Source organism: Perognathus longimembris, chromosome 3 (genome assembly GCF_023159225.1).
Source record: "Perognathus longimembris pacificus isolate PPM17 chromosome 3, ASM2315922v1, whole genome shotgun sequence".
NCBI lineage: Eukaryota > Metazoa > Chordata > Mammalia > Rodentia > Heteromyidae > Perognathus > Perognathus longimembris.
This window is the reverse complement of record NC_063163.1, coordinates 121,775,257-121,847,345: the sequence shown is the minus strand read 5'-3', so window position 1 is coordinate 121,847,345 and position 72,089 is coordinate 121,775,257. Positions and strand designations below refer to the sequence as shown.

At 40.3% G+C, this 72,089-nt stretch overlaps 1 protein-coding gene across 1 annotated transcript; it reads right to left on the bottom strand.

Annotated features, from left to right (window-relative positions):
• Window positions 1–38,214: 38,214 nt before the first annotated feature.
• LOC125347832 (basic proline-rich protein-like) lies at window positions 38,215–40,200 on the bottom strand. The gene has a single exon (XM_048340786.1). It carries the CDS (start codon window positions 40,198–40,200, stop codon window positions 38,215–38,217), a length of 1,986 nt encoding a protein of 661 aa, XP_048196743.1.
• Between the last annotated feature and the right edge of the window lie 31,889 nt (window positions 40,201–72,089).

Sequence of the window (72,089 nt, the reverse complement as noted above, 5' to 3'; positions counted from 1 at the left end):
ATGTACAGTGGCAGGACTGCTGAAAATGTATGATTCACATTTACTCCATACATGTGCATTTGTGATAACCAGTGGTCAGTCACCATTGTGATGAAAAACTACTTAATTTCAGAGAAATAGTGGAATTGATACTACTTCAAATGCACACACCCATCATTTTCATTACATGGATGAGTTGGTTGGTTACAGGAACATCCCATACTTTCACTGTTATGTTTGTGTAGGCCCCAGAATAATTCTCTTAAAGAGAGAAATACACAACTCTTGCAGAGTATTTTCAGGCATTTGGGATGATTTCTTTATGCTTATAATTGAAAATTTAGAATCTTATTTTATCTCTGATGACCAAGTCACCTTCTGCCTGAACACGAGTTTAAGGAGGATTTTGACATCTCTAGAGAGGTTTGTCTGCTTCTAAGCTGTTCTTTGTCTCAAGCCCAATCTGTAGTTATGGAATTCCTGCTTTCCAGGAGCTCGCCTCATCAATAGGTAAACTAATTTTCTACTTAATAGAAAGATTTGTTATGGATTAAGGGTTTCATGAGGTAAAAGTTTAGACCAAATTGATTTTAAATCTTATTTTCCAAGGAAGATACAATTTAAGAGGTTTTTTGGTTGTTTTTTTTTAAAGCAATACCCAACTTTTAAGGCATGTTTAACAAAGCTCAAACACAGGTACTCCTCTGTTGGTTCTGGGAGAAACATTCATGCCAACACATGAACCATTTCCCATGGTTCCTGCACTAAAATAATGATTTGGCTCCAGTAAGAGCCCATTTCTCCTTGAACTCATAGGAGACACAGGCACTTAGTTTTAATGTGAATTTATCCCATGACAATCAGCATATGGGTATGCAGTGTATAAATAATTCTAGCTTTTAGATTTATATTTTGCTCTGCTCAGATTTATCTAAATTGCTTGTAGTGCTAATAGATGACTCTGCTTCTATTTTGTGACATCCTTGACACTAGTAACAAGAACAATTCATTTTCAAGAAAATATCTCCATAGTTTAAAAAATTATTAGAATTATATTTTAGATTACTATAAAGAATTAATTAGGTTATCTTAATGAAAATCTTGTAGGGATATTTAAAATCAATCTTACTTTAAAATAATTAAGTGATTTCAAGTGTGGCATATTGTTAGTCTTGTTTTAATGTTTATTCATTTCTCTATGACAGTCGTGGGTTGAACTCAGGGCCAAGCACTCTACTACTTGAGGCACTTGCGCAGCCCCCTTTTGCCTTAGTTATTCTTGAGGTAGGGCATCCCTGGCCAACAAGCCAGCACAGATTGCCAGCCTCTGTGTGTGCATCCCCCATGTCATGAAATACTGGACTGAACTTTTATCTCTGTCTGTCTGGTTTTGAAATGTGGATACCCAGTCTCTACCTTGTCAGTAGCTATGATTACAGGCTTGAGCTCAATTAACAAACCGGTGTGGCTGTGTGTGCTTTGACTCTATTGAATCTTTCAGGATATATGTGGACTGTTATGTGCATAATTTGAGGTAGTTACATATTCTTTCATACTAGGCTTTTGTCATCAAAAAAAGGCTTGAAGACAAATTTAAGAAAAGTATATTTTGTCTGTTTTCTGGAAGTTATTTTGCATTTCTAAAATGTAAATAGGTGAATATAAACCCTCACAAACTGTAGTAATAAGAATAAACAAATTTTAGTGAGAAGTTTCAGTCATGAAACTCAAGGCTACATGCATGAGCCCTGGCTGAAGTATATGCCTTCCCCATGGCAATGTGTCTTAAAACTATATAGAACGTGAATGTTAACCTTTCTGTCTCATCATCAGACTTGGATAATAAGGGACAGTTATGTTACAGTTGAGGCTTGGTGTGTAAAAGACGACTGAACGAGCCAGTTAAAATCTCATACAACCCACAACCATACAGCAGGAACTGATGGGAAATCACTTACATCAGAGTGGCTCCAGGGGTCCTGACAGTCTGAATACCATGATGACAAAAACTGAGCAGTAGAAATGGGCACATAAGCAGCCCTGAGATTCAGAGGGTCCAATATGCTGTGTAATCCATCACACAGCAGATGGCTATCAACAGCGTGGCTCTGCAAAGAACACAGATCAAAATATATTCAGATATGCTATATTTATAGGCATTTATTTTTCCATTACTTGATAATATCCTACAAAATTAGCACTGGAAATTGGCAGCAGAAACAGTCCTGAGAGCACGGGAGCCAATATTCTGTGTAATTCATCACATAATGGGATGCTCTCAATAGCATGTGCCTCTTCAAATACAACAAGATAAATGTAAATATGATCTACTTATCTATATGTATACACATATGTAAATACACTTATGTACATAGATGTGTATTTCTCTTTTATTTTCAGATAGGCTAATAAATTAAAATTATGACATCCAAATATTTGAAAATGTATTTAACTACTTAATTAAATCTTGTAAGTACAAGTTATAGTATTCTAATGCCAATCATATTAGTGAAAGATTATCAGGACGAAGCTCAGACAAGAGACAAATGTTTACACTGTGGATGAGCATTTATTTCTTTGGGGTATTTTATATTACCAATTGAAATTTCAAATAAATTTATAGTTTATTGGGTTTCCATTTATTTTAATGGAAGTGGTATGTTTAAAAAACTCACATCCTAATGAAGAGTGACTAAGAAATAACCCTATAAAGCCTCCATTATATCACTTAGCTAAATATATAACACAATAATATATTGAGTATTAGAATGCCATCAATGGTTTTAAAGAATGCACAGCATATTTAAATAAGTATATACAATAGATATGTGGCTTAAATCAGACTTTTTCTCTACACACACACGTAACATATATAAATAAGTGAAGACACTGAAGAAGAATCGCAGTAGTGCAGTCCTGGAAGGGAGTGACCAATGAGAGAGGACAATATAGGAAATGAGTTTCACAGCTGATTTTAATCTTGTGGCTTTCCCCCCCCCCACCCCCCTGAATTTCATCCAAAAGAAAGAGTAATCTAGATAGACTGTGGCAGGCCTGCTGGGCTAAGAGAAAGGAGATCATGCTTTGGTGCTTCTAAAAGGGCCAGAATTAGAGGAGAAAAATTTTAGGAGAAGTAGAAATGCAGACGTTTTCCATAAACGCTGCTAACAGAGCCCTCCCAAGCTGTCAGCTCAGCGTGTGCAAAGCATGCATCCATCAAGCCCGGCAGGAAAACCCAGCTGGGAGGCTGAGAGCTGAAAGGAATGTTCAGCACTTTCTGAAGAGAAAGTCATTGGAAAAACCTCTGACAGAATTAGTAGGGACATTGTGAGTAGACTCAGCTTTTATTTGGGTCTGGGTAAAATTGCCTAGAGGAAATGGCCAGTTTCTCTCCTTAAAACCACTTCCATGGAAGAAATCATAAAAGCTGTTTAAATGTAAAGATTTTTTTAAAGTAAGAAATACACAGAGTCATAAAAAAGCAAACCTTTCTCTAGGCAATATAAAATGGAATCAAGTGGAATCCTAATTGGGGATGGTAACTTACTTCTTTCAGAACTGACAAAAGAATACAAAATAGAATCGTGACAGGAAATGTACTCATTACCTTAGTTAGGTGTCAGTCACCCCTCTGCACATCACCTTTACAGTAAAATTAAATTTAAAAATTGAATAATGAATAACGTAGAATTTGGTGGCCGGGCATGGCTGCTCATGCTTCCTGTCTAGCTTCTTGGGAATCAGAGATTGGAAGATCATGCTCTGATGCCAACAGCAGACCCTAACTGAAAAATAACTCATCTGAAAAAGGACTGAGCATGTGGCTCAAATAGTAAAGATGCTTGCCTAAACAGGTAAGGGTCCCTGAGTTCAAGCCTGAGTATCTTCACACTAAGTAGACTTGAACAATATTGTCATCAGGCTGCGTGTTGTGCTCTTCAACATTTATCAGTCAAGGAGGAGCAGCTCCTCCTGTCTCCTCGGGAGTCTCATGATTGCTCTATGCCGCACTGGGGGTGGCCACCTCCCATTGGGAAGGCTTAAGGATTGGATAATAAGAACACTTAGCATCTTTCTCAGACCTTTATAAGCACTTTGACTCAGATGGAGGCACTAACTTGATCTTCTTGTCTCATATTTACATGAGGACTAAATGTAATAAAGCAAGTAATTATCCTTGGAAAAGTATTTGGGGAATTTAATCTGTTTACTGTCGGGGGAAGATGGTCTGTGTTATATTTAACTTGAAAATTCCTTGAAAGCAGCCTGAAGAGCAGCTTTACCTTTTAACATGAAGGAATTATAAATCATCAAAAGAAAAGACTCAAGGACAGCGTCCAGGCCCTGAGTTCAAGCCCTGGGACCAGCACACACACACAGCACTTGTATCAAAATTGTAAAAGAGTAAAAATCATATAAAATGTTCTTTTGAGGCTGGGAATGTGGCTCAGTGGTAAAGTGCTTGCCTACCATGCATGAAGCCCGGGTTCGATTCCTCAGTACCACATATATAGAAAAAGCCAGAAGTAGCACTGCGGCTCAAGTGGCAGAGTGCTAGCCTTGAGCAAAAAGAAGCCAGGGATGGTGCTCAAGCCCTAACTCCAAGCCCCAAGACTGGCAAAAAAAAGAAAAAAATATGCTTTTGACAAAGGAATAAAAATTTTAGAACTAAATAAACAAATTTATCAAGAGAATAAAATATCAAAATAATGAATTTCATTGTTACAATAGTTTATTAGGAAAAACTGAGTTAATTATAAGTTAGTGTTCAGTCACTGGTTGAGCAAGATTTATTGATTGTTGCAACACTATAATGTGGGCAGTATCTCTTTAAACAGTAGCTTTTCTTATATCACTATACAAAAAGTACTTCAATATGTATAATGTGCTTGATACTTCATTAGTATTTCCTTGGTTCCATTTATTGTACTAATCTTACTATCCAAAGTGTGCACATACTTCTTACCTGTATTCACTGCAACGTTTTCTTTTATTATCGCTTCTCTTATTTCTCTACTCATTAGTCCTAATATGTAATGGTGAAGTATTTATATTATTTTTGTTATCTGATAATTCATTCATTGAGTAGCAAAATCCTACCCCCCCCTTTGGGAAGTAGGCAAATAATGCCTTCTTCAAGCCTTTTTTTCCCCATCAAGTCTATATCTTTGCAGGGCATATTTTGTTTTATGCCCTTTTCTAATTTTCTCTTTGTAATATTCCTCATTTGCAATAGTAGGAACACACATTATAAATACATAGATACATGAATATATATTTTAATAATTATGTATTTTGAGATTTAAAAATCCTGTTGAATTGCTTTAAAGTGCATACACTCATTTTTAATTTTTGGTAAAACACTGTAACATAATCCCTGTTATAAAATAAGACAAGGATGGCTGAACATTTTCTGCTGTAATTACACTAGTATTCCTTCTTGAAAAGTAAGATTCAGCTTAATAAAAGTAGGTCATTAGATTTCAGAGAATATTAAACAGCATTTCTACCTTTCAATCGGTGTATAAGAATGTCGAATTTAATCAATATTTTGGGAGAAAATGCCTTTAAATTCATATTTCTTGCTGCGGTAAAGAAAGCTGAAAAAATCAAGCACATGTAAAAACATACTGTTTTTGTTTAAACAAATTTACATAGGAAAATTAGTTCTTACAAGGCAAAATTGTCTGGTTCATCTTGTACAGGCAGCAATTTTTTGAATACATACTAATAGAAAGAATATCACATCTGCACATTTTCTTAAACTCCTTTGCTTTGGCACTGAACATAAGAGATAAAAGCAAGGAGTGGGTTTCCTACGTTACAACCTATTTTTAGAAACAAGTCTCACAATTTGATGATATAAAAACAAAATCATGTATGTTCCTTCATTGTTAGTGAATCTTTTGGAATCATGCATAGGTTGGAATCATCTTGGGATTGGTCGAGGATCTGTAGGATGAACAGATCTACTTTCTTACTATTTATCATAGTGTGCACATTATGTAAGCATATTATAGAATATGCATGTACACATACAGTGTTTGAGTGTGCAAATGTTTTTTTAATAGCACAGAGCAAAACTCATTGGTTTTAAGGCTTCTCTTTGGGGGTGCTGGGTACTGAACCCAGGGCCTACTGAATCTATTCCATTTTGATCTGAAAAGTTTTGAAATAGCTGGAGTTTCAATGGTGTAACTTTTGGGGGATCCATTTTTAATGTGAGAATTTCATTTGCTTAGGCACTTCCTTGGTCTTTCCTCTCACATTCTGTTCTTTTGTCTTGAGTCTGTAATGAAAGGGAGATAGAGCTTTGAAGGCTCAGTTCTTTGGAAGGCAAAGGACTGCAAGGGGCTTTCACTCCATGAGATGAATTCTCATCTGTCTGCGCTTCCCTGTGTGCCTGCCACCTTCCGAGTGCGCTCTCACGGTGTTCACTTGAAAGCCCTCGACAGCCACGACGGGAGGCAGGGCACACGGAGGAGGAAGGGTCAAGCTGGTATCCCCGCCATGCCTGGCTTCCTGTTCCTACTCTCCCGGGCAGTGTCAGTGGGAGGTATGCAATCCAGTGAGCCACACACTTTCAGACACGGCAGCTGAAAGACCAAAGACTTTAAAGAATGGAAATCCATAAACAGTGAAGCAGTTACTCTGTGTAGTAGAAGTGGAGTGGATGAATGTTCAGATGGCTGGAGCCGTGGGTGGAAAGGCAATGCTGGCTGCATTCAGGTTCAGGTCAAGTGGACGTGGCACTTGCTCGATAGGAAGACTGAGCTTTGGTCTAACAGGAAGTCACAGGAAGATCTTTGCTAAAGGGAAAGTTGGTGAGAAATGCCAAAACAGTTGATTGGCTGTTTTTATGAGGTAGATAAATGGTACTTGTGAGATAAGATTGGTAATTTTTTATGTTAGTTTTGTACCAACTATTTACAGCTTAAAAAAAAAACCCTCTCTTCTTTCAGCTATGAGGTAGACATTACCTCTGTAAAACAAAAGCATCTGGACTTAACTTGCAATGACTTTATTTTTCTGTTTAGTTTGCTTAGTTGAGGTCTTGAGCTGGATCTCTGTTGCATGAATTAAATGTGTATTCCTGTATGTACTTCACGCATACAGGGCATACCAATATGCTCTGCTTGCTATGTGCATTTGTGTCTGCTTTGTGTCACCAGAGTTTTCTGTGGTCTTCATCCCTGCAGACGACACTGTGCCAGCCGAGGCCGCTCGTGTGCTGAAGCGTGGCCCTTCGCCAGTCTTAGGGGTCTGAATCACATTTGCTGCTGAGAGAGGATGTTAGTCTTGACTTCTTTCTTGTGTGCTGTTATATTATTTTTTCAGCTAAGATAGCTGCTGTTCACATGTAGTTGAGCTTAGAGGCTCCTCTGTAATGTTCATGTGATACAAAACAAATCATTTCCAAGCTGTCTGGATATCAAGAATATATTTTAAAGATGAAAATAAAATGCCAGAAATACTTGGTAAAATATAAGACTCTGCTCAAAGTAATGTTTTTAACATTGATATTTTCCCAAGGTTCAACCCAATTTTATCATTTTATGAATTTAATAATATCATTGTTTACAGGTACTCAGTTTCTTGAGACACAAAGCAAAAATTCAACACTGGAGCTAAATGTATATGGGTAAGCACCTGCACAAAATAACATTAATTACAAATTACTTCCTGATGTTGTTTTAAAGAAAAAGAGAACTTATGATATGATTAAACTCTTAAAACGTATTTATAAATCTGTATGCTTGGGAAAAATGTAGTTCATTTAAAGGAATTCTACAACACAAATACTCCTGTATCGATGTGCTAATAAAGGTCTGAAAAGTGTTTTGACGCGCATAGCATTGTTGATCTTTATAGGTTCCTAACATCTTAAAAACAGGTTGTGTTTATGAACCCAAGTCTCCTCTGAGAACACACACTTTCATTATATAGGTGTTTATTATGAACAGCAAGGAAGTGATTAGGATTAGGCCAAAATAGCTCCAAATGCCTTGCTTGGGTTTGTAGGGCTATTAAAGTGTTGACAGTTTTGCTCACTAAAAGTATGGTAGCATACAGTTTGTTGACGGTGAATCACTCATTTTGGATCCGTAAATTCTGTTGCCTACTCTGTATTTATCAGAGCAAAGAAATGCTAGCTAAGAAAGAAGATCCCTTACCTATTGCCTTCCTAACACTTCCCAAGGCATCTGTCCTGATCTCACTAGTCTGCATAAGATTTCTCTTTTTTTTGCCCCAAAAAAGAGAAAAATACACTAATTTTAATACTTAGGACATACATTGTCCAATTCTAGAAGGCTAAGTAATAAAACACTTAAAAATGATCAACTCATAACACTTCAAATGTTTCTGTTATCATTTGGATATGCAAACATAGTAGCAAATATTTTCTTTGTTAAAAAAGGGTGGGAGAATGGAAGTATTGATGAAGTGTTGCAACAATGCAAGTGATGTTACCAACTCCTTAGGAAAGTTAATCTGGTAGTTAAGATAAAGTATCGATAAGAGGCTATGGAAAGATATACTGCTCCTGAGTATAATAGTTTACTGATACTTAAATTTTATATGAGATGAATAATTTCAGGAATTTTGCATATCATAGTAAGGTAATATGAGAGATTTTCAATATAGGAGGATATGTCTCCATGTCTATTGTATTGTACTATGTAGAACTCTTTCTGTTTGCTTATAATGTAAGTTTTATTATCATTTCAGCACAGAAAAAGGAATATAAGATTGGTCATTAAAAGTTATTGTTATCATGTTTCCACATTGGAATATCCTGTTACTATAAAACAATCCTATATCAGCCTGATATGGAAAATATGATAACTTGAATTTAAATACATAGAGTTTCCAAATGTAAAATGTTCCCTTTAACACTGTCACCAGTTTGTTTATGGGACAGTTAGGAGCGGGGGGGCGGGGCCTCCTTGATATGTACACCAGTCACAGCCCTGTCGCTGGTTGACAGCCCGCCTCTTCCTGTATGCTTGGTCTTGATTCAAACATGAGTTTTGCTTTATAATCTCAGAGTACATTGTCACTCTCGTCTATTTCCAATATTTTTGAGATTTAGTTATGTATTGAAGATTTATTCTCTTAAAAACAGTTTAGCTTTAAAAGAAAGATGAGTGTGTCTACATCTACTGCTTACTTTTGTTTATTCTGTATTGGCATTCGTGATTATTACATAATATTGTATGGCCGTTGTATGATTGCCACGTGCAGTCCTTTGAATATTTCATGTCTTCTTTAGGAGTACAGGGGTGCTTTGAAGACTGCCACTTTATGTAAGAGTCTGCGATGAAGTGCAAAACACATGAAAGTGATCAACTAAGCAGTAGTGTGCCATTAAAAAGTTTCTGCTTATTTATTGCATCCGTTTATGACTATGTTCCTATGTTACAGTGAGAAATCCTAGAGGTTCTACACTATGTAATGGGAGCAGAGCATACAACAGAAAACACATGTCATTCTTGGATGGAAGGCTAGAGAAACATTCAAATCAAAACATGGCATACGTTTTAGAGCCATGGAATGAAGCCAAAACCCACTGAAGATTTGACCTTTTTACACACACGATTTTAACTGTACTTCTTAATACTCTTCTCTGCTACACATATTTTGCAGGTAGATTGTTTCTCAGGTACTGTGACTCTGACATGTGTAGGTAAACAGCAGCATTGAGTCCTGTCAGTGCTCGAACTTCGGAATCACGTAGACCAATATGGGAAATTACACTTGTAGTCAAACATTCAAAAGAGAACCATTACTTTAAGAAACGTTTAAAAGTGATTTGAAACTTAGTTCTTCTTAAGGATTATCTGTTTTTTACGACTATAAATCTCTCATTCTTTGTAGATGTCCTTTGTTATATATGCGCAATATATTCTGTATGGACTAGGTTACTTCCACATCCTCATATGGAAGAAAATGAGACACTTAGGTTGAAAAAATAGAAAACATTAGAGTTCTTGTCTTTTTTCTGAGTTCTATGACTCTCAGTTTCAACATTTGGCAATGTCCGGCCCTTCCTAGGGCATCCTGATCTGCCTCACCAGCCTCCCTTTTTACTTTGTCTGTGCTTCCGCGTTGTAGGCTCTGCTTCCTTTCAGAACTGACAGCAGCATAATTTCTGGGTGAAATTGACTTTACACTGCTCCATTAACCTGTACCTTCCCACAAACAGGCTCCAACTTGAATCACCATAGAACTGTATCAGTGATGTTCTATGTGTATGAAGGTGCTTGTGAGAAAACCTATGAGCAAATGAATATAAAAGGAAACAAAAGGGAATAGGCATTTGTCATTCTGTCTGGATTTTATTTTCAAGCCAAAATACACAATTCAGAAAATCATAGTGCTATGTTAAAACAAAGTATGTTAATAATATTTACCGAGTCGATAACATTCAAGAATTCTGATATGTTACACCACCCTTCTGCAGCATTTCCTTACAAGTAAGCCTCCATTACTATAAACATTGGGGGAGTTGAATCAGCCAGTAGTTTATTGCATTATTGTTATTTGTTTCTTCTGTTGTCACAGTTTATCAGGAATCTGCCATATGGTAGGCTACCTATGCCCAGTAACCAGAAGTTTTGATGTATATTAGTGACAGATTTTGATTTCCTTGTGTTTGATGTTATTTTCCCTTTTTTTTCTTTTTAAACACCACCAAATATCTGGCACCCTTAATTATCTGTTTATTCTCTAAAATTACAGTCAGAAAATTATGTTCAAAAGAGCCCTAAAGTAGGAGCCAGAAGACTGAAATTCTAGAAGGAGCCAGATACTGTACAGGGTATTCATATGAAAGAAATCTATATATAAATCTTATACCCTTTGCAAAAATTATCTAAAAATAAATCAGACATAAACCTAAAATGTGAAATAGTTACATTTCTATATAATAACATTCCTATATAATAACTCAGGTGCTCTGTTCATGGTTTGATATTTTTTGGATGTAATACTAAAGCCATGCTCTTTTAAAGAAGTAGCTGTCTGATTCAGAAAGGCCAAAGTAGAGCCCTCACCAAGGCGCCCATGCAAGACGTCATGATCCAGGGGTCGGGGCGGTGAGCATGCGGAGCGGTGCGCACTGCCCTCTGTGTGACTGGGAGCCTGAGAATACCCGAGATGCCACCCCATTCCCAGTACACCACCAGCAGTGCGGGAGAAGGGCATGGAGCCCAGCGAACTCTGGCTGATAGCGGAATACAGAAAGACACAGCGGCTTTGAGAGCAGCTCGGAAGTTCCTTACAAAGCTACAGATTCTTACTCAAAGGTCCAGCAACCACCCATTGACATTAATTTTATAAACTAAAAATGTAGGCCCCCAAAGTTTTTCAAGATGTTTATAATCTAATCTTTGTCTCTTAAAATCTCCTAAACCTGAAAGCAACAAATATTAGCATTCTGAAGCTGAATAAACACCAAGAATCCAGCCAATAGAATAATTAAGCAATGAATCTAATATACCATGAAAATAATTGAAGGAAATGTAGATGAATATTTTTGAGTGGCACAAGCCACTTCTGAAAGATTACAAGTTAGGATTCCAAATATGTGATATTTTGGACATAACAAAAGTACAGAGACAGTAAAAATTATCCTGGTTGCTGCAGTGTACAGAGAAAGGGAAGGCTGGCCAGACTGCACTTAGAGGACCCCATAGAGACAGGAGAGGCTGGCGCTTAGAGGACTAGGGGACAGGAACACTTTCTTGGGATATTGCAAGGTGGATTCCACCATTTAAGTTTAATCTCAACTCACAGACAACGCGAGATAAAGTGTGGCCTCTGTTGGAAACTAAGGACTTTATGTGAGGCCAGTGTATCCAAGTAAGGGTCTCATTCCAATAGGGAATTTTTATGGTGGGGACAGCAGTCTGTGTGTGACAGCAGTGGGTGTGGGGGAAATCTCTGTATCATCCTCTTAATTTTGCTATGAATCCTCAACCAGTCTTAAAAGGGTAGGAAAATTAGAATTTTAAGATAGCTTGTTAACTTGGCAAATCACAAAAATGTGCACATGATTGTTTGGGTTTTGTGATGCACTAACACAAAAACAGCCCAAGGGAGCAAGTAGTAAACCAAGTATAAATAAAATACATTTAGAAGACCTTCAGGCTTTGAAAATAACAATTAGCAATAGATGTGTGTTAAGTGTATTTACTGTTTGTTTGTAGGCATGCATGTGTTTTGTGTGCTTGCTTACTTCTGTTTGTATGCATGCATGCATGTGGGATTTTGCCCACAGCTACTCCTACCAGTTGGTCATAGATCTGTAAGTCTTTCACCCGCATTGTGCTTCCAACATAAAAGATAGAGCCCACTCAACTCTAGTATATTTCAAAGATTCCCTAAAGCGTTCCTACAGCTATTTTTATGTTCCTCTTCCCTTTTGTCTCCTTATCTTTCTAATCTCAATTAAAATGGCATGACTTAAATGGGAGCTGGTGGCTCAGGCCTGTCTTCCTAGCTATGCAGGAGGCTGAGAGCTGAGGATCACAGTGGGAAGCCAGCCTTGCCGAGAAGTCTCTGTGAGACTCTTTCTCCAATTAACCACTCAAAAATTGGAAGTGGCGCTGTGGCTCAAGTTGTAGAGTGCTAACCTTGAGCAAGAGAACTCAAGGGACAGCGCCCAGGCTCTTGAGTTCATGCCCCATGACTGACAAAAAAAATTGACATGACCGAAGAGATCTACCAGACATCAGTTTTGTATGTGCATCAATGTGTATCTTTCTGGTTAAACTAGAGATCTCAAGGGTAACAGTTTGGCTCTACAGCCGGATTTTCTTGGAAACAAGTATGAAGCTTTTATGCCAGGGTAGGGAGTGTCACTGTTGCTTATTCTCTTGTGGCTGCCCAGTGGCCACAGTGTGCCTGGCATGCAGAATGGCTGTTTGCCACGTTCAAGGTTTCTAGAAGGGGAAAGAGCTCTCATATATCCATGGATGGCTTCTGGAGGGGCCCCCAAGGCCAAAGAATAAAATTCTTCAAAATTTTCTAGCCGTCCACAGAAATCTCTTCTTCCTCACTTCAGTAGTCTTACTCCCCACCCCACCCCCATCTTTTGTCTTCTCTTCGGTTCTTCAAAAAAAACCCAAATACCTCCCTCTGGCCAGAAGATTAGGTACCTTGGGTGAGGGCCAGCATCTGCACATGGTAACAAAGGGTCCTTGGACAGCATCCGCGTTTTCTGTTAGTGGATAGCAAGAGCAGGAACTAGCTGGGAGCGGAGCTCTGGACCTAAAGACAGCTGAGATAAGGGCAGGTGAAAAGAAGAAGCAGCCAGCAGCACAAAGCCCTCTTCTTAACAAAAACCTGATACTGTACAAAGTACTCATGAGCTCAAAATGCGTTCAACCGAATAAGCAGAGTTGTAGCTATGAAATCTGCATTTCCTTTTTGAAACAGTACTGAAAAAATACTTTGATATAAAAGACTACATTTTTTAAAATAAATTGTTAATTATATTTGTTTCATTATATATCAAATTACTTGGGGAACTGTTTCATTAAGAACTAGTAATCACATGCTGTTTTCCTATGTCAGATTCTAATATCGTGATTTTATCAGATAATACAGTAATGGACTTGCAGTTGCACAAATCAATAAGAGGTAGTGTAGAACTTATTTTGGTTTGATCTAGATTGAATTTGCTGGTGAAATAATATTTACCTTTCATTGTGAAACTTTCAGAAAAAATAATTTCTGCTTAAAAAACTAAATTACCTGTACTGCTGGGAGAAAAAAATCAGAGATTTTTTTTTTTAAGATAGTTCTTCTGATAGGGAACTTAAAACCTTGATAAGTAGACTGAAATAACAGTGACATTAAAATGATTATACCAAATGTACTCCCTGGAGAGTAAAGTGCCCATAATTTATTGGATAGACTTCTTGCTGGTTGTAATTAGCTAGGTCTCTTACAAACTTTGAAAGTAGTTTCCCAATTATTTTTCTTAAATTTGAACCTTGAATGAATGAAATCCATCACCCTAAACATCCTTTAAATGGTAGTAATTTTCATTACACAGGTAGAAAAAATCCACGGTGTTTTGATGTCTCTTAGGTACTTTTATGAAGAGGTCTGGTTTCATACAAGAATTTTACTTAATCTTAGTGGCAAAAGAGATCTGTTTTTTCCTATTAAAAATAAGCAATTTTATGAGCCTATGCTCCGGTTCACTGCTAGGTTCTGTTACAAAAGTCTGCAAGTCTTTCATATATAACATCTCATTGCTTTAAGAAACTATGAAAATTCGTATTAACTCTTGGTATGAAGTAATTGTTTTTGCTAATATTTAGTCAAGAGTCATTAGTAGATTAGAAAAAAATGTTATTGTAATTAAATCATGACTAAAATGGAGTCACAGCTCGGATAATGAACTTGGATTACACTGCACTTGATAATTAAAGCCCTGTAAACATAATGGAGTTTGCATGTCACTGTTTCGTGCATAGTAAAAGTGAAGCATTGACAGTTCTTCACACTGATGTAGCATGATCTGACCCAGGCTTTTTGAGTGTTCAGAGGCTCTGAACTGTGTTTTTGATAATGAGATTCTGTGGTAGAAATAGAAGAGACAAGAAGAACTGCACTGGGACCAGTTTAGGAATCATCACAATAATCAAAGCAAGAATGTTCCTGTTGTTTGTGTGGTAACTGTAGAGGTGGTATGATGTGAATTGTCAATTGTATTTTCAAAGTATCATGTTGAAAAGCAATTCTAAATGTTCTTATGTATGAGTCTATTCTCAGGGCATTTTGGGGTGTCCACCATGAAAGGCTGTGTTAGCCGTAGCACTTGTGGGATGGTAGCAAGTTGAAGAAGTTACCTAGTTTGTGGCATGCATTTTTAAAAACTCACGGATGAGTGATGGATTTTGTTGAATTATTTTTGCTTTGTATTTATTAGTATGGTCATGTGAGTTTTCTCATTGATCCTGTTGATGTGATGGATTGTACTCATTGATTTTCAAAGTTCTAGGGGCTTCCAACTTGCATACTTGTGAAAAAATTGCTTCCTAGTCATGTGTGACTGAATGTACACATGGGTGCTTTCATTCTGCTAAAATTTTACTTCAAGATATTTTGTCTATTTTCTTATAGTACCTTTGTCTAATTTTGTATTGGGGTAATGCTGGCTTCCTGTAATGAATTAGGAAGTACTCTGTCTGATTTATCTTCTGGAAGAAATGATAAAGACTTGGCAAGCCTTCTTCCTTAAATGTTAGGTATAATTCTCCTTGAATATTAGGTGAATCCCTCAGACCTCCATGCTTTCTATTTTGAAAGATTGTTAGCATTTTTTGTCTTCCCTCTCTTTCCCTAGTCATGTTAGATCCATATCAGTTCTATTGCTTTGTCCAAGAAATCCCTTTTGGTTTTAATTTTCTCTATTGAGATTCTTTTTTCATGTTACTACATGCTGCTCCAGTTTTTACTGCTGCTTTTGTTTTGCGTGTTTGGGATCTAACACAGTGCGTTACTTGTTGAAGGGTTTAAATGTGAAGCGTTGAATTACGGAGTTCAGATCTTCATTTTCTCTAGTGCTTGTACTCACAGAGCTGTTTTTACTGCACCTATATATTTTCGTGCATTGTATTTTCATTATTTACAATATTTTTAACTTATGCTATTTCTTAATTAACCTGTTGTGTAGAAATTGAGTAATTTGTATGAATTATGCAAAATACTTAGAAAAAAATCTATCGGTAGAGATATATTCATCATAAGTCAAGATAGTAAAAATAGCTTTAAAGATAAAAATAGTTTTGTTTTTCAGTAAACAGAGTAACAGGATCCTTCTATGTGACTGCTCTGACTTGCATCAAAAAGGCATCAGCTAATACATTTTTCATGCTTATTTGTGTACCTATGAACTAAAACTCTATCCCAAAGATAATAAATTACCACATATTTCCTGTGAAATACGGGGCAAGTAGGGAAAGGAAGATGGAAGGAAGCCCATCGAAATCATGGTTTTGGCTAATGCCCAGGGTCAGGGTGTCGCATCAGGAAGACGTGGTGTGACTACCTCAGCGTTTGTTTCTCCTCAGTGTAAGGAGTGCCTGTGTGCAGCCAACATCAGGCAGAGTTGAGATCATCTGTTCTAGTTAGGTGTAGGCAATCCCTCCAACCAGCTAAGATGCCCTGGAAGCCAGTGACTTGCCTAAAGTTGGGCGCATGCAGGCAGGTATAATTAACAGCACGAGACAAGGAACCCAGAAAGAAGTGCACAGAACTATTAAGAAAGATTCCAGAGACTGGAGAGAAATAGCAACATCTGGTGATGACAAGGAAGCAGGCAGGCTTAGGAAAAAGAAGGATTTGATGCCCCAGTATTTCCGGTACTTATTTGTGCCTCCCATTTCCAATCAGTCTGCTAGACTCCTTATTTCTCAATGTGTAAGATACCTTTATCTGTAAAGGGAAAAAACTCCCGTCTTTCATAGATGTCTCTAGTGGAGAGTTTTCTGAGACCCAAACCAGATATCCCAGAGAAGGACCCATCAGTCTTATTTTTCCGGTGCACATCTTGGACTTTTATAAGCAGGCGCCAGTGCCCCGAAAGCCCATTAGAAAATAGACACATGGAACCCAGAGAAGAATGTTGGTAGTGGATGTTTAGTCCCTGGCCGAAACTCCTGTTCCCTGTGCACAGTGCCTGTAACTTAAGTGACAGGAAGGGACCACCTAGGCATGGCCACTGCTGGACATCTAAGTGTAGAGGACACGTAGCTTAAAAACAGAATAAAAACCTTCCTCCGTTTCAGAAGTCATAGCACTGTAAGTGTAAACATAGGAAACACAAGCTCCGGCTCTTTAAAATGCTCTGGGATAAAGAAGTTAATTAAAATTATTATTTCCTAATAATAAATACATGTATTGCTAATAATTTACGTTTTCTCATATTTCCATAATTTAATTTGAAATATTCTGCTTTCTGGCTCATACAAAATAATTATGCATTTTTGTTTGCATGCTTAGTAATCGAGATGGATTTTTCTGAAAGGCTCTTTTTAAATTTTTTTTTTCCTCAACAGAAAGCAAGACTGTCCTTACATTTTTCGACTGAAAGCCCAAATGTGTCTTATTTTCTAACTCTCCACCAAAGTCTCCGTTCAGTAATTTATCCTCCCAACTAGTGCATCCCACTGGTAGTCCTCCAGTGATGCTGTGGTTACTAACATCTCCAGAGCCAGTGGGTCTGCGTGGTGGTCCTCCTCAGGCCTCCTCCTCCTCTGGGCTTGTGTGGGGGACGGCCACCGGCTGGGAGTAAAGCGTCGTTCCGCACAGCAGTCCAGAAAGGCTGCTGCTTTCACCCACCTGCATTTCTACCCTGCACCGTGATTTGAGAATAAAATTAGAAACAAATTAGGGTGGATATTAGCATTCTACCAGAGGTTCTGTAGCACAAGTGCTAGGTGCACTGATTGCTTTCTCACGCCTTACTGTATGTTTTAAAGAAGACAATTTAGATTAGTCTGTTGCCTAAGAATTAGTGTGTTGTACCTTTGCCATCAAACTTTTTGAGTTCCTTAGATGTGTTGGTTCTTAACCCTTGTCACATGTATAAATTCTGAATTCCCTCTGCATTCTCTGGAGAATGTATCTACACTCTGTTGATGGGTTTCTTTACTGTGAAGGACCTTTTTTGTCTGACAAGCCCTTATTTACTATTTTTGTTTTATTTTCTGTGCTTTGGGATTTCATCCAAAGTTTCTTAGACCATTCCAATCTCCTGAAATATTTCCCTATGTTGCTCTAGTAGGTTTATAGTTTTCATTTTTTGTCCATTTGAATTAAAGTTCATAACTGATTAAAGATATGATTCAAATTTCATTTTCTTGCATTTGGATATCCGGGTTTTTTTTCAGTAACATTCAAAGAAAAGACTGACTTTTAAAATAAGTGTCTTCAGAATCATAGCTGAAAATTAGTTGATTATATATCAACCAACGGGGCTTTCTGTTCTGTTCTATTTTTCTGATTCTTTTATGTCAATTCTATCCTCCTTTTTATGATTATAGCTTTTTAGCATATTTTGATTATGGTAGCTTCTTTTTCACTCAATATCATTGTGGCCGTTGGGGGATTTTTATGGTTCTATTCACGCTTAAGGGTATTTTCTGAATCTGTGAAGAATGTTATTGGTATTAGTGGATATTGCACTTTAATCTCCATATTGCTTTTGACTCAGTGGACTTTGCAACAGTTTAAATTCTCCTAATTAACAATTATGGCATAACTTGCCATTTGTTTGTCCGCTTCAGTTCCTTTCATTGGGAGCAAACAAGGGAAAAGGTGACACTATTCAAAATGAAATGTGCTCATAACCTGACTTAGGGAACTGTAACCCCTCTGTACATCACCTTTATAGTAATAATGAAAAAAGAAAAAAATCCGTTTTTACCCATTGCTGAGTTTTTATTTGTAATTACTCATTTCTTTGCCTAATGCTATTCATAAGTATTTTATTATTTTGTAAACATTGCATATAAGGTTCCTATTAAATAGTGTTCATTACTAGTATATAATTAATATTGCAGTTAATGTACCATCTTTTATTATTGCTATGTCTCTGTAACTTACCAGATATATTAAATCACAGGTAATGCTTTTTAATCATATCCCTTCCTTGGATACAGAGTGCGTTGTCCAAGAAACCAACTTGTCTCTTAGCAACTCCTTGTTCTAATTCTTTTTTACAGTGGAATTTTGTTGAATGTGATGCTAGATCTGTCTGAATGTTAATAACAGTTCGCAATATTTCAGTAATATACAATTCATATGAAGTGGCTAAAATCAACATAGATCCTATTTCTTTGAATTTAAAGTGTATTGAAAAACAAGGTTGCGTTTAATGCTAAAATTACTATTGGTACTGAAAGCAGATACTCAGACTACTAAGAAATATATCCCAGGGCTTATGGGCTGTTTAAACTTTTGTTTCAAATTACTATATTTAAACTAAATTTATTTGAAGTGAAGAAGCATAATTCCTTGTTTAACTAAAGTTCACCCTTGCATTTTTCTCAAAAGAAAAATCCATAACGCTATGTCCTTTAAAACAAATCCCTTGGATTTTATTATGGTAGTAAAATACCAATATATATGACAGTGTATTTTCTAAGAGATAGCTCTATGTTTTTTTCTTCCTGAGTGCTAATGAAAGAATGTGGTACACATATTTCTGGAATGAGTTTGTGTGGAAAGGCAAAAAATTAAAGTGTAATTCCTAGCATATATCTTATTTATACCACTGCCAAATCTTTCTACCAGCTTTCTGACCAACAGAAATGTAGCTATGCTTGACTAACCCTGAGTGTTAATTAAACAATCTGTGTCTCCTCTCAGGAAGCAAAAGTGACCCATATGTTCATATGAAAGCATCAAAATTTTACTTCTAAAATCTGCTATGGATGATGGGTTATTGGTATTAATCATGCTCACAGAGGTCAAGAGATTGACATTGCAATACATTTAGGCACAGACATACAATGCTAATGTCTTTTTCAGAATGACCAGGCATTTATTGATCTCCTTCATGGTACTGTATGCCTGTAACCCCAGCACTCCTGAAGTAGGAGGAGGGGGAGTTTGAGGATATCCTGGACCACATAGGAGTCACCTGACTCAAAGAAAATGGAATAAGACAGAAAAAAAGAACAGCAGCAACAGAAGAGAGCCTACTTTACAAATTGCCCTCTACGGGTTTGACTTAACCCTCATGAACAAAAGCCTATTTCCATGTTTTAGGAGACACCCAGCAGATATGTCCTCTTTCCCTAGTGGTTCTCTCTAGAGTGAGCCTATTCTATTTTAAAGGAGTAACGCCTCTTCCCTAAACTATAGATTTTCTAACATCGGTGAAAACATTCTTTAGGGCATTGTTTTCTTTTATAGTAATACCAAAAAATAACCATAGTTCTTTGTTTAAAAATAAAACATATGCATTTAAAACACCCAGTTACTACAACAGGTAACATAAAAAAATTGGGTTTACTGGAGTTTAATCCATTGAGAAGTTGAGTAAAAAAGATTCCTTTTGTGAGTTTCTCTATAATACACGATTCCCTGGCAGCCAGTAGATTTGAGAGTTGATCATCTCTAAAGTAAATGTTTGTATTTCTACAGCTCAGATACCCTCCCTGTAATTTATCACTTTCTACTACAGTTCCTAAGTGTGTACCTCTCAGTTGCCTGAGCATCCATCCAGCTTCAGTAAAAGCCAGCCTTTCTCCCCTCAGCCTTCCTGCCTGCTCCTCTTCCTGCCCGCATTCCTGCCTGTCTCTCCTATGGCATCCTTAGGCTGAAGCCTGTCTTGTAGGGGATGTCCAATGTGAGCCTGACTGTTAACCGTCACAGTAGGTGGTTGAGCAGGTCCTTGAGTAAGCACTTCAGAGGAGAGGCACATGGCCAACAGGTGCTGGCTAATTTACCCACTAATGGATTATATAATTGTTTCAAAGGGCTCTTTGAGAGAAGCAGCAGAGAATTAACGAAATTTCTGATTCCTTTTTCTATGAAGCAGCATTATTATTACAAAAGGGAATGCTAATTTGAAAACCTGCAATGTCATTTCTCTCTCCCACTGCACTCTAGAGGAGGGAGTCTGCTTCTAGTTTCTTCCTTGGCCTTCTAAGTCATCTGTCCATCCTCCCTCAAAGAAGGTGATGTGCAATTCAGGCTTCCCAGATTTCTGTCTACCCACCAACCTTCTAGTCATTGGTAGAATATTTAGGATTCTAAGCCTTATTAGTTTTATTAATAGTTTCATTATTATTTACCCAGAGTCTCATTAGGTGCTCACGTTTCCTGTCTACTCAGACAGACATAGCTACAAAGCCAAGCTACCAGGGAAGTGCCTCAAGTAGCTGCATTGTCACATGCTAAGACCAGCTGAGGATAAAGTCCATTGGCGAAAAGTGGATTCCACTCACAGCATACTGACCAGCTCATCTCACAGATGAGATCATTCAGGCTTCTTAGGGTCATGTAGCTTAATTATGTACCTAATCATTCATCTTTGTTTATGTTATTACATGTGTTAATTTTTCAAAGCCATATAGAGTCGGGTACCATAATATGAAGACTTTTCTCAGATGTAGTTTCTCTATTTATTTCCTACCTCTACTTTCCTGCTCATTATTTATATAAAATAGTAAATAAAATCAATACTTACCATGTGCAGTGAATTCTAAGTAGCTATGCTCGTAACATCTAGAGGGTTATTGCCACATAGTAAGTGCTATTTATGATTTATATGGAAAGCAGTGAATTTCTCTTCTGAATGTACGTTAGACACACTGAGTACACTGGCTATATGTCATATGTGTTATGGGTGGACTTCAAGTAGCAGTGTGGCGCTTCAAATGTTGTGATGAAAGTGAAACTTAGAAAATTAAAATGATGCTTAAAACATGCAACATAAAAGTTTTTTTTTATTACTATCTGAAATGCGCTAGGAAGGCAGGTGAATTTTTTTTTTTTTGGTAAAATAGGACAGTGAAAACATCATGGGAAGGAAGAAAGAAACTAAGATACATTATTTGCTTGCAAGTATTTAATAATGATTATGTGCGTTATCTTTTTAATGCCAGACAATTTGTGACTTATAGTTTATTGCTTATGAGTTCAAGAATAACATGTAATATGGAGTTTTCCATTAAATAGTTGCAGATTTAAAAAGGTGTAAGATAGGGCTGGGGATATAGCCTAGTGGCAAGAGTGCCTGCCTCGGATACACGAGGCCCTAGGTTCGATTCCCCAGCACCATATATACAGAAAACGGCCAGAAACGGTGCTGTGGCTCAAGTGGCAGAGTGCTAGCCTTGAGCGGGAAGAAGCCAGGGACAGTGCTCAGGCCCTGAGTCCAAGGCCCAGGACTGGCCAAAAAAAAAAAAAAAGTAAAAAAAAAAAAAAAAAGGTATAAGATATAACTTTTCATGTGCTCTTGGGACATTACAGTATTTTATTTTCTCAAGCATATGTTATCATAACAAAAACAAATGCACTCTAGTAAGTAAGTTCCTTAAGTAAACTATCCATCGTTCTAAATAAGCATGCCCTTCTAGCAGGTCCCATATCAACACTGCTGCATAGGTTATGTTAAATGTGTCCAATATGCAAGTGTGTATTAAAAGATATACTTTCCAGAACGTGTAGACTGGAAACAAAGCAATTCATAGAAAATGTAAAGAGATATTGTAGAACAATGTTAGATTCAATTGTGGCAATCCTAAATATGTATGAATAACAAAAATCACCGCTGAAAATTCATACATTAACTGAAAGCTGATAGAATTGAATGCAGAAATAGGTAAGGACACAAGTTTAATTGGGGGCAGCAACACTCTTCTCTCAGCATTTGATCAGAACATGTAGAAAATTATAAATGACATGGAAAACAATGTCTTTATTAACCAAGTGAATAAAGCATACATTTATCAGACAGTCCATTCATCAAACAGCAGATCTGTGTCTTCTTCACTTGCTCAATAAACATATACAAAGATGGATTATATATTGAGCCATACATTAAATCTCAACAAATTTAAGAGAATTAAAATCATGTGTATATTCCAAACATAGTGAAATTAGACTGGAAATCAATAAAACTCAGACAATAAAAATCTTAATAAACATTTGAGAATTAACAGAGCCTTCAACAATCCGTTGATCAAAGGGAGGAGGAAGAATTTCCAAAGGAAATCCACAGTGTGCATATGTTTTCAAAATTGTTGAGCATATTGAATACTAACATACTAAAGTATATTGAGTCTTGCAAAACTGGAGACACTGTATCAAAATGTGTGGGCTTTGAGTGGAAGGGGGAAGGAAAAACTTGGAGAAAATGAAGGAAAAGGTGACACTGTTTGAAAAGAAATGTACTCATTACCTGAATTATGTAACTTAACCACTCTATACATCACCTTTACAATAATGATTAAAAAAACAACTTATGGGCTACACTATGGCAATGATGACTGATGGAGGAAGTAGAAAAGAGGACAGGTCTGAACCAGTAAAATAAGCTTACAGCTTAAAATATAAAAATAAGCCCAAAGCAAACAGTAGAGTTATAATATGAAGAAGAAAATCAGTTGAAGAGATAAATAATAGAGAAAACATTAATGAAACAAAGAGCCAGTTATTTGAAAAGTTCAGTGAATTTGGCAAATACCTAATAAAACTGACAAAAGGAAAAAGTGTGAATTAGCAGTATTTGGAAAGAAGATATTGCCATAGTAATTTTATATAACATCAGGAAAATTGAACTTATGTTACAAGTTATGTAATAATGATTTCATTATAAGAGAAAAGTTTTTGCAAGAAGTCAGTTTTCAAACGTGGTTTCCCTGTGGAATTGAATCAGCTGTTGAAGGAATAGATGCAAGAGTTAACTTGTTTTACACAATGATTTTAGGGTAATGAAAGAGAAAGAAGTACTTCCTAATTCATTTTTCTGCTGCTATCGTGGTTATCCTGGTACTGAAGCTAGCATACAAATAAACACAGCACCTCTCATGAATATGAGTGCAAAATTTCCTTAAAAGTTATTAAACAAAACTCAGTATTATGTAATGAGAATTATAAAAAAATTCAGTAAGAGGGATTTATTCTAGCCCTGGACATATGATTCACTACTCAAATATTAATCTTTAAAACCCATCCTGAAGTTATTGCAGAAAAAACTATTTGGTGAAGTTCAAGTTCCACTCATAAATATTCTCAGGAAAAATTGTAATACAGGGAAATCTTATCAGTTGACAAAACATTTACAAAACACCTACAGTTAATCTTATATTCAATGGTGAAAACTAAGTCTTTGCTCTCCTTAAATCAGGAAGGAAGGAAAAATGTCTACTCTCATGACTGTTACTCAACTTAGTACTTGAAGTTTTAGCCAATAGGATAAGGCAAGTAAAGGAAATAAAATAAATACAGATTGCAAAAGTAAGAAATAACAAATCTGATATATTCAAATGATAAAACTCCATAGCGAAAATTCAGCCTAGAAAAAGTGTGGAAACTTAAGAATGTATAGTAAAGCCAGTCACTGTAATCTTCATAACTTGAGAAATCAGGTAAGAAAGATCATAAGATTCATTTGGGCTACATAGTAATCTTGATTCAAAAAAGAAGGAATAGGAAAAGAAGAATAAGAAATAAGGAAAACTGGATATGAGAAATGAACACTGAAACAATCGAGTTGATAACTGCTGTACCAGAAGAAGAGGTAGAAAATACAATGCTCAAACTCTGTTTCAGGAAAAGAAGTTAACTAGGATGTAGACTGAATGTATGTGTACAGTGGACATGCATGCCTGGCCATAGCCAGATGCAAAAGGGGGCACACTCCCTTGATTGATTCATTGATTGATTGATGGTTGATGAGAGACAAGATCTCAGTATTCAACTCATTCTTGCCTCAAACTCACTCTAGTCTAAATTGTCCTCACAATTTTAACCATAGTGCTGAGGCTATATCTAGATGGGTACCACACACAAACCTTCAGCACAAAGAAGGGCGTGACAGTAACCAAGAAGCATGGTACTTACAACCCAACGGAAGGAATTGTAACCCCTTTGTACAACTTAATAATAACTTAAAATTCAATAAAATATGTCAGATTTGTGTAGTAGTTGATTTCTTTTGAGACAAGATCTCACTGTATAATGCAGACTTTTCTTAAACTTGCAATCCTCCTGCTTCAGCTCCTGAATATTGGAATTGTTGGCATATTCCAAGATGACTCATGTAGATCAAAGAATACATTTAGGAAAAATAAGCCCACAGGCAGTTATTAGCATCCCCTTGAATAGGACACATTTAAAACAAGAATTAATTGTTAGTATAAAAGCAAGATGATTTAACTAAATTTAATATCTTTACATAATTAGGAGTACTTTTATTACTAATTATAAAATTATATTATTATAAAACAGAAGTAATGAAAATCCCTGGAGCAGTTTAATCAAAATCTTGTTTTCCAAATATAAATTATTTTATTAGAAGCATTTTACTAATTAAAAAAACTTAATTAATGGTTTATATCCTGAAGGATTTTACCCTCGTCCACAATAAACCAATTGGGTAATTAGTAATAATTTAATGATTCAAGTAGTAATTTTCCAAATTACTGTACTTGATAGGTGTTTTGGACTAAGACTACTACATTTTATATTGTTTGAAGATTTTGTTGTAAAAGTATGAGCCATCTGTTCTTAACTATAAAGCTTTATAAGGTAAATCCCTCTACAGATAGATTTTTCAACACTGTAAATATAACTGGCACCTTTTGTTTTCATTAATTTTAAGACAATAGTTTCCTATATTTACTATTAATGGATTATAAATTTCATAAGCATTCTATTTAATTACAGAATTTTTGGTACTACATTAGGGTCTTCACGAAAAGCTTACTGAATTAAGCTGTTTCTAGACAGTCATTTTATTTACAAAACACATTTCCCCTAGTGTCTTCTAAGTTGGGGAAGGAGACACCAAGGAGAACCTCCTGGTGGAGCCTTGTCTCCCTGCGTCAGCAGGACAGTGCAGAAGAGGAGGCAGCTCAGCTTGTCACAGTGGCCTGCACCTGCTCCTAAGGGCCCACAAGCTCCTGTATTGTACTGTAGTGCAGTGCAGTCCAGTTCTGCAGCCATGAGGATAGGTGCGGGAGGCGTGGAGTAAGCCCCATTTGAGTCGGAATGTCCTGGAGCCATAAACTCCAATGTCTCAAGAGATAGCAGGGTCCCTCTTCTCTACTTTCTGTTTTATTGAGACCCTCAACAATTTTGAAAACGTATGCGTACCGTGGAGAGCCATAGCTTTGTTTACTTCCCCACTTCATATAATGGCATCCTCCAGAAACACACACACACACACACTCACCGTGATGTGATAATGACTATCTGTACATGCTCTACTCACTTCAGCTGGCATATAATATTCACCTTGCCACTTTCTTAGCACGGCTCTTTTCTAAACTTTCTACAGCGATTTTTGCGTGACTGGACAGTGACTTAACAGGCCATTTCTCAGCGAAAACTCTAGAGGATGCCTACTGTTCCCACCAGCTCACGAAAATGAAGGCAGTCTTTTAATGCCATATTACTTCCCAGACTAAATAGGAGATTTGATGGCGTGAAGTGATGAGCTAACATATGCTGCAGTGATGAGACCGACTTGTGAGTGGGAGGAGAGGGCGCTAACATTTGCTGAAGGTTCATTTGGGTTGGGTATTGTGCTGTATGCTTTCCATAGATTACAGAAAAGGGTCAATCTGGTATTTAAAAATACTTTTCCTGCTACATTTTGCATTTCTTCTATCTTTGCTAAATGTTACAATCTAGCAGACTTAATACCATTACATTTAAATGCTAATTCACTTGAAGATATGAGTTCAGTAAAAACATTGGGGAAGGGATGCTGTATTCCACACTTCAGATGTGTCCTGCATTTCAGTTGATTCAGTCATTTTGGAATGTCATGAATCAGGAAAGTATTTCGGAAGTAGATACAGTCAAAAGTTATCGATTCTTCTCCACAGTGTTCTTTCTGTTCACCATGCTGTATTTTGGAAGTCTTCATGCCATGCCTAGATCTGGATGATAAAGGGAAATAACACGAATCTTATTTACATGTCATGGGGGTAAGTTAAAACATAAGGATTGCAACCATGCTTGCTTGATGCATTGCACATGTGCTTCATGTAAAGAGGGGAGAAAGAAGGAAGGAGGACAGATAAAGGAAGGGAAGAGAATTATGACATTTCAAACAATTGAAAGGAGTATATTGTTCATTTCTCACTTGTTGGTTAGATATTTAAATTAGAAGTGTCTCTTCTGTAGAAAAAATGCAGGAAATGAGAAGTGTAGTTACTGTGTCAGTGAAACCCAACTCATTTACAATATCTAGAGAATTTCAGTTTAGAAATGTCAAAACTAATGTTAAATTTCTTATCTTAACTTTGGTAATCATAGTGGCACAGTCATTTTATTTTGTGTCCGTTTCTAGAGATTTATGGATATCAAACGCATATAAATAAAAATGTTAAACCTTATGGATCAGTGGCTTGAGTTTGATGTAGTGACATGCTATCTAAGTGTGATTTTAGAAAAAGAAGAAAAACAAATAATTGCAAAGCAACCGGGTGCTAGTGCAGCCCCATAAATGATGGAAAATACTAATAGGCTCATCACTGTGCAGATCTGACAGCAAATCGATAAGTCTGTTTAGGAGTTATAATGTTGTGTTGCATTAATTTAATGATGCCATTAGTGATATTTGCAGTGATTGGACTAGCATAAACAATTAGTATTTAGGGTACTGTTTCTCATTAGGAATAAATACCTACTTCCGCTAATTGCTGCTAGCTCTGCTTCTAGAATTAAGTGCATGCTTTGTACATACTAATAATCTTATTATCAGCTGCTTTTGGTTACTTAAAATTCATGACTGTAAACATGGGGTCCAATAAAGATATGTAACGTGATCTGTATTTTTATATACTAAATGATAATTTTAGAAATTGAATTCATTTCCAGAAAACACAGGAGTAATACAATCATGTACATTCCAGATTCACTCATGGCCAGCACAAAACATGTCATAAAAATAACCATATGTGATGATTGCAGTAGTTAAGAACAATGCCAGTCAGTTCTTTTGTGTGGAAAATATAGTGTTTTCAAGATCACATCTGCATACTTTGGGTAAAGATATAAACGCCTGCCCCAAGAAAAAAATTGGTGATGTACTTTTCTCTTGAAAGTGTGAAAGATATATATTAATTTGTTTGGCAGGCCCTAGAACCTACCTAAAATATATTTTGTTATTATGAAACTTTTTTCTGGAGTTAGGGAATCATTTCTAAGTAGATTTCATGGCTTTGGTTCTGAGTGGTGAGCTCCTATTTCCATATTTCAAAAGGATGTTGCCTGGAATATCCTAGATGTATCGACATTGCTTCCACTCACATTCTTATTATGTGTTACTTATTACTTTGAGATCCAGCCATTTGAGATAATGAACATGTACCACACTTATCTACACTTAGGATGTCAGCATAGTTTAACTTCACTCACTTCTATTGTTAATAATGAAACAAGGAAGAAAATGGACATTTAACAGTACAGAGAAAGTAGAATAAATTGTAGGGTTCCTTGTTTAGGAAATTATGTCACTTATAGACAAACATATCTCTGTTATCTTAGGAAGAATGTTTAAAACATGTTATCAAGTCACAAAGACAAGTTCTAGAAAAATATATGCATTATTACCACTGTAACAGTGTAACTGTCACCTGTAAAATAAAAACAAAAGAGTGGATTTTACTCAAGTAGAAAGTCTGTAACAGGCAGACTGAAATGAGAGTAGGTTCCAGTGCTTAGATCTGTTCTTCAGGTGACTACACCATCTGGAATTTCTACAAATGAAATTGATGATGGGTACGTGTGTGTGTGTGTGTGTGAGAGAGAGAGACAGAGAGAGAGAGATAGCTATGTCTGCTTTTATAGATAGGTGGAAAGGTGCAGATATTAATGTAAATACAGTATGGACAGATTTAGAAACAAGCTATATATCTATAGATCCATGTACCTGCGTATAATTTAATGTCCAATCCAGTCTTCAGTTCTTAGAGTCAGTTCTCACATTCATTCCTTCTCTTTACCATTTCAGATGGTTCTGGGGTTTCAACTTAAGGCTTTGTACTCACTAAATGATACTACTATACTGGTAAGCCTCACCTCTACCTTTGTTTTTCTCTGACCTACCCCCTTTCTTGATAAGTACTGAACTTCAAAATGGAGCACAGTGGGTTAAAATTAAATGTCCATCTGATCCGATTGATCAGAGTCAACCTTCCACAGTTCTCCTCCATCCCATCTGTTCCTTGTCCCCAGACTCAGGTCACAGTTCAATTTCCTTTGTCACGCAGGTATACTGAGGGCTCTGGCTGGGTTTGCCCCCACTCCCCTTTCTGTTCACTCATCCCTCCCCTTACAGTCTTGGTTCAGCCTCCTGACATTCATTGTCATTCATTGTCATTCATTGTCATTGACATTCACTGTCTTTGTGTTGAAAAGGTTCATGCCGTGGGGGTTCACTCCTGCATCTCCTGTACTTGAGTCAATTAAGCCATGTATATGTGTTAATCACACGCAGACCCTTGGTGTAGGTTACACGTGGCTGAGGCCCCCTAGGAGAGCAAGGATGCCCCTTTGTCTCCCGAGCCTGGCCTCCCTCACTCAGTGCGGCGCTTTCCAGGTGGGCCAAGCGCCCAAGGGCCAGGCAGGTCGTGCCATCGCGCCCTTCCCCACGGAAGCGTGTGTGTTGCTCTTTCGGTCCACCCACGGCATGGCGTCCGGGTTGCTTCCGGACCTCCCCGTGGCTCCCTTGGTGTGTCCTGTCACGCAGGTGAGTTTCACGTTCCCGGATCCCGGCGTGGCCGGCAGCCGGCTTTGTGAGGACTCTGCGCTCTGATTCCCACCGCCGCGCCGTCGGTCCTGCCTCCCCGTCGGTCCTGCCTCCCCGCGCCCGCGCCTGCACTGGCCGCGCAGGCCCGCCCTGCATGTGCTGGAATTTCAGCCCTGTTGTGACTTGTTCTTTTTATGACCAGAAATGGTCAATTTTTTTTGTTTACATATTTATTGGCCATTTGTGCTTTTGAGAAGTGACTTTCTAACTCCTTTGATCCATTTGTTAACTGGGTTAATGATTTTTTGGATTTTTAGTTTTTGAGATACTTGTATATTCTGGTTATTAGACCCATGTCAGAAATAGAGATAGCAAAGTTCTTGTCCCACCTGTTTCTCTGAGTTTTGAAATGGCGTCTTGCTTTCTGCACAGACACCTGCCTGGACTTGGATGTGCCTGTTCTAGGTAGATGTGTGGCATGATGTCGTGGTTGAGAAGGGACCTACAAACGTTTCTGCCCAGGGTGACTGGACCAAAAGCCTCCCACCCTCAACCTCCCCAGCACTCAGGGTTGCAGACGTGGGGCCCCGGGGCCCAGCCAAGTGGCCCGAGGTGCTCACCAGATGCCCTCAGGCTGGAACCGTCAAGTAGAGTGGACACTGCATGTGTGTGTCTAGACTGTTAAGTTCCCTAAAAGTATGGGTACTATATCTTTGAATGTTAATGTCAGAGAATTAGTAGTGAAGGTATATATAAAAAGAATATAGGACTGAAAACTAACAATCCTGAAGTGGTCCTGGTGGTCCATGCCTGTCATCCTAGCTACTCAGGAGGTTGAGGTCTGAGGATCATGATTCAAAGCCAGCCCAGGCAGGAATGCCCATGAGACCCTTATCTTCAGGTAACCACTAGAAAATTGGAAGTGGTACTTTAGTTTAAAATTTTTTATTAAGAAAGGTTGAGAATTTTGTTTTAGCTAAGTCCATTTTTCTCTGGAAGACATTACAAAGAACAATTTTAATTTCTTTTGTACTTTCATATAAGAGTGTGGGTAATTTTTTTGGAAACTTAATCTTACATTGGTATAGACTAAAAGAAAACAAGAGGAAAATCAGCTAAGTGAAGTAAGTCATGCATAGCAATAAAATGGCTTCATGAATTCATGAGGATGTCAAATTTGAAAAAGATATCAAATAAGAGTAGAAAAGTAATCTGGGTGAGCAGTGGTGGCTCATGCCTGTAATCTTACCTTCTCAGGAGGCTGAGACCTGAAGATCATGCTGAAGATCATGCCTCAAAGCCAGCCCAGGTAGGAAGGTCTGTGAGACTCTTCTCCAATTAACCAAGAAAACCAGAAGTGGTGCCACGGCTCAAAGTGGTAGAGAGCTAGCCTTGACAGAAGAGCTCAGGGGGAGTGCTGAGTTCAAACCCCACCACCGGCCAAAAAAAAAAAAAAGTACAAAAGTGATTTCCAGAGAGAAGGATAAGCCCTTGGAAAGGCTTAAACTTTCAGTCAAGCAGGATGATTATGGATAATAGATGACAATATAAAACTAAAATATGAATCAGTTTGTTTCATGTAGAGTATAAGGGTTTTTGGCTAATGACATTATATACTGGAAATTTGCTAAAAATGAAGCTAGCACTCTACTTGAGCCACACTTCTGAATTTTTGGTGATTAATTGGAGATAAGAGTCTCTTGGAGTTTCCTGCCCTGGCTGGTTTTGAACAAGCTGATCCCCAGATCGCAGTCTCTTGCATTCCTAGGATTACACAGCTCTATTTCAGGTATTCTTAACAGACACACACACACACACACACACACACACACACGTATCGGTGGAAAGTGATGGGTAGGTTAATTTCTTTACTGTAGAAATTACTTACGTTTGTGTGTGTACATGTGTGTCTGTTTATGTACATGCCATGTCATGTGATAAACCCTAAATCTATACAGTAAGTATCAAGCTCTGAGACTATGGAAAGACAAGCTGATTTTCTTAGTCACTTCTAGTAGGTTTAGCCATTTTCCTCAAAAAGGAAAACAGAATCTCCGTAGGATAAATACATTTGAGATAGCAGAAAGAACACCTTCTACTTATTTTTTGACCATATTAACTTTCTCAAACCTTCCCAAAGGTTTCCTGTGTTTTCCTTTATATAGCTGTACACATACACTATTTGCAATCAAGACTTTATAGTGTGAAACCCGTATTATTTTGCTCAGTATGAAAATAAAATATCTACAACTTAGACCTTAAAAGGAAATGCATGTACATCGGTTCTCTTCATCTAAAGGACATTTATACACATATACATTTCCTTTTTCTGCATCTAGATCACATTTTCATTTGGAGGGATGATCACATTTGAGTAAACATGGTGATAAAATGTGTATGGATGACAATCAAGAAAGAGAAGCTCAGAAGTTGGGATTGGAATTTAAGAAGTATGAGAATAAAGATAAGAACAGGAAAGCTGGGGGACCTCTACACTCCTGTTTTGGTAGGGAGTAGTAAACAATGGTTAAAAAAAATGTGGTCCTTTCACCTTAGAGGCTGGCATTTGTGACTTGTTTTGCCAAATGTGTGAAGCTTAATTAACAGGCATACTAGACCTGGAAAGACAAGATGGTGGCGGAGGAGGAAACTAATGAGAGTCTCAGTTTTCTCAGTGATTCTTTCTTAAATTTGGAAATTGGACATTTTTTTCCTTTGTTAAAAAGAAGTTAATGGTAATAACAAGTATGTATGTATGTATGTGTGTGTGTGTGTGTGTGTGTGTGTGTCATATTCCTCTAGGAGCCAAAATCTCTCATTTAATGATTTTTCTGATATTCAAACCTCTCCAAGGCAAACACAGTTTTCTTTCAGTCAGTATCTCATGACACACTGACTGTGCATATTTCTACTGTAAGACTACCACCCTTGTCAGACTTCATAGGGCCTGTTGCTGTTGATAGCATTGTCATACTGTGAACAGAGAGAACTCATAAGCGCCATTTTTCAATAAACATTGCTATTTTTTTTCTTGTCAGGTTGTTTTCTAGTAGGTTCTGATAGGATGTTTTCTGCAAACTCATTAGTAAGCATCATTTGACAGAAAGGCTGAAGAAAACATGATGCCCTCTTGTTTAGCCATTGTGCTTCTCTTGGGACTGTTCAACATTGCCTTTTTTCTCTTCACTACAAGAAGGCTGTCAGCCCTCTGTCAGCTGATAATTAATAATCAGTTAACAGTTGATAGCAAAAGTGTGTTGATAGCAAAGTGTGTACTTTGGCACTTCAAGTAATTTTTATTGCAGTCTATCAAAGAGATGTCATGTGGTTATAATATATGAGTAGTTTTTGTTAAGTGGGCTTGGAATCCTTACAAAAAAAAGGTGCTACTTAAGTATAAAATATTGTGGTATCTGTACTTGCTTAGCTTATAAATTATAGCTTGAGATTTCACAGACACAAAGCAAGCCAGAAAGCAAAACTGACATAGCTTTTCCAGAGACAGACTCCTATGTCATAGCCACCAGCTGAGACATGAGTGTCACCACTGCTTACCACGCATGATGGCTTATGGTACTTAGGTGGAAAGAACACTGCATACTTGTTAGGAAATTAGGCTCAGCCTTATGACCGATGGTACTTCAGGTAGAAGAAGACTATCAACTTGTTAGATATCAGGCTGAACCTGAAATAGTAACAAGAAAATATTTTTCTTAAGTCATATTGGCAGAAAATTAGATCTAAATGGTATGGACAGTAGATAAATTTGATAGAACAAAATGTGATCTCATCGGAAGAGAACAGCATGTATTGTTGAAACTGTGCTCTCCTAAGTCATGCATGGGTTAGTTATCATGTCAAGTAAGTTAAGTCAAGTATGTTAGTTATCATGTCAAGTAAGCTGGTATTCAGGCAAACACTAGAATGATAGATACAGTTACTTCATGAAGTATTTGGGAAAAGATTTTGTTAAAATATTATATTTGAAACCATTTAACCCTTCAAGGGCAAAGTAGTGGCTTGCTAGCCAATGTGATTTGAATGAACCACACAGATTCATATATATGAAAATGACAACTTCTGCTTTAGTCTTGCCATGACTTGTGCTCAAATTAGAATTTCTTTGTACATGTGGTCTGTTGTCTGCACCTGGCACAAACAACTTATTTTATGGGGATCTAATGGTTTGTAAATCAGCACAGGGATGAGTTTAGCGAACACTGAGATGGAGAACTGTACGTCATTGGTATGAATGGAGCCTGCTTTAGTGTCTAATGTTAAGTTCACTCTCAACAAATGTTTATTATTCTCCTTAGTCTCGGTAGAAAGCACAATTCAGCTTCTGAATGACTTGACATTTAGCAACTCACCTACATGACTATTACATGATGTTTGAACCCTTCTGATAACCTCATTCCCGAGTTGGGGGTGTCTTTCAGTTCCCTTTTTTTTTCTGAGTAAGACCTTTTGTTTTTATTTGCTTTTATTTTTTTCTTTATTGTCAAAGTGTGATACAGAGGGATTCATATGAAAGGCAGTGAGTGCATTTCTTGTTCTACTTGTTACCTCCTACCTCATTTCCCCCTCCCCCTTCCCCTTTCCCCTCTCCTGCCAAGAGTTGTGCAGTTGGTTTATACCAAATGGTTTTGTAATGGTTTGCTTTGTGAATGGTTTGTCTTTTTGTTCTTTGTCTCTTGATTTTGGTATTCCCCCTCCCTTCCCCAGTTCTATTACCCGTATGGACAATATCCAGGGTACTCAGAGGTGATACAGTGGTAGTGAGGGTACAGCCACAGGAAGGGACTGCAAGAGAAACAAAACTAAACAAACCACTCAGTCAAACAAACAGACAAGGAAAAATAGAAAAAAAAAGTAGTACGAGTTCACATGGCATGTTGAGAATAATTACAACAGTGGTATAACTCTTGTTTCCATAACGTGGAGTTCATTTCACTTGGCATCTTCTTATGTGGTCATATGGGTGTAGCTATTGAGGTATTTTGATTTTTTTTTACCATAACTAGCCTATTCCTGTACTAGCTATTCCCTATGAGCGACACCCTAGAGATTACGTTTCTTTGGATCTGGGTCACTTCACTTAGTATGATTTTTTTCCAAGTCCTTCCATTTCCTTATGAATGGGGCAGTGCCATTCCTTCTGATGGAGGCATAGAATTCTATTGTGTATATGTACCACATTTTCCTGATCCACTCATCTGGTGAGGGGCCTCTAGGTTGGTTCCATGTTTTGGCCATGACAAGTTGCGCTGCAATGAACATAGTTGTGCTGGTAGCTTTAGTGAGGTCTTGCTTGTAGATTTTTGGGTAGATTCCCAAAAGTAGGGCTGCTGAAATAGAGGAAGCAATTCAGAAATTCATATGGAACAATAAAAAAAAAACCCAATAGCAAAAACAATCCTAAGTAGAAAGAACAGTGCAGGAGGAATATCAATACCAAACTTTAAATTGTACTACAAAGCTATAGTAATAAAAACAGCTTGGTACTGGCACAAGAACAGGCCTGAGGACCAATGGAACAGAACTGAAGACCCAGAAATGAACCTGCAGACCTACGGCTACCTAATCTTTGACAAAAAAGCTAAAAATATAGGTTGGAACAAAGACAGCCTCTTCAACAAATGGTGCTGGCAAAACGGGGTCAACACCTGTAACAAACTAAAACTAGACCCCTATCTATCACCCTGCACCAAAATCAACTCTAAATGGATCAAAGACCTGGAAATAAAATCAGGCACCCTGAAAACTCTATAAGAAGAAATAGGAGAAACTCTATGACTCCTTGGCAGTGGAAGAAACTTCCTCAACGAAGGCTCAGAAATCCAACAAATCAAAGAAAGGCTGGACAAGTGGGACTATCTCAGTTCCCTTTCTAAAAAACACCACAGGAAGTCCTCGGACATGACATAACTTGCATTGCTAATTAGTACATGAGTGCCATCTAGTGGTGGCATTGCTAGCTACAGGCTTACTAGTGGACAAAAAAGTGACAAAAAGTGTTCTGCTTTTGCTTTATAATGAGGTGTCTTTCAAGTTAGTCTCAGAGGAACAGATGAGGCCATCTGTGGATATCACTCAGCCAGACACAACACATATGTACAGCGTGCACTGCAGGGGGTGGGATCTATTTCCCAGCCCACAAATGACACACACGCACGTTTACATTGTAATTGTGGGTGTGCATGGGAAATTGTGGGAGTCCAGGTATGGATGCCACCAGTAGGAACTGGATTATCAACTGAGTCTTGTATTGAATGGACAGTCTGGGGAAAAAGACAATGATTTGAGGTCAAAGCCAAAGACAGATGAAATGAACGTGTCTACCTGGCTTAGGAGGTCAAGCCACAGTGCACCTCTGACTGTCCTTCAAAACCTGAGGCTATGGAGTCGTTGGAGACTCTGATCCACATGGAGAAGATGAGTGTGCAAACGGGGACTCCTGATGGAGGAATTAGTGGTGAGCATGTCAAGGTTTCATTCCTCTACTCTGAAAAGATGTGTGTATTTGATACAGAAGAGAAAGTAGCCATCACTAAGTGCAAATATATTGGATAGACATGACAGTATAGGCACCTGGGAAGTAGAGACATGAAGATAGTGAATTCTAGGCCAACCTTGTCTCAGTGGCAAGTTTGAGACCAGCCTGAGCTATCTATCAAAACCTATCCCAAGAAACTACATATTACCATGAATAGTCATTCTTTTTCTGACATTAGATCTAATTAATAAATATAGAAACATTTAAAGTTATCCAATGGAAAGTAACAAACTTTGAATTTTAAATAAGTACTATATCACACTGATACCTAATTTCTGAAAGGGTTTTCATTGTTATACTTCACAAGAGGGAGGTTTTGTACAACAAGATGTCACAGAAATGGAGCTCAGATCTCACTGAGAAGCCATTCTGCAGTCTCTGTGAGCCGGAGTTGGTGCGCTGCCCCCAAGACAGCGAAAGCAGAGCCCTCTGCCTTCGCACGGGCGTTCTGCATGCAGATGCAGTCAAGGCCTGCGGAACAGGCTATGATCTTGGTGAGGTTTACTGAAGCATCTGGAGCATCAGTTACATTGGCATACCTTCCAAGTCTCAGTAAGATACATTCAGCTTTGCTTCCACAGACTAGGTCTAATAGAAGAGTAAGACTAATACTCTAAGAAAGTCTAATAGAGATTAAAAGTCTCCTACTTCACCCAGATTAAATTTCACGTTGATTCTTCATGTTTTCTGTCATAGGGAACACTAACAGATGGACAGTGCAACATTTCCACTCCCTTTTTTCTTAAAGTATCTTCATTTCTCCATTTTGAGTAGCATACGACACGGAAGATGAAAACAAATCAGCAAAATGGGAAGGGTAAAGATAGGATTTTCATGGAAGATTGCTCTGTCTACAGTTTATGCTGTAATTTGATGGTGGTCTATAAGAATAGCTTTGTTCTATTAACTGGAACCTAGAACCTCGCCTGAGTCAATTTCAGGAAAAAAGAAAGGAGGTTATGATTTAAAGAAAAAAGAACCAAACACCGTAAGTCAGAAGTGCACAGGCAACTCGCTGGCTCCAATGCCCTTAGCCCCCTGGTCCGGAGATGAAGGAGGAGACCTTTACAGGGAGATGGCTAGACGGCAGATAAGATAAGCAGCACCTCAGCTAGGCGGAGACACTGTGAGCATGGGTGGATAACAGTAGATGACCCAACACAAAAACACCTTCAGTGCATTCAGTGTCAAAACGCATTGTATCTGGAGAGAGAGAGAAAGGGCTGGTTAATTCCACAAGAGCTTATCAAATGGAAGAAGTAACTTTTAATAATAACTTACTAGGTAAAGAGCACTGGGGTGTTATAAAGGGTGTAAAAGGATGTACGTCTTTTAAAGAGAGATCTCAAGGTGGAGCTATCTTGAATTTTCCACATGACAATAATAGAAAATCTTGGTTGTGCCAAGTGAAAACATGTGATAGGTACACGAGTAGCTAGAAAAAGTAAGGTTTTCTTGGAGAAACTTGTATAAGCAAATTTGTTCTTACTTTGAATCACTGCTGTTTCTCCTAATTTCAGGTGTTAGCTTGCTCATGCTTGACACCTGTAATATAAAGACAGAAGTGCTAATGGCCTGCCTGCCTAGCATTTACTCCCAAAGAAAACACAGAATAATATACAAAAATGTACTCCATGACAGTGGATTTTTCATTTTTCATAAGTGAGATTAATGTATATATCACACAAAGAGTAATATGCAGTGTAAAATTTTATAAGGAAACAAAATGAAACATCTGTTATAAAAACCAGAGTATATAAAAACCTGGATTCTGCAGGATTGTCACCAGGTAGCCTTAACGCACAAATAATGACCTAACGCTAACCTGGAGCACTTGACCCGGCAGCAAGAGACCTGGCCCTCTTCAATTCTTCAGACTCAACTTCTCCCTGCCCTCAAACTCATCAGACATCCCCAGAAGGGGGGATGCCATTGCAGTGTCTGCTGGCGCCTGGTGACGACACCCCTGCTCTGGTGAGGGGCAGGGCCGACCCGAGCCGTCCTTCCCGGAGGGAGGGGCGTGGCCCCCGGGCCCGCCGGGCGGCTCGCTCCCTCCAGGGCCGGTCCCGGGGCCCCTTTCCCTCCGGGCGGCAAACTTGGAGCTGCCTCTGAGGGCGGTCGGGAGCCCAGCCCCGACTTCACCGCGCGTCCACCAGCGTCTCTGCAGGCTGCAGCATGGCTTCTCGGGCCCGCGTGTCCCCGGGACCCGCGTCTCAGGTCAGGACCGGCCGAGCGGAGGGCTGGGCGGTGCGCGTGGACGGAGCGAGGGCGCTCCGGTCCGGTCCCGGTCGGTATTCGGTATTGTGGGAGGGGAAGCCCAGGGTGCCCACTTCCACCCTCCCCTGCGGGCTGCGGGTGCTCCGCTCCCCCCCGCGTTTAAGGGGGGGGGCGCGGGGCCGGGGCGCGGGGCGGCGCGGGGCGCTGGGGGCTCGCCGGCTGCGGGGCGCGCGGCGCGGTATTTAAGGAGCTGCCGCGCGTCATGTGACTCGGGTAGCCAACGGCCGGGCCGCGGAGCGGAGTGCGGAGCGGAGCCCGCAAGTGGCCGAAAGCTCGGGGCTCGAGTCTCCCGGCGGTCCTCCGCGCACCCGCCGAGCGCCGGCGAGCTCGCGGGAGCCGGGCGGGCGCGCGGCAGGGGCGGAGGGCGGCTCCGTCCCCGCGAGCTGCCGGGCCGCCCCGAGCGCGGGCGGGGCGGGCACGGGACCGAGCCCCATCCCCCGGCGGGCGGCGGGCGGCGGGCGCCACACCGCCCAGCCCCGGCCGGCGGCGCGGCCCCGCGCTCTCCGGGCCGATTAGCGCCGCGCGCCCGCGCCGGGGAGCCGAGGCCGCGCGCGGGGCGCCGGGCGCCGCTGCGGGTGGGCGCCCGCCCACAGGTGTGACCCGAGCCCGCGGGCAGCGCCGGGCACGCGGCCCGGGCCCCGTCCCTCCGCCCTCCCCATGGAGACCGACTGCGCCGGGAAGGTAAGGCCGTTCGCCGCGCGCGCCGCTCTCCATCGCGGGGCCGGGGGTTCGGAGGCCGCGCGGGGGCCGCGGGACGATGGCACCGGGGCTGCCACGTCGGGTTCACGGCCCGGGCCCCCTCCCGCCCCCGGCCACGGCGAGGCCACGGCGAGGGGCGGACCGGGGAGCCGCCGCCGGGGCCGGGCCGGCCGAGCCGCGGCCGCGGAGAACTGTCAGGTAGCAGCGCGGTCCGGAGGCGCCGCGCGGCCGCAACTTGCCGCCCTCCGACGCGGGCGGCGAGGCTTCCCGGGAGAGGGCGGCGCGCGCCGGGCCCCGCGGCCCCGCGTCCCCGCCTCCCGGAGCGCCGAGCGCCGAGGAGGAGCCGGGACCGAGCGGCGGCGGCGGCGGCCGGAGGCTGCGGAGCGGGGCGCGCCCGGGCGGGGAGCGGGGCGCGGGGCCGCGGCTCGGCGCCTTCGGAGGCGGCGGCGCGCGGGCGCGGGAGCGCACCTGGCCGCGGCGGGCGGGCGGGCGCGGGAGCGGGCAGGCCGCAGCCGTCCGAGGCGGGCGCGCGGGAGACCCGCCGGCCGCCCGCCTGCCCGGAGCACCGGCCCCGGAGCCCTTGCGGCGGGGCGGGGAGGAGGGGGCGCCACCCCCGGCCCCCCGAGCTCGCGTCCTCCGCGCGGCGGACCCGGACCCGCACGGCCAGGCCGGCGGCGGCGGGCGGTGAGTGGCGGGCGGGCCGGGAGGGGACGTTGGGGCGGGACCCGGTGCCCGGTGGGCGGCCCGGGGCTTCCCGCAGGCCGGGCCGGCCGCGGCCAGGCGGAGTTCTGCGAACTTCGGGAACGGGGGATGCCCCGCCGGGCGCGCACCGCGCGGGACCCCCGGACCCGTCCCGCACGCCGGGCGCGCACCGCGCGGGACCCCCGGACCCGTCCCGCGCGCCCCCCTCCCCGGAGCCCCCGACGCTCGGCGGAGGGCGACGGGCCCGGGCGACCGCGGCCCCGCTGCTGCCCACTCCCGTGACCCCCAGGGTGTTCACGTGGGGTCGGGGGCGACCCCGGCGCACACGGTGCTCCCCGTCAGTCATCCTCGGGCGGGTTCCGCACCCAGCACGCCCGGCCGCACGGGCCCCTGGCTCGCTTCTGGGTTTAACGAAGAAGTCGGCCCGTGACCCCAGCGAGAGAGCCCCGGCAAGTGGGGCCCCACCGAGCTGCCCACGGTCTCCGTGGGTCAGCTCGTGACTTCCTGGCGTGTTTTCCGGCTCCATGCAAACGTAACTTAGTTCTGCAGGGTCGGTGTGTCCGTCTTAACCAGGACCGCGCCGATAGGACAGACGTGTCCTGATTTCAAATAGAAAAATAACTTTAAAAGCACTTAGCAGAAGCACGAGCAACCAGAACGTGCGAGTCGCCAGTCCCCGAAAGGAGGGAGAAGTGAGGGCAAGGACGGAAAAGGGGCCCGGCTGCGGGGGCGTCGGCTGGAGCCCGCGCGGGCCTCGGGGCGCGCCCCGCCCACTCGTGGGTCACACTTGCAGCCCACGGGGCCAGGGAGACCGCTCGCCTTCTTGCTCCGTAGACGGCCTCATAGGACACAGGAGCCCTGAGAAGTTAGGGGAAAGCCCTGGTGCCGTGAGAGACGGAAGGAGAGACTTGGGGTGCGCTCAGGCCCGTGTGCGGGGCGCGGGGGGGGCTATGAAAGCCAGAGTGGGGAGACGGGAGACCGCGTCGCCGGGTGGGTTGGAGTCCCGGGACACTGTGAAGTCATGTCAGGAGTCATGTCAGGCGTAGGCGCGCCGCTATGTTTATTTTGGAATCATTACGAAATAGTTGCTTGTCTTCAGTTCCGTGAAGCTGAGCGGTGTGACAGGTCAGAGGCGAGTGTGTAGACACACACACGGGTAGTTCAGTGCTAGCTTATCATAAAGTGCCCGCACCAGGCTGGGAGTGTGACATAGCGGCGGAGCGCGCGCCTAGCACGCACGAGGCCCTGGGTTCGAGTCCCCAGCACCACATGAACAGAAAAGGCCAGAAGGGGCGCTGTGGCTCCAGTGGTAGAGCGCTGGCCTTGAGCAAAAAGAAGCCAGGGACAGTGCTCAGGCCCTGAGTCCAAGCCCCGGGACTGGCCTGCCTAGATAAATAAATAAATAAGTTAGTGCAGAGGAGCTTCTTTAACAAAATAGAAAATAAGATGCCGTCCCCAACTTGAGGGTGGAGGCCGCAGCATGGCCCGCTGTCAAGTGAGTTAACCACTGGGGCCAGAGGGTGTCAGCGAAGCGCAGGGGTGCCCTGGGTGAGGACAGGAAGGAGCGGGGGCTTTGTCGGGGTGCCCTGGGTGAGGAAAGGGAGGAGCGGGGGCTTTGTCGGGGTGCCCTGGGTGAGGAAAGGAAGGAGCGGGGGCTTTGTCGGGGTGCCCTGGGTGAGGAAAGGAAGGAGCGGGGGCTTTGTCGGGGTGCCCTGGGTGAGGAAAGGAAGGAGCGGGGGCTTTGTCGGGGTGCCCTGGGTGAGGAAAGGAAGGAGCGGGGGCTTTGTCTACCTTGCGCAGAATGCAGAACATGGATTTTTGTGAAGATTAAAGTATATCAGAAGATGAAAATTTGTCTAGATAACCCCAATGGTGAAGGGATGATTTCCTCATATTTAAATAGGCTTGGCTAAAACCAAGTGTTCGGGCAGACTCTAGTGGCCCCAAATCCGGGAAAACCTACCCCCGGCTTGATGAACTGAGAGGATCTGCCCTCCCCTCCCTTCCATGCACTTTGGACTACCAGTGGTCTTGGAATGATCTTTCAGAATATATTGTAACACTTTTTCTAGAAGTCTAGAGATTTCTCTTCATTTAAGCAGATTCATGCATTTAAGTTGTTTAGTGTCTTGAACATAGGCTTCCGTTCTTACGCTGAAGATGGACTCAGGAGAGACATGTTGTACAGGGTCTTTTTTAGGCCACTGTAAGGCTCTGACACTGTGTTACATGAACTTCTCAGCTCTTCAGAGCAGGAAAGACTGGTCGGAAGCTCAGAGGAGTGGAAACCCTGCAGAGGTCTATTTTCTGAGCATTTGTGATCAATAACTCTACATTAGAGGCTAATAGATTTTAAAAAGTAATGAAGTATATAAACCTCCTTCATACTTAAGACTTAGTATTAAAAACTGTGAACTGTTTCCTCTCTGTTGTTTCATATCATTTCTCAATATTTCAATTTATGCTCTTTAGTTATGATAGATGATGGATTTCTAATTTCTTCAGATACTTTAAAGATCTTTATTTAAAATTAATAAATTGTAGTATATATATAGTGAAATGAGGCCAGTGTAGTGTACATGCACACACACGCCATATATACTTTTAATGGTAAAATTATTTCACCCAAGTTATTTTGTAAAATTTAATCAATACATTTCTTTAAGACAATCTATATAATACTCGTGTTCTTCTCCCATGTGTCGCTTAGGCTGCAGTTCTTTGTGATCTGTCATTTTTAGCTAATTCAAAATGTTTCATTGGTCAAACTTGAAAACGAAAGTGTAAAACTGATATTTTTTTCTGGATTTGTGTTTTTTTCCGTATACACTTAGAAGTCATGCTGGCCTAAAGAATTTCCTGTCTTCTCACAAATATACTTAACAAATCCATGAGGATTCCCATGTTTCTTCTATGCCCATCTCTGTGTTCCAGACATTTCACATATCAAAAAGCTGAGCTCTTGCTAGAAAGGAAGAGGCCATTTATTTGTACGCTCTTTTCTGTGGGCATGGCTTGTAATTCTTGTGTGCTAGGAACTGTGAACTGACAGGAGGGTGAATGCCTGACTGACGTGGACATTACGGGCTGTGTAATTTTGGACTAATCACTGGAACTTTCTTTACACGATTTGAGAGTAATAACTTTGAGTTTCTTGTGATAGTATATAAAACAAACATCTTTTAATGAAAAAAAATTAGAGATGAAAACATCAAGATATTCAGCCTCTGACATAAAAAATTCCATACCAGGGTTTGAACTCAGAGCACATGCCTGCGTGGCATCCACGCTAGCTGGTGCTCCACCACTGGAGCCCTGGCTCTACTCTGGCTTTTTGCTAGTTATTTTGAACTGTTCTGCCCTTGAAATGCTATGCCGTAGATCTCTGTCTCCTGAGAAATTAGGATTACAGTTGTGTCTAATTCTCATTCCGTAATCTAAGCTTAAATTATTAAAATATATTTTTATGTAAGGCATGTATGTATTTTATGTAATGCTGAACGTAGTTAGGGAAGAGAATATTTATGTTCTGGAGCAAGAAGTTTACAAAATAATCCTGTGCATGAGATCTGTTAGTCAAGCAATTAATCTATAATAGGCATTTCTTACACACCTACTGTATGTGCTAGCATTTGCTTTGGGAGCGCCACAGGAAGGAGAAGTTTCATTCCCGAATAGGAAGAGGGAGAGGTATTCATTCAGAACACAACTCAGTGTACAACTCAAGGAAGCACACCAGCAAACACTACTCCCGACACGTGGGTCGTGGACCATCGGAAACTCTTGAGAAAGATGTCCTGCGGACTCCCTGAAGGGGAGCCCCAAGCCTTGAAGGACAGACATACAGACATTTAATTCTAGATTGACTGAGGCAGAAAGGAGGCAGATATATAAAAATAGGAAATCTGCTTATACAATAAAAAATTATTTGTAATGCAAACAGAAAAGCCAAGATATACATAAAGGCATTTGGAAGATTTTGAAATACAACGGAAGAATGGGGGTTTTGTTCAGAATCAAGAGGACCATGTTTTTCTCAAAATGAAATGGATTCATTTCTGTCACAGTTTTTCCCCTTACTGTGACATGACCAAGTCATTCCTCCTTTCCCTGTTTATTAATCTCAATTAATAGAGTTAAAATAAGCGTAATTAAATGTTTCCCGGTTTTGGTCCATTCATTTCAGGGGTGTGTGAATTAAGAGGTTTTGATGAAGAACCAAATCAGTAGAAGCAGAATTCTAAGGGTTCAGAACGGAATCTAGGGTGAGCCCTAGCACCTTGGTGGAGGTGGGCAGTGGCAGGATGGACTTGTGAGACCGGTCAGCTGGTCTAGAGACTTCCGGTGTGCCTCCCGCACTGACAGGGGCCTTCCCGAGTCCAGCTTCTCTCTGTAGACCACGGTGGCTCTGCCTCGTAGGTGTTCTAGAAGGAAATGAGACTGTAGATCTAGAAGCCAAAACTGATTCCTTTGTTTCTTTTGGTACCGATTCTTATAAAGTCTCCTTCTTACCTTTCTGATTTTTAAGGCAGAGTTGTCCTTTTGTCTAAAACATACATGGATTTCCTCACTCTAATATTCCAAATACAAGAATAATGTCTTTCTTGCCAGAACTCTGGATGTTCACCTGTGTTTTCTGATAACTGAATGCTGTTTTTCTTTTGGGGTTTTAATTTTTCTTGGTCTTTATTTTATGTGCATGTATTACATATGATTATCCCTTTTTGGGTATTTTATTTTTTCCCTTTAAAAAAGAGATCTTTTCCTTTACATGATAGATTTTTTTTTCTTTAGATGATAGATTCTATTTTGAAAGTATAAACTACTTGAATATTTACTTACTTTTTCACATTAACTTGTTTTACTCTTTTTTAAAAACTAATATTTTAGGAGTGGTTGGTACTGCCAGTAAGATATACAATGCTAATTTACTAAAACAAATTGAACCTAAGATCTTTTAGTAAGTGAATTGTTGGACTTTTAGAGCAAAAATAAAATTATTTCTTCTCAGTGTATGAACATTTTATAGTTGTTGTTTTTTTTCCAATAAGTGCTTTTTGGAATTTTAGTTTATTTGATGATTTTTCTGTGTTTTACTCTTGTCCTGGCTACTTGTGCAATAAGAGGTATGAAGCAAATACATTTTGTTGTTTACTTTGGTGAACCAGATGCCACTCCAAATCTTCTATGCTTCGTATCTATGCAAGCTATTAATCTGTTCTTCAAATATTTATCTACTGACTGTTCTACTGTTGCAGAAGTTAAAATAGAAAGAAGTACAAGAAACAAGTCTTGCATGAGAATGGGCTCCATTAAAAATTAAAAATGTGATTAGATTCCATAGGTGTAGGGATGTTAGTTAGAGAGGAGAAAGAAAAGTCAAGGCAGCCGGAAAAGCAGACCATAGATGAAGCTGAAACTACCTAGTTTATATTGTTTAATGAAGGCATGATTCACTACATATCCAACTCATATCCTGAGGTACTACAAAGATCCCTGGATTTGAAGTTTTGCCCGAAACAAAACTATCTTTTCTGAATGGACTTTTCTTGTAAGAGTTTTGAAATGCCAAGTACCCCAAATTAGTAAATTGTTGCTGGAGTAAGAATTAATTTATAGGAGAGAAATGATGGCGTGTTCTCTTTTCTCATCCTTACTACAACTATAGACTTTCTGTATGATCAAATGTCTACTACATTATAGAACTTAACAGATGTTGAAACAGTTAAAAGAACTATCAGGATATATTTTTGCACTTAACTACCAGTTTCAGATGCTAATTTTTATTCAGTTAGGGCTTGCATTTGGCTACTGATTGTTCATTTCACACCGATTCCATTTTTACTGAAGCAATTATTTTTTATTCACTAATTTATTTATTGTCAAAGTGAGTGATGTACAACGGGTTACAGTTTCATATGTAAGGCAGTGGGTACATTTCTTATCAAACTTTCAAACTCCTCCCTCATTTTTCTCCCCTCTCCCCCCTCCCCAAATTTCTTGCTCTCGAGTTGTACAGTTGGTTTATAGCATATGTAATATTGCTGTTGCATTGGTTCATCTTTTATTCCTGTTGCATTGGTTCACCTTTTATCCTTTATCTCTCTATTTTGAGTTCCCCTTCCCTTCCCTAGTTCCAATAAACATATATACAATATCCAGGGTACCAAAATCAGTTACAGTGATGTCAGGAGTAAAACACTGGGGAAGAAAGACAAAAGAAAATGGCATAACTTCACATGGTACGTTGAAAATAACAATAATGATAAACCACTTACTTCCATGACTTGGAGTTCACTTCACTTAGCATCATCTTATATGTTCATATGTACATAGCTCTTGAGTGATTGTGATCTTCTACTAGAACAATCCTAGACATATACTAATTATTATCAATGAGGGAAACCATAGAGTCTATGTTTCTGTGGGTCTGGCTCACTTAAGTATGATTTTTTTCCAAGTCCTTCCATTTCCTTACAAATGGGGCAATGTCATTCTTTCTGATAGAGGCACAGAATTCCATTGTGTGTATGTACCACATTTTCTTGATTCATCTCCTGAAGGACATCTGGGTTGGTTCCATATTTTAGCAATGGTAAATTGTGCTGTGATGAACATAGTTGAAGGAATTATTTTATCATTAGATTTTTTTTCTCTACTCACTAAAAAAATTCAGTTTTGTTCTGTAGTTTTTTTGGTATGGAGAAAAAAAATACAAATAAAAACATGTATCTTTTTGTTGACCTTTTTCTCTGGGTAGCATGAGACATGATTTAAAGACTGATGTGTAGACAGGAACTATTTTGTGTAGTAAAATCATAGTAACTGCTCCTATTAAGAGTCAGATGTGGAGCTGGGGATATGGCCTAGTGGCAAGAGTGCTTGCCTCCTATACATGAGGCCCTGGGTTCGATTCCCCAGCGCCACATATACAGAAAATGGCCAGAAGTGGCGCTGTGGCTCAAGTGGCAGAGTGCTAGCCTTGAGCAAGAAGAAGCCAGGGACAGTGCTCAGGCCCTGAGTCCAAGCCCCAGGACTGGCAAAAAAGAAAAAAGAAAAAAAAAAAAGAGTCAGATGTTTGCATGTGGTCAGTGCTTTGCGTATGACCCTCAGCTGTTTCCTAATGGTAGGCAAGTAGATGCCCTGCTCTCGGGAGCTTAAAGGCCACATCATGTGTGTCTATCATGGCATTGACAGTAAGCAGTATAAGATGTACTTAATAATATTTTATTTAATGTCATGCTTTTTAACTTTCTTACATATCCAGATCTGTTACTCCACATCTCTGTCTTGTGATAACCCTTAGGGATGGTCAGAATGTAGGTGTCAGAGGTGGGGGTGGTCTCACGTCTTTGGGGACTGTCAATCACAGTGCTGCTCGAGAAGCAGTAGTGACCTCTGCTGTTAAAGGTTGCCTTTCTCTTTGGAGAACTCCACCTGGCTTTTTAGGAGCCCTGGAGGCTCGTCGGCGACTACAATTCCTGTTTGAGACGGAGGTCCATGGCCACCAGATATTGAGTGCATTTCCAGCACTTCCTGCACGTCTTCTGATCTGTTTATTCTGCCCCAAACAGTCGTTCCAGGCGTCTTCATGCAAAAGGTACTTTTCCTGCCAGGATATCACATGTGTTTTTGGTCATTTTAATAAATTACCTGAATTTTTTAGTTTAATCACTCTTCATTTAAATTGCCTCAGTGCACAGAACTGTAAATACCATAATGGTAAAGGAGAAGTGCCTAGGCAGTGTTCCCTGCAGTGTCTGGGGAGTGGGGTAGCGCTCAGGAACTTCCCACCGGAACTGGGCAGGGCAGGCCTTAGCCTGACACTAAGGATGACTGGAATTACTGCTGTAAGTTTTCTCTTCCTCGTTGAAATGAAGAAAAGTTGTATATGCAAGAAGAAATTTTGATGCAGCTTATTGTTACTTGATTTAAGCTTTTAGATGCGTTGACTAGCTAAATTTTGTAACATTTACATTTTTATCACAATATACGATAACACTGCTAGATAGAAACCAAGAACAGAATCCAGCAGTTCCTTAACACTGTGGAAATACAGGGAGTTGGTTTTGTTTTCATTTTATTCATTACTTAATATTTTCCAACACTTTCTAACACAAAGAAGTTAAAACTTTATACATGAAATCTAGAAGGACATAGATTACTTGACAACCTATTTTCAAATAAGACAAAAAATTATGACCAAAAAAGCAGTGAGAAACAAAATTTCCCTTTTGTAACTCAAATAAATCACAAGCCTAATTGTTTCTTATCCCTTCATTTCAATTCAAAAGTTAGCAAAATAGGTAAAATGTCATTTTTATTGGATACCAAAATTATCCTAAATAATTTAATAGAAAACTGAATATATCTTGTTTTGTTACACTTAAAAGAATTATCAGCTAATCTTCTTGGGTTAAAAGACATTTAAATCAAACCTGATAACCATTTTACTTTTTTGTATTGTATATATAAACTACTTTGTTGAATGACAAAAAATTCAATAAATAACCTTAAAGTTAAGGAGAGTGAGCAAAGGGCAGTTTGGGAGGGCGGGTGAGAAGGTTAAAGTGGTGACCTTGATTAAGACAGTAGTCACAAGCTGCTTTGTCCAACGGCAACCCTATTTTCTTAAAGAATAAAGTATCACTCTGTTCTGGAGTATTTCTCTACAACTAGATTAAAAATAGACTCATTTAATTCTGTGTTGTAAGTTCTTCTACTAACATGATTAATAATAAAAGTGGTATAAGATTTTTAAAAAGTAGAAAGCTTCGTGCAGGGGATTTGATTCTAATCATCTAAAAGGTGTTTGCCAGCTTTTTAGGTCACTGACTGTTTTTTGTCTGTTAGCGTGCTCTTGCTGCCTTTGGTCCTCTTCTCTTCCCTTTATCATTTTTATCTTAAGACACCATTCTTTCAGCCAGTTCCTCGGAACAAGAGCTCTGGCTTATCAATAGGAAACGCTAGTGAGCTGCAGAAAGGATCCTGTCCCCCCCCCCACCCCCCCAACACTTGAAAACTCATGCTGCTATTCATTGTATTTTAGCTGCTTCAATAGAAAACATTGAAAATAAAGATGAAATGGAAGACTTCCTCTTGAGATCAAAGGAAAACAGAGTGTGCAGGTGGCAGACAGAGAGTGAGTAGCTGGGCCCCAAGCATTCCGGTGCTCCGCACTGGCCCTGCACATTCTGCCGTCCCGCAGGCCTGGCCACTTGGCAGGGTGGGTGGGCGCTCAGGACTTGTCCCTGAGCACCAGATCCTGACACAGGGAATTCAGGTGAGCCTTACACCTGTGCTCTTGGTGTTAAGAAAGGCATGACCCAAATGAATCAGCAGTAGCCTATGAAACTGCTAGGAAGACTATTGTTTGGTTTCCACCACCTTCCAGGAGGAAGTGTTCATCTGAGAGGAGGGTTTACAAGTGCTGCAAGCCCCAGAGTATGTAGAGAAGGAGCTGTAGGGCTCAGCTGAATCCCGTATGTACGCAGTGCTTAGTTGCCTTGTTTTGGCAGTGGGTGGGAGGATGGTGGCCCAGGAGGAAGCATGTTCATCTGTTTGGCAGCACAGATCTCCCGCTGCCAGCCCCAAGAGCGTGTCCAGGGGCAGAGGGGGGGTGGGTATTTGGACACTTGGGAAAGACATTGAAGGAAATGCCAGAACTGACAGACTGATACAGTCTGAAAGACAAAAAATCGCATGTACTTATTAGGACCAAAGCCATTTCCTGCTGTATACATTGTCTGGGCTTTTGGTTTTTTTCAACTGAAATGCCATGAGACTGATCAAAAGCTGAAAGCACGTCTGAGAGTGTAGGGAAAACTGTGGAACTAGAGATTCGTAAAACTATTACACATTGGAAATGTGCTTTATTACATGTAAGACAAATGATCATACTCCACATATTTGGTAAAACGTATCAAACCTTAGTCTAAGATCGCTACAAAACTCAAGGTTTAAAGGCTAAAAAACCCAAACTATAAAAATTAAAGTGGATCAAACAAAAGAAGTATTGAGTTTGTACAAAAATAAAAATGAAAAACTAGCATAGTTCAATCCAGCCCAGGCCGTTTGCTATTTATAATATGTGCAGCAAGATGATAGTTGATGATGTAACTCCATATTTAAATATTAGCAGCATCTCAAGTTTACTGTTATATAGCAAAGTCTTACAGTATCTATTATTTGTTTTACTGACACTTTACTAAATTGCATATTCAGGTATGCATTCACTGACCTTTGGGGACAATTACAAATTCTAAGTGCTTAATATCAATATTTCCTTAGTTACATCATTTTAAAAATAATGCAGTACCATAGAGTTTCAAAAAATTAAATATATATCAGTTCAGTATGTTTACTATTTTCAGGCTTAAAATATTTGGGCCTTTACTATATTTATCTTCTTGGCAACCACCAGTAGCAGCAGCAGCAGCAGCAGCAATTTAGAAGATGAACTAAATCTATAAAGAGAAAGAAATGACACTTTGTTTTTAACTTTGCACTACTCTCCTCCAGTCAAGCACTGTGTCCCTCACTTCTCCAATGAGAACACAAACAGGGTAAGATGATGAGCCTCTCTGGGTCTTGAATATCCAGCCTGACAAGTTATGTTTCACAAAGTATTTTTTTACTATCAAAAGACATTTTAAAGACAATTTCTCCATATTTCAGGATCTGCCTGTATAACTTACACATTTGAAACCCACTGTTTTTGATCAGTATGTCTCTTCTCCAAGGTCTTCAACTCCTTCAGTTTAAAAAGTACCTTGTCTTTCCACTTCTCTAGCCTTCTCTCTTCTGACACATGTATGGATTCAAACTATAAGAGTCTTGAAGTGAAATGTAAGCCTTCTTAGGATCTTGTTCGGCTCAAGGAAGCACTCCTGACTGCCCCTGCCCCGCCGTCCCTGTGGTCCTATCTGCTTACCCTCCTCCTGTGGCTGATTGCTGAGCAGCACCGCCTACTGCGGTACTCACCCTGCTTGCCGAGGAAACGCGGGGGCTCCTTCCAAAATGGTTGCCTTCATAGAGGGTGCTTGAACTCAGTTTACACATGCGAGGCAAGCATTCCTCCTATGAATGGGTGTACTGTATTTTTGCTGTAATGAAAAAAGCAAAATAACGAATAGCATCCCTACTCTCAGTATTCAGCACAAAGAGAGGTCCTACTGATGGCTGTGGACAAGTACAGTGGATATTAGGTGAAGATTTCATCATTTAATTTGGAAGAGTCTGCTCAATCATTGAGTCATTACTTTTGCGTGGTACTAAGGTTTGAGCTCAGAACAAGCACTCTACCATGCCTCCTATACGCCTAATCCTTTGTACTTTAGTTATTTTTCAGATAGATTCTTGCATTTTATCTCAAGCTTATCCTCCTGATTTTCACCTACCAAACAACTGGGATGGCAGTCATGTACAGCCATACCTGGCCCTAATAATATCTCCCTCTCAGAATGCACACCCTCTTTCAAACTTACTAGTTTTAATTTTTATTTAATTTATTACAGGAAACACTCAGGTTGTGCACATGTAATGAAGAAGTAATAAACACAGGTTTATACGGGAAGAGTATGTAATGACCAGCTCTGATACCAGAGGAATTCATGCTGAAAGCATGTATACATGTAGAGAATGTGTCTTTCAATGTAAGGGCACTGAGATTGGGGTGGTAAGATATAAATTTAAAATAGGTTTTTACAGTCTTTTCAAAGCTTCTAAGCCTAGGCATATAAAATTAAGTTACATCAATTGGTAGTAATTAATACAGGAAAAGCTAACCAAGAAATTCAGCCAGCTGAGCATAAAAATAGCTTGTTATTAATAGGAACAACTGTTCAGCTCTTGAGTATATGAAATTTTACCCTAATAATTTAATCTGATATTTAAAATGCCTTACAATGACAAAAGCCATGGCCCATAGTGACATTTCCTTAGCTCACTAAACAGTTACAGAGGACCTTGGTACATCTGCACAAATCCTGCAGTTCTAGGTGCATTGTAAACAACTATTTTCAGCTTAAACAGTCCAGCACATTGATTGGTGTTTGAAGGAGAACAACTTACATGTCTAGTTTAAGTTAAGCATGTTTCACACAAAGATAACCTCATGGCACCCTCGAAAAGAAGGCCTTGCGAACAGCTCTCTTCCCCCACATTCGTCTGCAGGACTCCCCATCATCATAGTCTGAGCCTTAAAGTGAAGGATAGTTAAGTTAGACAGTAGTGTCGCTTTTCAGGTCAAGTGCACTGTGGCCCTGAATACCAAATCAACACAGAGAATTTAGCATCTGCCTAAACAGGCTTAGGCACTGCTGTTGTACCTAAGGCAGGACAAGAGTCTCCAAAGGGAAGTCTGAAATGGAACTGGTATGGCATCTCAGTGGCTTAGCCATTATTCCAGGCAGACAAAAGGCACACCCTCCAGCTTTCAAGACAAAAAATCAGTAATGAAAAATTTTATATCCATTTGTTCAATAATTATTTCATACTATGATCTACATAATTAAAATCTGACGGGGATCCTGCTTTAAGAATCTTCACACTGATAGACATTAATGCCAATATGTTACACAAATTACTAGGTAGGAGATGGCAACGAATTAGTCATAGCTTGCCCTGTGTGTTTATCATCTTCTTTGTAAGGTATAATGTACTGCCTGGAACTCACATGTGCAACTTTCAGGGATTCTGTGTACAGAAGCGCCAGTGTGGCCAAGCAGTTGCTGACCCATGAGTGGTAGACTGTGAAACTCCATATCATTTAGATGAGCACACCAGAGGAATTTAATCCACTGGATGGAGTCGAGTCACTCTGTCATTAGTTACATCCTAAGCCCACATCTTGGGCAAATGGACCATTCTGCTGAAACTCACGAGATACGGTCATTCTTCCATTTCGTTGGTGTGCTTTCAATGGCAAAGCTTGCCTAAAAAGCTATAGCAGTGTCCTTTGACAATACTAAGAATTTCAACTAGAGTGGTGATTCATTTAATGTTCTGTTGGAGCTTCTGCTGTTTCGTCAGCCGATTCCCTCCACCTCTGTAGAGGAGGTCGGGAAAGTTGTCCTCGCAGGCGGCACGCCCATTCTCTGCAGACGGCCACCTACCAGTGAAGAGCAGTAGGGCAGCAGGTACCTACCGGATCCAGAATTCAGAGTTTCACTTTCAGCCCATGCTTTTGGTATCTGAATTTTTTGGTAAATTGAAGATGACTTGTAATTGACTTAAATGTTTAAGGTGGGGACTGGGAATATGGCCTAGTGGCAAGAGTGCTTGCCGTGTATACATGAAGCCCTGGGTTCGATTCCCTAGCACCACATATATAGAAAATGGCCAGAAGCGGTGCTATGGCTCAAGTGGCAGAGTGCTAGCCTTGAGCAAAAAGAAGCCAGGGACAGTGCTCAGGCCCTGAGTCCAAGGCCCAGGACTGGCAAAAAAAAAAAAAAAAAGTTTAAGGTAATCTACTGACAAATTTCTTCTTCTTGTTCTATTTCTATTTTCTTTCTCAAGAATGGACAATTGTGTGAATCCAGTGGAGGTGGTGGTATTTTTTCATGAATTTGTTTCTTTGATAACTACTCTTTGTTTTATAGCAAACAGACTTTAATTTAAAACTTGTAAATTGGAAATCTGGGCCCATTATAGTAGAGTTGGTAGAAATACATTCTTTGAGAATGTGATTACTTCAGTAATTCTTAAAGTGTTGAGAATTACATGCAAGCAGAACAGCTCTCTGATGAAATGCATTGATTGACAGTTTGAGAAAGAGAACCTGAGAATATGTGCTTTAGAGAATACACATTGAAAAATAGAGCATTTATGCATTTTATATGAAAAAGGATGAAGAAGATAAAAATGAAATATAAATGTACAATAACTTTAATTATTTGAAATATGTGAACCTTTAAAATTCAGTTTTGTAGAGAGGGCACATTCTTTAATTAACTCAGATACTGAATTTGTCAAAAGAAACATCTGTCACCAGCCATTTCAAATACAAAATGACAGCACATAAAAAAGCCAACCTTAAAGACTAAAGAAAGGGTTTCATTTTATTGTTTTATTTTCTGTGCTGCTCCTAGGGCTAGAACTCAGGAGTGTGCAGTATCCCTTGGTTTTCCTCTTTCTCAAGGCTAGAGCTCTACCATTGGAGCCAAAAATCCACTTTGCCTTTTTGGGGGGATGAGGTAGGAATTTATTAGATATGAGAGTCTCATGTCCAGGCTGGCTTCAAACCATAATCCTCAGATCTCAGCCTCCTACATAGCTAGGATTGCAGGCATGAGCCACTGGTGCCCAGTTAAGAAAATAAATCTACACAGATATGTACATTCAAGTCAGCCTTGTTGTGGGACAAGTAGGCTCATCGATGATGAACTAATGGATTTGAAGTGTTCGTCACGGAGTTAATAGTATCAGTGATAGCATACAGGCAATTAACTTAGTGGCTTCCCAGGGTTTAGGATTTTTCGTTTCCTTCTCATGAAATGTGCAGTCATCACTAGCTCTCCTCAACATTCACTGTATAACAACTGTTAATATCAGCTGTTAATCTGACACATATGCACGTGTACAGGTTAGTATAATGCTTGCACATATATATTCACACTCATTTGTGTATGAATATGTGTATGTTTATAATGTATAGTGTTTTACTTCTGAGTTACGCCTTAAGTCCAGAGTTACATGATTTATCATGGCTAAAGTAGTTATAGGTGGATGAAATAAACTATCCCTTGATATATGGATAAAAGAGCAATTTACCTATTCAACTATATCAGTGGAAGATTTTAAAAGAAGACACTATTCTTGGATTTTTTTCTTTCACATCACTTCATTTTTACTAATTACAAGACAGATCTCTATAGTGTGTTTCACACACATACACACAAAATTTTTTTAATTGGACGACTTTTTTTTTATTCAGTGATACGGGACCAGTGTAGTTGGTCCCAGAGGAAAAGAAGCAAATAACTGAATCATTAATGCCTTCTAAACATTTCTCCCTTTTGAGACTCATTTAATTTTCAATATTGATAACGACTGTAGTCACTACAATTATATCTAAAAGTACAGCATGCATTTGGAATACTCAGCATATCATTCATAAAATTTCCTGTGGTGATTTCATTTAGCATTCCAAAAATCACCAAGGGGAGTTCCATTACCAGAAAGGAGCCTAGCTCATTTCTGCAAATTTATTTTACTTGCACAGTCAACAGCAGGTATTGATCACACACAGAGTTGAGAGCATTGTGCTGTGTATCGTGAGGAAGTCATTCCATAGGAAATAAAATATTTGCTTGGAAAATTATCCTCTTACCATCTAATGAAGGAGAGAAGGAAAACTTTATTCAGATAATTAGCTATCACTCCAGTCATCCATTTCCTTTTTAGTCATTAACACGTTTCACTTTACTTTGCACTAGCCTTTTGCTCTTTAAAGCATTTGAGTTTTTATAAGTATTCAAGAAAGTTTATGCCTTTCAAATTAACAATGGACAGGCAATCCATGACAGAATTATATTAAGAATGACAGACAATTCATCTCTACTAGGAATTAGGAAAAACAATGTTAAAAGTAGCATCTGCCTATGCTCTTATGAATTCAGTAAAGAAAATGCAATAAAACAAGACATGGAGTGTGGCAAGAGTCCTTATAGAAGGTAATCAGAAAGCTGTCAGTATTAGGTCAGCATGACAGAATAATTGAGAACAATACTTAAGGGGCAGCAAAGCTAGTGGAAGAATAAACATCTCAATAGTAAACATGCAGAGATTGAGAGAAATCTTGAGAAGTGTAGTTACAAATTTTAATGTGTTAAGAAATTAAGAAGATTTTGGGAAATAGAAGTGCCTAAGCTCTTATCTTTGAAGCCCATCCAGTGGGTTACATAATACGTGGGTTAACTTGCATGAAAGAGAACAGATTTATAGATGAACCTAGGATGAAGTTCAGGGAAGTTTCCTCCTTCAATGTACTGTTAAGTTGCCACATCAGCCCCTCTTCTAATCTGTGTGTACATGCCACAGTTGATGCACTTGCACATCAAACTTCATCTAACTCTTGGTCTTACACAATAAATGCGCTACACAGAGACATACCTACACAGACAGACATACCTAACAGACACGAGACACCTCGAGCTTCTTTTAAATAATTATCCTTCCATAACCTCACTTTCCCCTGGGTTCAAGTGCATTCAGTGATCAGTAAGGTGTTTTAAAAAATTTCAAATCTCTTGTATTCTTATTTAAGTAGCTGTACAAAGGAGCTGCCATTTTACAAAGCAGTTTCTGAGTAAAGTATATCTTGATGGATGTCATTCCTTTCAACTTGCTCACCCATCCTTCCCCTCCCCACTCCTTCCCTCCCTCCTGTTAATTTTGAAGGACTCCTGACTATATTTTCCCGCTCTTCAATGACCTACCACTTTTCCCTTGACCCCCACCCCACCCCTTTTCAATACCTACTTCCTGTTGAGTTTGAATTTGTACAAAAAGTTTTAAACCCAATTAGCTATGTAGCAAATTCTGTTGCTGGATTATGTTCTTTCATGTAAAAGAAATCTTTAATGCTTCCTAAAGTTCCTCAAGTCTGCATTGCATCAAACTAATTATTTGTTGACATACTGAAATCAAAATCAATCTATTTTTATAGGAAAGAAGGTAGAAAATAACTATAACAACAGGTCATGCCGAACTTGTATATTTTCCCCCAAATGTTTTTAGGGGCTATACAAATTAGTCTCTAAATTTGGATTATTTTTCCTCTGGTATTTTAGTTTTCATTTTTTTAATTTCTTCTAGTACTGAGGTCTTAACTCTGTTTTGTTCTGCCTTTGAAATATTTTTGCTACAAGGAAAGTTCTGTATTCCATAGGAATAAGAGAGATTTCAGATTTGAGATGTAACTGAACTTCGGTGGTGAATCTTAAATGTTCTACATTGAGTCCATTTTATATCATTCTGGGTAATGTTAATTGCAATGTCAGTTGGAAATAGAATGGTTTTCCTGTGGTTTTTTTTTAGTTTTTCTGTTTCCTAGGTTATGAAAATAGATGAGTCAATGGATATTCCGTAGCATGCATTGGACTTTGTTTACATTGTACTCTCTGCAGAGTGTATCCATCCATTTGTGTTGGCCCCTAAGGGTCCATATTCCCTTTCTTAGGAACTAATTCTCTCATAAACTCTATAGTATGTATTTACATACTTACAGTATCCTAGCTCGTACTCAACTGACTCCTTTATTTTATTAGAAATGTGCACGGTTCGTGTTTTCTGCTTTCTTTTCAGTTCCAGGGCATCCATGCACACGCCTCTCAGCTCGGTCTGTTCTGACTCTTTGTTGGAACCCGAATGAGTCTTGCCCTGCAGCAATCTTTTACATTCACAGTTGGCCTGAATGCATTTGTGCCTTAGGCGCTGGACCCCTCAGACTGCATCCGGGCTTCAGGGGCTCTCCTTCAGTTTCCGCTTGCAGGCTTACCTGCTTTCACCCTCCAGTGTTCCCTTTTCAGTTTCAGTATTAGGTTTACAAGGCCTAGTGTTGCCGGACAGTTTCTCATCAGAGCGTTTTCCTGCGACACACCTCAGTAACGGACGCTGCTGGTCTCATTGAGCTGATGCCCCTTCTGAGAATCTCTTCTGCTCTGTTTTATTTCCAGCCATACACATTTAGTAGTAAGCCTTGCTGTAATGTGTGTGGACACACCTATCACACACACATAACCATCTCACCAAATAGCATTCGGGTGTGTATACACACCTACATAATGAACTATCTCAAATACTGTGTGTGTGTGTACACACATAACCATCTCGCCAAATACCTGTTTTCTTCTGGAGCAAATTGTTTGCACATCGGCATTGCCATTTTACTAGCCAAGTTATTGGAAATAAATAAAAGACATGTACTTGTTTTACTGTGAGGAGAAATGAGCTTATTGGAAGGCATTCCAGCAGTGCACAGAGCTAGACTCGGCTGATACCCTTGCTCCCAACAATGAGGCCTAGGCCAGTGAGGTGCCTGGAAACAGCCGTGCTGGCTTCGGGGAAGCTGGCTGGCTCAGGGACTGTGGCTGAAGACACTAGGTGCTGCGGCTTCCACCAGAGCAGTAGCCAGTTCCACACACCCGAACGAAGTTACTGTGAGAAGATTCCCTTTCAATCATGAGTCTTACGTTCTAGATCCCGTGATCCAAGTGAAAACAGTCAATTGGCTGAGCAAGGTGTATCTCTCCAGGGCCAGCTGCCAGGAGCAAGGCACAAACGCAACCAGTGCCTGGGTGGGAGGAGCAAGGCTTTGCCATTCCACAGCCATTCCAGGCACTCAGCGGCTGCCTCAGGACACCAGGTGTGATCCAGATTCTGTTTCCAAGGAGATACTGGAATCATGGAAGTTGTCGGCAGGGTTGATATACATATAAGCAAGGACTTAGCTATGCCTCTGTGGGGTTTTGTTGAGTTTGACTTTCAGTGTGTCAGTGTTCCTGCTCAGCTGTGCTCAAGGAAGAGACGGTGGATTGTGGAGACCACTTCCAGGTCAAATCTCAGCTCATCACCTGCCTGCCACGCAGGAGCCGCGAGGAGAAGCACAGTGTCATCTGGGCAGAGATGCCTTAATTTATGCAGTCTTTGGGACAGGTGGTTCTATTGACTTGGAAATGCTTGAAAAATTACATACAACACTACAGACTCTTGAGGTTTCTTCAGTGAGCCTAATCTGTCCTGAAGATTTCCCATAAAAACAATTTATGATTTCTTTCAAGATTGTTGGCTTTTGTGCTTGTGAGCTGTACCTGCTTTAAAGTCAGTCTGTGAGACCCTTGTGGAATTGTGGGGTTCTTCCACAAAGTTGTTAAAAGATTTGCTTTATAAGACATGCTATCGTTTGCTTATCCCGAGATTTCTCCAAGGCGTCCTTTAGGAACAGGCCAACGGCCCATCTACATGGAGTAGACGCCCTTTTCCCACACGGCAGCCAGGCGACGGAAGCTGGTGCAGAAGATGGATCTCTGATCCAGTCCCCCCTGCGTCAGCCATGCTCTTCATTGAACAGTTTTCAAGTCAAGCTTTAAGTTATGATCTATTTCCTCATTCGGTAAACGTCCAAGTGCCTGTTCTGTGCCAAATTAAATAATATCTTGTAAAACAGTCGGGAGAGCAAAGCATGGTCGTACCCACCTGTAACGCCAGCATTCAGAAGGCTGAAGAAGGAAGGTCATGAGCTCAAGTGCAGCTAGGTCTACACAGTGACTCCCTGTCTTGAGAAACAGGAACGAAACAAAACTTCACATCATAATTTATCTTGTGTCCTAGTGGGGCCATCAGATATATGTCCAGTTTGTGAAACATGAGTATACATATGAACATAGTCATAATTCCTAGGTAGTAGAGAAATGATTTGGTAAGGCTTGGGAAGGGGAAGAGAAAGGGTTGAAATTCTGCCTAAGATGACCAAAGAACTTGATAGTTCAGTATGAGAAAGAATCGACATGAATAGAAGAATACGTGGCAGAGGAAGCAAGGTACATAGGTAGTGAGGCAGATACCTCCCTATTTTTTCTAAGAATACGGAAGTAGCAAGTTTGATGAAGTCAATGTCAGAATTAAGTGTGAGGGCTGTCAATGCAGTGAAAGCCCCAGACATCATGGGCGTGGGCCAGGTGGTAGAGCCAACTGCTGAGAAAGACTGGTTGGAAAGACTCGGTTTGCTCTGAAATGGCAAGTCCAAGAGGATTTTGAGTATCGGCATTTACTAAGTGAACTCCGTTCCTGTGTGGATCTTAGATTATGGCTAGCCGGTAGCATGCAGCTGCTTAGACTCTGGATAGATTCTGGGTATATTCCGGATAGATTATGGCAGCAGTGCCCACAGGCTTGGGTATACTGTCTATCGTAGATGTGAGGGGAAGGATTACTAGTGAGTACAGTTTTCAACCTCACATACAGAATAGTGGTTTCTCTTCATGGAGATGACATACCAGGAAAGGAAAAGCAATGGTGGAAGAAAAGACCAGAAACTCAGTGTTTGATACATTAAGTTTGTGTTAAATATTAGAAGGCTAACAGAATATGTTATGTTACAGGTAATGGTGATAGACTTTAGCTACCTATAGTAATTACATATGGATGTCTATAATCATACATAGTAATAAAATTATACATATAATCTTATATTAATTATATAGACACATATAGGATATCTATATATAAAAAGTTATATATGAAATTCATGAAAGATGTCTGGGTATAGAATCTAAGTGTCACAAGCACAGACAAGATAGAGTTGCACTTTATTAGTACACAAATAAGCTCATTACAAGTTATTTTTTACATTTTTAGAGTGAAGGAAGTTGTGGTTTGTAGAGCTGAGCTGCACGTGAACGGTGTGTTACACAGTCGAATTGAAGACACGGTGTATCCACCCACAGCTCCTTCCTCCCCATCTTCCTCTGCCTTCTCCTCTCCTCAGCCCCCGCTGTGGTCTTGTCAGTTCCATTCCTCTCCTCCAGGGCTGGCTCTGTGAATCTGCTCACAGCCTGTCCTCATTCTTGTGAATCGCAGTTGGGCACAATTCCATTCTCTGAGCTGGCAGGTGAGGACCATGTCAGAACGGCCGGCATGCCGCACAACTCAGATGGAAGACGAGTTCAAGACTCCAGGCGGGGCAGTGGTGAGGAGTGAATGCAGGGGGCGCGGGGGTAGCTGAGTAGCTTATAATTTTATGCACGTATGCAAATTCTCATTTAGGAGTCGAATCAGTTGTTTGGTTTTCTTTCCTTTTCTAGTTAGTGAAATTACAGACATTTCCCTTCCATTAACTGAAGAAAGTAAAATACACATAAATGCTTGCATTTAACTTTCTATGATTTTTAAAAGGCCAAGTAATACCTCGCTTCCCAGTCCTCCATTATCCTCCTGATTAACTGTCTTACTCTAATTATTGTTCTAATGCTCAAGCATTTAGAAAACAATTAATTAAATAGCATTTCATGCGACTCATGGAAGTAATTGTAATGAAGAAGCAGAAACATAGATGACTAAATGTCACACAGTAAATTAAATCCACACAATCTGGCCCTGGTCAGCTTTTAAATGGTGGAATTCTTTGGCAGATTATTATTATGACATTTTAAAATGTATGCCTACAATGCTGAGGATGACAGCGGGGACTCTCTTTTTGGTCCTTTCTTTACTTCCTACAGTGCTGAGGATGACAGCGGGAACTATCTTGTTGGTCCTTTATTTACTTCCTACTCAGACCCAGTCCTTCCCATCCTCCACTGTATGTGCAGCCCCGGGATCTTCCCTTCTCTACCTATGAAGTTCTTTCTCTTGCCAACTTTGTTAAAAGAAAGAAAGGTCAACTCCAAGTGAATGAAAATATCTATTAGAACACAGGCATTGTGTATTAATTTTCTTTAGTGAACACATACCCGTATGCCCTGCAAAAAGTATGTACACATTTAAGTATGGTATATTGAGTATGTATAGGATATATGCACAATATATCATACATACACATCTGTATGTGCATGTATACACATGTACTGAGTGGATCCAAAGTGAAGAAAATTTCTGCCCCTGCCCTGGTTCTTTTCTTTCAAATTCTATTTCTAATACATGATCTCATTAGCTGGTAAGATGTTCTTTACATATAAGAGCAAGCACATATGACTCAAAATTTACCAAACACGTAATGTGATGCATGCAGGTGTGATTGAACATGTGGGTACACCTAAACACATGAGATATTGTAGTAATTGTTGCTTATCCAGGTTCACAGACATTTTGAATGAGAAAATCTAGGACTAGAGCTAATGCGCATTTATGCAGCCTTGGGAAGAATGAGTCTGCCTTTCTCCATTTTTCTCTTTCCCTCCCTCCCCTCTGTCTCATTTGGAGACAGTGATTTGGGGCTGTCAGGAATCATAATTTTAAAACATGTTGGCAGAAGGACTCGTTGGATTTCTTTATCGAGTCGGAAGGCCACGTGAATACATTTTCCTCACGTTTCCTTGTCCCTCCTGCCCACAGGAGTTCGACGCCGGCTAGCATGGTGCCAAACCCTTAGCTTTGCTTAGCAGAGAGGCAGCCTGACTTGGTTTTCCCTCTCCGTCACCTGTGGTCTTCCAGGTGTGTGTCGCTTCCTAGTGGCTGCCACTAGGTTCAGGATTGAAACACTGTTTCAGGAGATGTCCCGGGGCAGAGTAGACGCAGGGTGTTGGGACTTGCTTCCAGTCATCATGGCTCTGTTCCCATAGGTTGTGTCGTCTGGAAATAGCTGCAGGTCCTTTCTCCTCACTCAAGGTCAGCCAGTTCACTCATATTCACATTTTCATTAAAAGCACCAGAAGAGTTCTTACTGCCAAGTTTTATTGACTTTCCTGTAACATCCTATTTACAATGTGTATTCAGAGTTTCCAGTCCCTCTATTAATATTTCTGTTAATATCTATACGCTGTTCAATGGCTTTTCATTAAAAATATTATAAGTTCCAGTAGATTTACATTCTTTCCTCAATAAGGCGTTATAAATTCATTAAAGCTTTCTTTTGTCCATATAGGATATATAAATCTAAAGGTAATTCCATTAAGATTAATGTTATACAAATACAACTTACGATTATAACAGTTGTTCATGAATTTACCTGTCAGAAATCAATGGCTTATATAACATAAACTTAAATTCACATGTAAAATTGAAAGGAAATTTTGCCACAAGAAGTATTTCTGTAGATATACTATTGGTTATATAATAAGGGGGAAAAACAAAATAATGAAAGCAAATCTAAAACTAGGTATATCAGAAAATCATGACATTACTGTACTTGAAGTGACATATAATAAGACAAGTAGAAATATTTGAGGGAGATCATACCATCTTAAGTATGTATATATATATATATAGAAAATGCACATTATTTGAAAATGTTTTTCTCTTAAAATCTAGATGTGTATAGACATTAGAAAGTCCACATAGTCCAGAACTAAAACCATATGAGACGAAAGCTATCATAGTGAATATGATCTTGTTCTGATTAATAATTAATTGTCTTATAACCAGGTCTGTCAGTATTAAGATGACGTGGTCATAGAAGATTCGATTAGTTACAGACAGGAAGGAAAAAATGAGCTTGATGTATGGATTTTTTTTATTACACAGGAGAAGCACAAGAAGTTTACTCAGGGACATACAGGAGAGAAAAATAGAACATCAATGTGCAGTAATTGAATTTTTGTATTTGTTGTTCTAAAAAATGTGTAACCAGTAAAACTAGGCCTTTCTGTCCCCACACTAAGATATAGTTCCAAGTAATATTACACTAAAAAGAAACAAAATCTGACTCACAAGCTCTTTGAAGTACCATGTCTTTGCTGAAGGCTTTTAAAGAGAAAGCAGGCCGGGCATACCACTGCACAGGGTAGGTGAAAATGTCCTTTACTCCTTTAATTTCAGGGCCTGAGCAATAACGCCATAGTCCTGACACCCACTCGGGTCTGTCCTCCAAACTACAGCTCTCTGGAAACCTCTCCTTCCACAAAAGCATAACCTACCTCAGGTTGTGAGGTTTGCATCTATTTTACATATCTCTCTGTAATGGATTCTGGTTAGAGATTCTGAACTATCTGTCCACCAGTGGCCTGTCACCTTCTCTGCCAAGCAGAGGTCCAGGCCTGTGCGTGGACCATGACAGCAGGCTCTCCTTGCGTGGCTGAGGGCGAAGGGAAGGCTGTGTGGAGCCACGCTGTCCAGATGTGAGCACGCAAGCACAGGAGGCCACAAAGCGTCCTAGTAATGACAAGTCTGCTGCCACTCATTTCGTATAGAGACACGTAAGCGCCTTTTTTGAGGAGTCTAGAGTAAAGGCTAACAACAAGATATCTCCTTTATCTCTGTGCTTCAGCCTTTGGAGGATGTGACAAGGTAGGACTCGCCTGTTTCTAGGCAGGCACTGATTAACACGTCAGTGCTGAGTGCAGCAGGAATCTGACAGAGCTTTAAGGCAAAGGAGACTCGAGCTGGTGCTCCACAGGGAAGGAACCTTCCTAACAAGCTCTGACCACGGGTTCAAAACCCCTGTCCCACCTAAAACCAGACAGACAAGATGAAGTCATTTCTGTGTAGCCATAGACACCAAGCCTTGATCCTACTTTGAAGTTTTGGAGATGAGAAGTAGCTACTTTTAAAAAGCCTTTTGGAGACCTTTGTTATAGCACTATCTCATAAACGTCGTGGTGGTGCTGGTGGTGGTGGTGTGTGTGTGTGTGTGTGTGTGTGTGTGTGTGTGTGTGTGTGTATGATCTCTCTTTATGGACTGATGGGGGGGTACAGAATGGTTGATCTGTACAGGGTGACAGGAAATCCTGTGCACCTTTATCCCCATGCACCATCCAAACCCAGCCTGCTCTCACCACCATCTAGCATGCATTTGAACTTTAACCCATCGTTCAAAATTAAATTTGCATAAGACTCTTACAGACCTTGATAATATCTGTTATCTCCTTTTCAGAATATTAAAAAATTATTTTCTGCTGGATGCCAGTATCTCATGTATGCAATCCTATCTACTCAGGAGGCTGAACTCATCTCCAGTTAACCATAGAAAAGCCAGAAAGGGAGCTGTGGCTCAAGTGGAGCACTGGTCTTGAGCAAAATAGCTCAGGTCAGCGTCCAGGCCCCCAGTTCAGGCCCCAGCAGACACACTCAAAAAATACTTGCATGGACTGAGTTTGTGGTTTTGTGGTACTGAACCTACTTAATATTTGGGAGACCCTGCTTTTTATCCCTAACACTGAAAAACAAAAAAACAACCAAATCAAGACAAAATTTCCTGAAAACCACAAAGAATATGGTGTCACCTCCTTATTTTTGTAAGTAAGCAGTTTATGAAAGTAATGTTTTCATTAAAATTTATAACATAGCATTTCTGATGGAACTTTTTCATTTCCAAATTTATATTCAAATGGTTGTAATGATAAGTGTTAACTTGATAATATTGAAATTTACATATTTCACAAAAATAAAAATGTATTCTCATAGTTTAAATGTTAATAAAATTTCTGATGTAATATTTAGAACTTAATAGTAATTTCCTAGTAGGGGAAATGTTTGCTTTTGAGTTCGCTTTCAATAGTGAAAATGTTAGAATAGTAGAACTAGTAAAATACTTCATTACATTATTAAAACATAAAATAAAACCAGAATGATACAACTATCAAACTGTGCTTGTTTTCCAATGAGTTTCCTATTAGAGTCTGTTTCCCATTATAGATGAAAATAAAATTGCAAAGTAATTATGTATACTTAGATTCATAATGATCATAAAAAGGTGCAATGCAGGAAAATAAAAGCATGGGTTAGTATCATATCAAACTGTAACTTTCCTTAAAAGGATAAAAGAGGTAGAAGTCTTTACAAATAACTGAGAATATTTATGTTAAATATATTTTTATAATACACTCTACTGTTACTAAGGTGTCATACAGAAGTCTTACCATCTCATAAGTCATCTAACGCGCGGAATTCTGATTGCACTGTATCACCCTTCCCCTTTTCCCCTCCTCTGCCTGCTCCACATGGTGTAGTTCCATTTGCACAGTTTGCACAGTTCAGTTTTCACATACTGAATACCATGAATAGCATTTATTCACCCTCCCTCCCTCCATTTTGTGTCTCCTCTTTGTATCCCCCTGAAAAAGACCAAATCTAAAAGCAAAATTAAATAATACCAACAACAACCACAAAAAAACCATGTTTCCATTTCCTTAAACACCAGAGAATCCTAAACCTACCTATTAGTTGTGGAACAGAAAATAATTTCAGGGGGACTTACAATCTCTCTTCTGGTACCAGGGTTTGTACCCAGGTCTTAGGGTTGCTCAACTTCCTGGCTTGGCTGGAACTCTTCTTGAGCGAACCCCACTTTGAGCGCAACCTTTTCCTGGTTATTTTGGAGATAGAATCATCTCACAGACCTGGACCCTCCTGAGCAGCCATGAGCTCCCAGTTCCATCTCGCCATGTTTCGTATGTTAAGAATAGCAGCAGTACATGCCAGCTACTGTTTCAGCTTGTAGGAAAGCAGAAAGTCCGCTGCCTTCCAGCGGAGGCTGGAGCTGGCGTGGCTGAGGGCTGTTGAACATCATTCGGATGGAGTCATCGGGTCAAAAATGACCATTTTCAGTCATTAGTCAGAAACCGATGAATTTCCCCCCTCAGAGTCCCCCATCCTGGACTAATAAGTAACCTTTCCAGCAGTTACTACTCTAACATGAACTGGGCTTTAGGGTCGGAGGAAAGAGAGGCCATGGGAACCACAGCTGAGTAATGAGGAAAGCAGAGCAGGTGAAGGGTAGCGCAGAGAGTCTTTACCTCGTCCTCCGTGTTTTCCTCCAGCTCTCAGCGCTGTGATTAGATGGCTGAATGTCTTGCTGTGGCCTGTGGGCTTGCCGCCCTTGCACGGCGCTTACCTTTACTCTGTTCTGTTTCAGTCAGTCCCTCCACAGAAAGGGAGGTGTGCAGAGAACTGAAGCGGAGACTTCTGTGCGTTTATCCCCAACGTCTGACATCTCAGGTGTGTAGTCAAAATTTGTTTGAAAAAGCACAACTTAATGGATTGCATATTAGATATTAAATAGTTCCAGTAACTTGAAAATGGTGTTTCTTATGCTTGTATTTCTATCCTGTGACTCCTTGTCTTCAGGAGCCCCCCCCCCCCCCCCGCAAACCTGCACACCCACCAGTTTCTGGCAGGTCCCAGGCACACCAGAGTTTCCCTGCTGAATGAACCGGTGCTCAGGTGGCCGGCGGGCTCCTTCCCGGCTTTAGCAGGGAAGTATTTAATTAGCCACTTCACTGCCTTAGGTGCAAGGGACGGCTCAGGAACAGTGCTCTCTCCTCTGCTAATGAGGCTCTCCCGGCCAGCCGTCCACGCTGGTGTCTGTCCTTGGCAGCCGCCGCTCCACAGAGCTGGCAGCAGGCAGCTGGGGAGCCGGCCTTCCCCCAGGGAGAATGCATCCAGGCCCGGATGGGGCTCCAGGCAGGGCCTTCCTCTAATCCCCTCACACTGGCTGCCAGGCGGACCCTGCTCTCCTGGACCCCCTGCTTTGTGTGGAGGGGTGGAAGGGCTCCTCCTCCTCCTCCTCCTCTCCCTCCTCCTCCCCCTCCTCCTCCTCCTCCTCCTCCTCAGGAGATCTGCCTACAAGGTCGCTTGGTTTCGTGGTTATGTTTCTTTTGAAAAATTTTAGCTGTATTCAAGAGTAATTGCACACTTTCTTTTTGTAAGTAAAACTTTAAGCTATACATAAAAACAAGAGGAATAATAAAGTGAAGAAAAACAGCCCAAGCCTTTATCAACTCCACACGGAGTCATTTTCAGCACTTAGCTCCTCCAGGTGCTCCCACCGGGTCTGTGTCCAGCCCCACGGGCCCCCGGGAAATGGAGCCGCGTCCCCACTACCCAAGCCCCTCACGCCTGGCTCCGGAAGGCGATCGCGCCCAGGGATTCGGGCGGAGAGCTGCAGCATCACTGAATTATGCATAAACTGAAAATGTCACGGTAACACGTAAAACTAGGACAAAGGGTTACACAGAGAAAAACCGAGGTACATAGCCAGTGGAATTTTTCCACAAAATGTATGCTGCAACAAAAATTTATAGGAAGTTTTTTTTTTTAAATTTATGGACATTGCCCTAAGAACTATAATTGCCAAATCAATGCTGGAATAGACCTAACTAGAACATCACTGTGAACTTTACAGCTGATACAGAAGGCATATATTCTCTATGTGCTTACCTTAAAATTTAATTATTATTTCTATCTCTATGTTTGCTTTAAAAGTCTAACCTAATGTTTACTTAAACCAGTGGCCTTATTTATGCACTTGATTTTACTATGAAGAACTTTTTGGAACTTCTAAATGAAGCCCATGTTATGGGCTAATTTTTCTATTCTTTTTTTCAACATAGATGAAATAAATTCCTTGGAAAGTACCATTTTCAAAATTGGCACAAAAAGAAAATGGAACTACTCATATTTATTCCAAAATTCATTAGGTAAAACACTTACAAAAATTTAGGCTGTTATGAAAAGGGCACACTCATTACCAGAACTGATTATGAAAAGGGCACCCTCCCTATCAGAACTTGAGAATTTGCATATCCTCCAAGTTCACTTCAGGTGATGAGTACATAAAACAAAACAAAAAGCACGAACAGCTCTCTGTTTCATAAAGGAAAAAAATCAATACAATTATTTTAACTTCATATTTAAAATGTTCATTTATAAGTATAATTGGTATATGTCTCTCAAGTATCTCAGACAAGTTATAGAATAATGACATTTTAATATCAGTAAGCAGAGATTTAAAAAAATTTATATATATGCATGAATATATGCATACATATGAATACATATGAATAAAAGGGGGAGAAATGAACATAGCTGATGTATTGGTAATTATGTTGATTAATGAAGTCAAGACCTCTTTTGAACCAATTGAAGTAAACATTGCGAGTGTTGCTTCTTTTATTTTAGATTTGTTTTAAATAAAAGTAGCTTTATGTGTAGTTGGTCATAATCTAAACTTAGAAAAAATGTTGATAAAACTAATAAGAAATGTAAGAGCAGAGACAACATTTCAATTTAAGACTAGCTTAATGGTATGAAAGTATAAAAGAAAAATTGTAATGATATTCTTCTGTTTCCAAAGAAACCCTTCATGGGTGGTATCTCCTGTAAACACTGCTTATTGAGCAAGCCTTTTATCCTTTTTTCATTTCATACAGAGTGACAGCTATGTATGTATTATCATCAAACACTGGAAGGCCAAAACGTTAAAAGCTGGCTCACAGTAGAACAGGTGTGCCATGGTTGCTTTACCAGGTGAAGACTGACGTTGCCTACGGGGCGCGTCTGCTTTGGGAGCGTTCATAGAGTCACCACAAGCTTAAGCAGATCACTAAGAGCTTGTCTCATCAGAGACGCAGTTCCTCACTTTTTTGTTGCATGATCACGCAGCATAGGCAATGGCTCTTGAGTGACAGGTGACTGTTGTTCACTTACCTTCTCCAGGACGGCATGGCTGAGCTGGTGCCAAATAAGATGTACTTTACTTTTGAGAGTAACTTTCTACTTAATGTTCGCAGATACCTAGATGAAACCAAGAAAGCAAACTCTAGCTTAAGAATGCTAAATGTGATCAATGAATATGCAATTTCCAAATAGCAATTTAAGTGTAAACAAATTCCAAGGTATTTCATATCAAGAGAATAAAATAACACAGATTTTCAAAATAGATTGAAAATACCTTACAATATCTCATCACCTAGAATATAGAAGCATCCAGGACATTATTTGTCCTGTGGTGTGATCTGCAATTTGTAATAATCTTTTCAGAATGCACGGGCGTGCTCTTCCTTGGCACTGGGCCTTTTGCTTCCAGGAGGTTTTCCCGAGGCCTCACTGCAGAGAAGAGCGGAGCGGAGGGGCCTGGACGGCACCAGGAACCGGCGCCGGGCCCTCTGATGAATAACAATTGCAGTCCAGTGTGTAATTGTTTTACGTCTTCAGATCATCTGTAATTTTCCTTGTCTCTAAGGATTGCTTCTTTTATCGTTTTTCTGTTTCCCACTGCATCAGGAATGCGAGTTTTACACACGTTACCACTTAGGACAGAGCGGGCTGTGGCTCGGAGGGGCCCTGGGCAGCTGTCTGTCTTTTCTTTGGTCCTCAGCAGGCAGGGTCAGCTGTGCTAGCATGTTGCATTTCCCGAAGCTCACTGAAGGTTCTGAGTCTGCGTGTACTTCTGTGACAGAGCTCAGTCTCAAATTCAGACATTTCTGGGAAGACATTTGGGAGATGTCACTTCCTAAATTGTTAGGGAATAGAAGATTTAACAAATATCCAAATATAAAATCAAAGCTATATGATATATGTCTTCATGTTCAAAACAAATTACGACAGGCTACTGGGGTTACGCATCACGGGGATGACGACAGGTTCTCTGTCACCCTGGGCTGTGACCATCAAAACAATGGCGCCTAGTGATGAGCAGGGCGCTCACCTGCTCAAGCCAGGAAACTGTAGGTGAGTAAGTGCACTTGGAAGTTTTTCACCTGAAATTAAACATTTTACTTCAAGAAGATAATGTCAAACAGATTTTTATCAATATAAGCTTAAATTAGGCGATTCTGTTCTTCAGTTATTTTGGTAAATTTTGTTTACAGAATCTTTGCAGTGTTCATAAGGAAAACAACTTCAAGAGACAGGTGTGAAATACAGTCTTCTGCATACTGGTCTCAGAAGGGTTTCATTTCAGCATATCATGGTCAGTACAGTGCATCTTAATCAGTGCCACCCCGCTCATAATCCTTGCCCCCCTCATCCAGCCCCATCTCCTCTCTCAGATTTTCTAGTTCCATTTTTACCTTTGTACACTGAATGTTACGGCTGCATTCTCCCACAGTGCTGCTCTTTATTTGCCTGCCTCCCCGCTCTTCCTACCCCAACCCCACCAGTTCTGGTTTCTCAGTATCCATCTTGTTAGACTGTATGTTGTTCAGAGGAGTTACACCATTGGAATCCTCCCTTGTATATGCCAGTTTTAGTTGTTAGTTTTGCACATATGTGCAGATGACTCTGTGTGTAAGTTGACATACATTTTTATAGTTTCATTAATAAATGCAATACTTTATATGACTCCCAACTCTAGATAAGCAAAAGTAATCCATTAAAAAGTAGAGTGCATGCAATATACAATGAAAAGTTTGAGGTAATATGGTTGAAAAATATGTAAATAGTGGCATACAACCTACCCTAGGAACCCATGTACCCTGCCAGATAAGCTCACATAAATAAATGTGCATAAAAGCAAAGAAATTTGAAATGGGTATGAGCACTCCTCCAGTGCCTAGACTATGCCTGTTGGAACATCAGTGTCCTCAGCAGTAGAAGTGGAGCGTAAATAAAGGACGCAGACATCTTAGGATGTATCCATCTCCTATCCACGCAGCTTAATCAAAGAGCTCTTTCCGTCTTGCAGTATATCCTCGAATCCATTCAGATTAACTCCAGGACCTGGGGGCTGTTGTGTGGCTTCACATTTCCTTGCCACTGCACACCCCACTTTCTCTCTGTAAATCCATTAATCGCCCTTGTCTATCTGGTGAACCTGAGCTCATCCTCTAAGACTTGCCTCACAAGTTCTGCTGCCTCCAGAGAGAGCACGTTTCTGTCTGTCTTCTGCCACAACTGTCCTTTGAATAAACTTTCTCAGAAAATGGTATTGCTTTTATATATACTTGGGTATTTTTTCTAACCATTCAGTATTTGTAGACCGGATCTGAACGAAGTTCAGATTTAAATATTGCAGATCTATCCTTCAACCTGAGACAGATTCTTCACAAGTGCAAAGTGAATATAATTATAATGTGATATATCATTGGACCTTATCTTATAGTAAATCAAGTAAAAACAAATGATGTGAAAATTTATATAAAGGAGGAAATTGAAGGCAGTTGCATTGATCATAAAATTATAGACGAGTTGATATTCTAAATATTTATTTTCAATGGGGCTAAAGGAATATAGAATACTGGCAGTAGAGGGAACAGCATGATGGCTAATGGCAGGGATGACGGTGCAGTCTTCATATTTTGTATGTCACAGTGTTTCTAGCAGCAAATCATCACGTGGCATAAGGAGAGGATAGAAACCCTGGTCTGGCTGGACGTCAGTGGAGAGGAGTGTTCCCAACCCCGTGCTTCCAGGGTGGGCCTGGTGCACTGTGAACACCCTCAAGATGGCTTATCAGCAGGAGCAAAGAGGAAAGATTCTGTGTTAGGCTTTTTTAAATTATTGTGAATGAATGCTTTTTACAGAAAATTCTACTTCAGCAGAATCTTCTTCATATGACAGAGCTAAGTCCTAAGTGTTACTAGACTTGGGGATATGATTAACATAACTGATCAATATTTACTATTTAACCTATGCCACACTGAGGGGCAGATATTTGGAGGAAGTAAAACAGAATGGCTGTTGAATAGACAGCCAGCAGTTTCGGATGCAAGCTTTGAGAAAACATGCTGTGTTAGTGTGGAGAGAACCATTTAGGAAGGAAGAGAGACTTGACTGGACAGGAGATAAGCATACACAAGCATCTTGGACTGCAGGCATACCTTATTAGGCCAAAGATCCTCTTTGGAGACAGTGGCCACGTTCATTCTCTTGAGGACTTAGTACAAATTTCTCTCACTAGGAAGCCAGTTTTCCCTTTTGAAAAGAGCCTATATATTTTTGCAGGGAAGCTATACAGTATACATAGTTAATGGAAATATTTATTTTTTCAAATATAAATACAGCCCTTTGAAATATAAAATTATGTTATAGTTTTTAAAC

Coding starts and splice junctions, on each gene's coding strand:
- LOC125347832 (XM_048340786.1), bottom strand. CDS start 40,200: ATGGAGCCGGAAAACACGCCAGGAAGTCACGAGCTGACCCACGGAGAC.